We start from the raw sequence: 72,089 nt of genomic DNA, 5'->3' as shown, positions 1-72,089 counted from the left end.
ATAAGCGATCGATAGATCGCTGACTTTGGGTTGACCGCGGCGATATTTGGAAATATTTGGCGTTTTTCCTAAGTCGAATTAAGGTTTACGGGGCGGAAAGGGTTGGGGGTCTTATTACGCGCTTCGCATGGTTCGAGGCGAATGGCACGTGGCGCGCGTGAGGGGAACGTGGTTGCATGTGGTCGGTGGTGTGATCGACGGCCAGGTGTCCGTCCTCGAGATGCTGGAACGTTCGGGGTGTGTTTTACTGTCTTCGCGGCATTTGGGTTGGTATTGTTACTTGCTTGTGTAGCTCTGCAGTCTGTGTGATGTTTGGTCTGCGGTAGAGTTCCTGCCTGCCCGGGTATTGTTGCTTGCAGTCTGTGCGATTTTTCGTCTGCGGTGGAGTTCCTGCCTGCTCGGTGTGGCTTTGGTGAGTTCGGCTACTGTGTGGCCTGCATGCAAGAGTCGATGGCATTCTGGTTGAATACTGAGGGTTTGTCTTCTGGTTAGATACTGAGGGTTTCTCTTACGTGCATGCAAGAGTCCATGGTTAGTTGAACATTATAAGTTAATGGCATTCTGGTTGAATACTGAGGGTTTGTCTTAGCTGTGGTCAGCATGCGCTATGGTGGTCTGATCGGCGGCTAGCTGTTCCTGCTCGACATGCTGGAAAGTTCAGCTTGGGTTTTACTGTCTTCGCGGCCTTTGGGTTGGTATTGTTACTTGCTTGTTTAGCTCTGCAGTCTGTGCGATTTTTCGTCTGCGGTGAAGTTCCTGCCTGCTCGGGTATTGTTAGTTGCTTGTTTAGCTCTGCAGTCTGTGCGATTTTTCTTCTGCGGTGGGGTTCCTGTCTGCTCGGTGTGACTTTGGTAAGTTCGGCTACTGTATGGCATTCTGGTTAAATACTCAAGGTTTCTGTTACCTGCATGCAAGGGTCCATTGCTATTTGGGTTTTACCCTGTTCGCGGCCTTTGGGTTATTATGATTACTTGGTTGTTTATCTGCGCGGTCTGTGCGATTTTTCCTTTCTATTTGTTCTATTGTCTGCGGTGAAAACACAATGCGGTTCCTACCTGTTGTGTTAGCTGCATGCAAGAGTCCATGGTTATTTGAGCATTATAAGTTAATGGAATTCTGGTTGAATACTGAGGGTTTGTCTTAGCTGCATGGGTTTTATGCAAATTTGGGTAAATGTCTGCGTGAAGCTATGATTCTTAGTTGTATTGTTTAGAGGTTAAGTTCGGCTACTGCATTATAAGTTAATGGCATTTGGATTATTATTGTGAATACTGAGGGTTTGTCTTCTGGTTGAATACTGAGGTTTTGTCTTACGTGCATGCAAGTGTCCATGGTTATTTGAGCATTATAAGTTAATGGCATTCTGGTTGAATACTGAGGGTTTGTCCATGGGTTGACAGACGCGATTTTTGCAAATATTTGGCATATTTCCTAAGTCGAACTAAGGTTTACGGGGCGGAAAGGGTTGGGGGTCTTATTACGCGCTTCGCATGGTTCGAGGCGAATGGCACGTGGCGCGCGAGGGGCACGTGGTTGCATGCGGTCTGGTGGTCTGATCGGCGGCCAGGTGTCCATCCTCGAGATGCTGGAATGTTCGGCTTGTGTTTTACTGTCTTCGCGGCATTCGGGTTGGTATTGTTACTTGCTTGTTTAGCTCTGCAGTCTGTGCGATGTTTGGTCTGCGGTAGAGTTCCTGAGGTAATGTCTGCGTGAAGCTATGATTATTAGTTGTATTGTTTAGAGGTTAAGTTCGGCTACTGCATTATAAGTTAATGGAATTTGGATTATTATTGTGAATACTAAGGGTTTGTCTTCTGGTTGAATACTGAGGTTTTGTCTTACGTGCATGCAAGTGTCCATGGTTATTTGAGCATTATAAGTTAATGGCATTCTGGTTGAATACTGAGGGTTTGTCTTAGCTGTGGTCGGCATGCGCTGTGGTGGTCTCGTCGGCGGCCAGCTGTTGCTCCTCGACATGCTGGAAAGTTCGGCTTGGGTTTTAGTGTCTTCGCGGCCTTTGGATTGGTATTGTTAGTTGCTTGTTTAGCTTTGCACTCTGTGCGATTTTTCGTCTGCGGTGGAGTTCCTGCCTGCTCGGGTATTGTTCCTTGGTTGTTTAGCTCTACAGTCTGTGCGATTTTTCATCTGCGCTGGGGTTCCTGCCTGCTGGGTGTGGCTTTCGTAAGTTCGGCTACTGTATGGCATTCTAGTTAAATACTGAGGATTTCTGTTACGTGCATGCAAGAGTTCATGGTTATTTGGCTTTTACCCTGTTCGCGGCCTTTGGGTTGTTATTGTTACTTGGTTCTTTAGCTCTGCGGTCTGTGCGATTTTTGTTTTCTATTTGTTGTATTGTCTACGCTGAAAAGATAATGCGGTTCCTGCCTGCTCTGAGGATTGCTGTTACCTGCATGCAAGAGTCCATGGTTATTTGAGCATTATAAGTTAATGGCATTCTGGTTGAATACTGAGGGCTTGTCTTAGCTGCATGGGTTTTATGGAAATTTCGGTAAATGTCTGCGTGAAGCTGTGATTCTTAGTTGTATTGTTTACAGGTTAAGTTCGACTACTGCATTATAAGTTAATGGCATTTGGATTATTATTGTTGCTTGGTTGTTTAGCTCTGCGGTCTCTGCGATTTTTCCTTTGTATTTGTTGTATTGTCTGCGGTGAAAACACAACGCGATTCCTGGCTGCTCGGTTAACTCTATCGCAAATGTTTGGTTGCGGTTGTGTTGTTCCAGGTGCAGCTTCTATCGCTCGACTGTGTGCTGTCACTTTGTTAAGTTCAGCTACTGCATTATAAGTTAATGGCATTCTGGTTAAATAGTGAGGGTTTCTGTTACTTGGATGCAAGAGTCCATGGTTATTTCAACATTATAAGTTAATGGCATTCTGGTTGAATACTGAGGGTTTGTCTTAGTTGCATGGGTTTTATGGAAATTTGGCTAAATGTCTGCGTGAAACTGTGATTCTTGGTTGTATTGTTTAGAGGTTAAGTTGGGCTACTGCATTATAAGTTAATGGCATTCTGGTTAAATACTGAGGGTTTCTGTTACCTGCATGCAACAGTCCATGGTTATTTGAGCATTATAAGTTAATGGTATTTTGGTTGAATACTGAGGGTTTTGTGTGCAGACTTCGTTAACCAATTTCGTCATTTGCACATTTTCTCATGGTACTGGCATAGGCTGCGTTGTGCATGCATATGGTCTAGACGAGAAGGAATTCGAACGCTCGGCTTCGTTGCAGGTACGGTGTTATTCTACTAATTGCTTTTTGTCAATTTTTGTATTACTTGCTTTTTGTCAATTTGTTAGTGTTTTAATTTTTGCATTGTGTAGGTTTATGGTCCAGTTACTCTAGGTTTATAGTCCAGTTACTCCGTGATCCCTGCTGGGGACTATATGCGATTGATAGATCGCTGACTTTGGGTTGATCGATGCGGTTGCTGACTGCCGTGATACTCTGGGTTTCTATTAGCTGCATAGGTTTTATGGAAAATTCTGTAAATGTGGGTTTCAGCCACGATGTGACTTCGTTATCATTTGAGCCGAGTGGACCTGGGCGAAGCTATGGTTCTTGGTACAGATTGAGTCGCAGTCTTTTGTAGTTTGAACTGTTTTTGCACATGAAGATCTAAATAAATTGGGGATTTTGAACTGTTTGAAATGTTAAAATATTGAAGATTGCAGTCTGTTTTGTAACTGCACGGTTTCCTATCTTAGGCGTGTATTCAACGTTTTTCGCTCGTATAATTTATGTATATGTTTACTTTGGTCCATAATGTTTGTTCAAGTTTGTAATTCTGTTATGGATGTATGAATATTCGACTCTGATATTACTCCTAGAACGGAAGGTTGCTTTGTTAACAACTTTGTTAAGTTCATTTAGTTAGTGTTAAGTTCATTTGCTTTGTTAAGAAGTGCTGAATTGAAGGTTTGCTATATTGGTACTAGATGTTGTTCATTTGTTGTTGCTTATATATTGGATGAAATGTTTCGTTTGCAAAAATTATAAGCTTTTATGTGATACTGAGGGTTTCTCTTACCTGCATGGGTTTTATGGAAATTCCCGTAAATGTCAACTTCGAGCACCATGTGACTTCCTTGTCATTTGGGCCGAGATGGCCTAGGTGAAGCTGTGGTTCTTGGTACAGGCTCTGTTGTGCATGAATATGGTCTAGACGAGAAGCAATTTGAATAGTCGGCTTTGTTCCAGGTACGCTGTTATTCGACTAATTGCTTTTTGTCAATTTTTCTATTAATTGCTTTTTGTAAATTTGTTAGGCTTTTAATTTTTGCATTGTGTAGGTTTATGGTTCAGTTACTCTAGATTTATAGTCGAGTTACTCTGTGATTGTTTTAAAAAACATAGATATTTAAGCTGTATTCAGTCATTTATATCTTTTCTGTCATTCAATTATATTGGAATTCAAATCTGAAATTGTCATTGTTTATTCTGTGTTTACATTAATATTAATATTAATACTATCAATTGTTATAATCATAACAACAATATTATTTGAGATGATCCCAACAAGTAGAAGTTGAGTAATGCATGCAACTAGCTCCGTATAATGATGAATCAAGACATTTTGTCTATTTAAACCTTAGATTAAAATGTCATGTTAGCTAGTTATAACCAGATTGGTTCTCATATGATGTTCAACTACCTTATTCTGCTCAGACAGAAAAAATTATTTTATTATGAAAACAAAATTACATTTATTATATATGTTCCTGCATTTCACAGATATGCTTAAGCATAGGAAGTGATAAAAGTATTGCTGGGAACATATCTTGTTTCATAAACAGTTTCCAAAAATGTCAATATGACAGCCCTATCATAGTCATTCTAACATATATCGGAGCTTTGAAGCGAGTTTTATCTCATAAGAAATTAGCTGCTAGATATGTCCATAAACAGTCCCATAAAAAAATATAGATATAGAGATATGCTTAAGCATAGGAAGTGATAAAAGTATGGCTGAGAAGATATGTTGCTTCATAACCAGTTTTCAAAAATGTCAATATGACAGCCCTGTCATGGTCATTCTCACATACATCAGAGATTTGAAACTAGTTTTGTCTCATGAAGAATCAGGTCCTAGATATGTTCATAAACAGTGGCATAAAAAATTATACATAGATATTGGCATTTAAAAGACATTCCATCAGCTCTCCTTCCACTCTCTGTTGAATGAGCCAAGCTCATGCTACCAAGTGTAATCTTGCTTTTGACAATCCATCAGTTTCCATGTTCCTGTCTTTGTAAACATGTTCAAACATAATGTGTTAAATACTTTGTTTAACGAAGTCGAATCTCCTGAAATATAGGTTGAAGTTTATAATTATCCAATCAATTTGTTCCATTCATCGAATTCACCACAATTTTTGAATCATCAAAGATCTGTAATTTTTGGGCATCTTCTTTCACATGCGACAATTGCCAATAGTCTTGGGACAATTTGCTTAGGCAGATTGTTGCTGTGTTTGCCAAACCTTCCCTTTGAATATATTACATGTTCATCATTTATATGGATCATACCTGCAGTGTCCCATAATGATGGATCTTCTTGAGAAGCGTTATGGAATTATGCTTATGCACTACTCGTATCTGGTTCTCAATGCCTTGTTTGGGTTCCTTGGTCCTTGAATTCTGTTTAGATCCATATAGTATAACCATATCCAAATGCCATTAACTTATAATGCAGTAGCCGAACTTAACCTCTAAACAATACAACTAAGAATCATAGCTTCACGCAGACATTTACCACAGGAACTCTACCGCAGACCAAACATCGCACAGACTGCAGAGCTAAATAAGCAAGTAACAATACCAACCCAAATGCTGCGAAGACAGTAAAACACAAGCTGAACATTCCAGCATCTCGAGGATGGACACCTGGCCGCCGATCAGACCACCAGACCGCATGCAACCACGTGCCCCTCACGTGCGCCACGTGCCATTCGCCTCGAACCATGCAAAGCGCGTAATAAGACCCCCAACCCTCTCTGCCCCGTAAACCTTAGTTCGACTTAAATGAAGACTTCAAAAATTTCAATTGCATCTCAAGTTGCATTAAGCATGAAGTAATGATATTGATAAAGGAAAATATCATTATCCTTGAACATACCCATTTTGAAGACTGCTTTGTAGAAGCATTGTTTGCAAAAATAAAAGTTGACACATTAGAAATTGCAATACTCAATATATATGCATTGCCACATGCAAACCTAAACAATATCCTCAACGTCATTGCAAAATCCTTATACCAATTAGATCTAAACAATATCATAGTTATACTAGGGGACTTGAATATTGATATGGTGCATTGCAATCAAAAAACAAAGCAGCTAGAAACCTACATGCAAAACTACAATCTTCATTTCCTAGTTGACAAAACTAATAGCATGCACAAATCATTGATTGACCATGTTTGGGCAAATCTAGGCAATATAAAATATAGAATTTTCGTATTGGATGCATATTGGTCTGACCATGATATAATATCTCTTGTCCTTGACCTATGATATACACATGAAACAGTTTACAAAATTCCAAATTTTGACATTTTTGCAATATCTCATTGCTTTTACCATATCTATTTTACTAAAGCATACTACAATATCTTTTTGTGGTAAACGAAGTGATAACAGCATACATACTATGCATTCTATTCTACATTTACATATATGGCGTTCTGTATTGATCAATGCAACTTATGCCAGAGACAGCTTTTTCAATTAATCAACAGAACTATCCTATCATAAATTTGCAGATATGACCCCATCTATTTATGCATGCAGATTCTGCTAGTAAAACCCTTTTCAATTGAATAGAACAACCAAGAAAAAAGAACAACAACATGCAACATAAACAAACACAGTATATTCTTTTTGCCTTTCCTTTTTTATGGATCTTGTCTTCTTGTTCAAGTTTTACTTTCATATGTTCTTTTGACTTGTACTAAATATGTCTTGGTATTCTATAACATAGCATAAAACTTGAAAAAGGAAATGAAACAATTGAAGAAATAGAATGCATAAGCCAATTAGAAAGCGCAAACAAACCACTTGTTTTGCAAAGGTATGTCTATGAGAACTACACAAAAATGGTAATTTGTATTTAGAATATTAATGTCTACTATATATGCATTCTATTTTTATTTTTACATATGTATGGTTCTATGGTTTTAATGTTCTTGTTCAGTTTTTACTTCTAGTTTGCACTAAATATATGTTACTATTCTATAACATAGCCTAAATCTTTAGAGACGAAACGAAACAATTGAAGAAATAGAATCCATAACGCAATTAGAAAGGGCAAGCCAACCACTTGTTTTGCAAAGGTATGTCTATGACAACTATACAAATATGCTGATTTGTATTTAGAATAATAATGTTCAGCAAGGTATGTCTATGACAACTATACAAATATGCCAATTTGTATTTAGAATGTTAATGTTTAGTATATATCCATTCTATCTTTACATGTGTATGGTTCTATGGTTTTAATGTTCCTTGTTAACTGTTTACTTCTATATGCTCTTTGAAATTGAACTAAATATATGTTCCTATTCTATAGCATAGCATAAATCCTAAAAAAGGAAAACAAACAACTGAAGAAATAGACCACATAACTCAATTAGGAAAGGCAAACCAACCACTTGCTTTGAAAAGGTATGTATGGCAACTATACAAATATGCTATTTGCTATTTAAAATATTAATGTTTACTATATATATCTCCTCTTTTTACATATCTATATTTAAATGTATATATGTCAGATCAGGCCACCAAACCCCCCTGAAGCTTCTCAACGCCAAAGTCTTTCCCAAAGAACGATCTCCCTTTTTCAACGAAACTGCGAATGTTTGCATTGGTAGTTTTGTTGAAAAAGGGACATCGTTCTTTGGGAAACACTTTGGCGTTGAGAAGCTTCAGGGGGGTTTGGTGGCCTATCGATGACAATCATGTTCAATTTTTGCTAACTTCATTAATAATTTTTGCAAAGCTGTACAAGACAATTGCAAAAGCCAACTCTGGTAAGCAATTGCAAATAATGGAAGAAATAATAGATGTTGACAATTACAAATTCAGATTGCAATGCATTTTACCTGAGAACATTGATATTGTATTAAAAAGAAATGGTCTTTTTAGACTAAATGCATTTTCATATACTGTAGGAGATTGTGTATTTGACTCGTTCGAAATGCTTCTACATTTTCGTTATACTTCAAATGAATTGCGAAATGCGTTAATAGACCACTTTCTTTTTTGCTTAAAGAACAATGACGTTGAAGCAATACAGTCATATCAATATGAACTAGCACCTGAGTTCCTGTACGAGTTACATCGTGTTAATGATATTGGTACATATCTTCATAAAATGCGTTATTCTGCATCTACAAATATAAAGGAGTCTGAACGAGGTTTATGGGGTGATACCTTTTGCATACGTTGGTTAGCTAAATGGCTAGATATATCAATTGCATTAATGTTGGAAACCACTTTTATATCATTTTGAATCTTCTACTGCATTGTTGACGTTCTGTTTTACTTGGTGGTGCATCAGAAGAAAAACAGCTTCAATCAGGGTAAAAGGAGGCTCAAGTTAGCGTGAATCTGAAGTTTGATTGCAGATACAATTCTGTAACCAGCAATAGCATTGCATACGATAAAACACCTTTCAGCAGCTTGATCTTATATTGAAATTGTGTTCTTCCCTGCTCACATAAGGCAAGTGCAATCTGCAACTATTTGATGCTTCTTTCTGTTTGCAAGTATTTCAGGTTTTTTTGCAAATACCTTATCCAGACATCTTTGTTTTATTTATGGCTCAACATATTATTAGATGCAAAATTGAGTTGAGATGTTTTAGGTTACACTTCCATGTTATTTCAGTCTTGCATAATTTGACTACTGTTTTGACTCAACTAGTTTATTTGCATGAGCAAGTGCACTTGATGATACAAAGTGCAACTCGTCACAGAGCATCATGATGATGTTACATGTCTTTATTCTTTCCCAAATATTTTTGTTAGCTTACCTAAGTTGTCAAATTTTTCCATCGCATGGAGCACCGCATCAAATTCTGTTGGATTCAGATATAGATAGAAATGACTTTTTTGCAATTCTTTATCTTCTAAAACATAACCGCTCAGAGTTCAATGTGAAAGTACGTTTATTTTCTGCTTCACTTGCTTTTACATATATGTCTCTAAAACTTTGCTACGTGTTAGTCTGGATTCTATGTGCATTCTGTTTTAGTTTAATTGCATTCATTTGACTCGAGAATAAAAAAACAAAGATCATGACACATAGTTATTAGTCCCTGCCGGGGACTATAAGCGATCGATAGATCGCTGACTTTGGGTTGACTGCGGCGATATTTGGAAATATTTGGCGTTTTTCCTAAGTCGAATTAAGGTTTACGGGGCAGAGAATAAGGTTTATTTGGCGTTTTAAAATAAGCATGATAAAGAATGTCCAAGCAGTAAGTTTACCTCAACCCATTTCATTTTTTATATCATTTGAAGTGCACTTCACACACAGTGTTGTGTATGCAGAAGCTACCTTTGGAGTACTTCGGCAAGGGGACTTAAAACTTTTTATGAAACCCGTGCCTAAAATTTCTAGTCGGTTCTTTGCATTTAATTGCCTACATCCTCAGCATTGTGCAATATTTTCAGCCAATGTTTCTATTAGACCTCATTGAAAATCACATGCTACAGGCCTTGTTCCAAAAGTTTATGGCTTTGTAGCCTCACACTTTTGATCTCTCCTTCTGCATTCTCATGTTTAGCTAGTTAGCGTGAATCTGAAGTTTGATCGCAGATACAGTTCTGTAAACAGTAATAGGATTGCATATGATAAAGTACGTTTCAACAACTTGATCTTATTTTGAAATTGTGTTGTCTAATTGGCAGGGGTGCTGTACTGACTTCTGATATGAGGCACACAACAGCTGCCAATATTAGAATATTACAAAGAGAACAAATTCCTCGGTGTGCTTTCGAAACTGATCAATTGGTTGAGATATGTACAATACTCACTTTCTAATAAATTGTTTTTGCAAATCAAAACAGATCTCGTCAACATTGCAAAGCTGCAACAAGCCATCTTAGGCATGTGTTTTAGTCTTATACAACTTTAGTCAACAAAGCAACCTTCCGTTATAGGAGTAATATCAAAGTTGAATATCCATAGATCCATAACAGAATTACAAACTTAAAAAAACATTATGCACCAAAGTAAACATACACATAAATTATACAATCGAAAAACCTTGAATACACTCCATAGCTTGACTCAGGTCGTCTTGTTGCAAATGTCGGTCGAAACCGACATTTACAGAAATTTCCATAAAACTCATGTAGCTAAGACAAGTCCACAGCATCACGGCCGGCAGAAACCGCATTGTGTTTTCACCGTAGACAATATAACAAATACAAACGAAAAATCACAGAGATTGCAGAGCTAAACAACCAACTAACAATAATAACCCAAAGGGCGCGAACACGGTCCGATTCATACCAACGTTTCACCTCCAACGATGCGAGGCCCCCAATAACACCCCAAAACCTTTCCACCCCCAAAACCAACCTTTCCAACCTCCAAAACCTTGGTTCGACTTAGCTTATATTGCTCATAAAAGCCATGCAGGTAAGAGAAACCCTCAGTATTTAACTAGAATGCCATTAACTTATAATGCTCAAATAGCCATGGACTCTTGAGGGAAACGAAGAGACAATACTGCTGGACCTACGAAGTAGGCAAGGCTGCACAGTTAAACAACCAAGTAACAATAATAACCCAAAGGGCGCGAACACGGTAAAACCCAAGTCGAGTAACTTTCCAGGATCTCGACGAGGGACAGTTGTCCGCCCACAAGACCACCACATACGAAAAATCGCACAGACTGCAGAGCTAAACAAGCAACTAACAATATCCGAGCAACCAGGAACTCCACCATAGACGAAAAATCACACAGACTGCAGAGCTAAACAAGCAAGTAACAATACCAACCCAAAGGCCACGAAGACAGTAAAACCCAAGCCAAACTTTCCAGCATCTCGAGGAGGAACAGCTGGTCGCCAATCAGACCACCACAGCGCATGCCGACCACAGCTAAGACAAACCCTCAGTATTCAACCACAATGCCATTAACTTATAATGCTCAAATAACCATGGACTCTTGCATGCTCAAATAACAAGCTCAATTGTTTATGCCTTGCTATGAACACACTTTATTTACTGATCATGTTTTCTTTGTATGGTCAGATTTCTCATGCCAAAGTTAATCTTCTTGAAGTTAGACCAGGAAAATCTGAATCACTGATTGAAATTTCAGGCAATCCACAGCAAACAAGTGCACCAATTTTGTATGCAGTTCTTGATCTCCCTCCGACATTTTCCAACATTTGCCAACAATTCGTCTACTGTCCCTCTGTTGCCACTTTTTGATTTTGATTTCTTAGAACAAAAGCAGATTCCTTGATTCAAATAAATTTCTATTTAATATAATTAACCATAAATCTGTCTGCAAACACGAACCCCTGCAGTACTAACTATATGCTTTGTTTCAAAATTCAGTCAAATCGCAATATAAACAGTATTGGCAATTTCTCTGAGTTTGAGGACCCAATTCTTTGTCAACAGACTTTTGCCAGATTTGAAAGGTACACAACATTTGCAAAATTTTGTCAATTGCTACTATCATAGTGCTTTTGCTGATCAATATTTCTGTGCTAATGTCCTTGGCATTGTATATCACCTTTGGCAGTGTGACAGCAGCTGGTCAGCTTATCACAAAAACTACAGTTGAAGTTGTAACATCTGAACACACAGTTGCAACCATTCTAGGAAAGTCTGGAAATGATATTGTTAAAATTCAGCAGTTAAGCTAGTATAAAGAAGCATAAATTTCTGCAAATTCCATGGGATCCCCTTCAACTGAAATTTTTGAAACATGCAGACTTGGAATGAAGTGCTGTCATTGCTGGCAAAATGACATTGTATTGACAGAATGGCAAAATGTTACAGCACAAATCCTATGTTCTTAAATGATCATCTTGTATGTGAACATTCATCTAGTGGAATGTTGCATTAATTATTAGTTAATAAAAATTGGCATTGGCAGTTTTTATTTTGTCTCTATGGCTCTTGATTCATTATGCTAATGTTTAATGCATTAATTATTAGTTAATAAAAATTGCATTGGCAGTTTTTATTTTGTCTCTATGGCTCTTGATTCATTATGCTAATGTTTAATTAAATTTCAATATCTCTGGTTCAATATTTTTTCATTATGCCAATGTTTAATGCATTAATTATTAGTTAATAAAAATTGCATTGGCAGTTTTTATTTTGTCTCTATGGCTCTTGATTCATTATGCTAATGTTTAATTAAATTTCAATATCTCTGATCTAATATAAAAATATTATTATTATTTATTTTTATTTAATTGTAATATCACACTCTATCTTGCATTGTTTAAATAAATAATGCATTTTATGATTTAAATTACCCATATAATATTAAATACTGCTTAACCATTCATATTTAATTATAACTATTAAATTATTTATAGTTTTAACTAAGTATAAATTTCCTATAATATTTTTATTATTCAGTATTCATAATGGAAAGACTACACTTCCAATCACAAAGAAATAAAATTCCTTGAATAAAAAGATTCGCACATTGAAATGAACTGTTATCTATTTTTTATTTAAAACAATATTAATTGAATATGACTTTCATAATTTATAACATGTAATATCATTTCTCCCAGTTGTATTAACCTGCAATAATTAGCTTATGGCAAGGCAAGCCTTTCTTGTCACCAGGTATAAAGTTTAATAACATAATAACTTTTAAAAAATCAAGCTGTCAAAACATTATTTCTAACTAATAAAGAGTAATTTGAAGTGTCAAAACATTATTTCTAACCAATAAATAGTTTCTAACTAATAAATAAAGTAATTTGAAGTGTCAAAACATTATTTCTAACTAATAAAGAGTAATTTGAACTGGTATAGTCAATCTCCATTCTTTTATTATTTTCAATTATCCCAAATTTCGTCATTCTATATGTCATCATATCTCCTATGCTTATGTTATGTCAAATAAATGAATTATATTAAGCTATACTCCCTAATTAAGATAATCACAAAATAGAAAAACAACTATGTTTAATGGCATTTGTTTATCTGTGATGTAAGTGCCTTCATTATACTTTGAAAAAATTTCAATAAGAAAAATAACTTGCTTAAATGGAACATAGATATTGCAAAAAGCAAGAGTATACAACACCAAAAGATAATGAATTTTTTCTTGCAGGTCATGATCAATTTACATTTCAACTCGTAGACTTTAAATGTTTTTTTAATTTTAATCTGTTTATTTTAGTTTTTAATTTATAAAATAAACTTATCAAAATTGCTTTGCTATTGTAATTAGATACTATATTTACTAACCCAAAACTATAAAAAAGACCAAAAGTCATGTCCTTTTGCATCACAACAAATTACTAATTAAATGCAACAAATTACTAATTAGAAATTAGATGCAGGGTTTATTTTCTTTGCTAATTAGTAATTGGACAAATTTAAAGTTCACACTAAAGTTATGATAAACAATATTTTTAACTAAATATATCTTTTGTTCTTTTGACCATGGAATAATTCCCCAATCATTGACATTAACCCCAATGGAATCACTTATGTCCAAACATGTTACTAGATATCTAATCTTTCAATTATGGGTTCAAGACTCCATAATTTTTAAATGCTTAAGTTCTTCTTTGACTTTCGACAATCATTTATCTAAATATTGAACACTCTCCACCACGGATTTAATTAACAAATTTATATTCATAATAATGTTTATTTGCTCATTATCATTTTATGAATATTTCCATAATATTCAAATGTAAAAAAATAACAAAATTCTATCTTTTATGCACCATGAATTCATTATTATGCATTTAAATATATTTTATACCCCACGCTTATTAAAATACATTACTTACTTTAACACTCTCTAATTCTTCATACATTATAATGCATTATTATTACCTTTTATAGTTTTTCCCCCTCAAGGTTTCCATGATTCACTCTTAAATTTCATTACATTTTAATTATTAATCTAAACACTTTCTAAATCATGACACATTGGAAAATTACGTCTAAAACTATTCTTATATTTATCACAATTCTTACTTAACAAACGCAAAGTTCATTATATTTCACTCTTTGCATAAAGTCAAAAAGTCCATACAACAATTCGCTATCCAATTCACTAAATCTTAATACAAATAAACATGCCTACAACACACTAGTAATGCAAACCAGCTCTGATGATAATGCAAATTAAACACCTATTAAATCTCATCATAATAACTCACCAAACCCTTCTATTAACCGACAAGGACTAGCACCACAACAGTGGCTCCTTGTTTTACAATATATAGTTACTTATCATAAAAATATATTTATTTAACATTTAAATTTGATAAAAAATATAATATAAACTTAACCTATTATATAATAAAAAATAAAACATATTCAACTTATTTTAATAATAAACTTTTAGATAAATAAAATATTACATTAAAATATTATCAATTTAATTTTTTAAAGTTTTTGCAAGCAGCATGAAACATCCTCAGATCACTATATCAAATCCCAAACCCTACATATATCATTCTCCAGTTTTTTTAAGTAGATGGACTGAAAATAATTTAGATATCAAATCCCAAACCCTGCGTATATCATTCTCAAGATTTTTTAAGTAGATGGAATAAACATAATTTAGATTGTGACACCCATTTAACATGGAATAGCTTATTTCAAATTAAATCGGGTTGGGCTGAAAGGGCCCAGTATTAATATTGAAACTGGGCCAGTCCGCAATAGAATATATTTTTTTTTTTCACAAAAGTCCGCAATAGAATATTAACTAGCGAACGGCAAGCAAAGAATGTGCCAGAGAGTAGAGAGAGGAGAGGTTAGGCATATAAATTGAAATGTTACAAATATCTGGTAGGAAGAGCAGGAAATCGCTCTGACAAATTTTATGCTACCCCGACTTCACCTACTTCTGTAAATCACCTATTTTTCTCGTGCATATCCTATTTTCCTAGTAATTTATTGGTCGTAGTTTCAATTCCCGTCGATTCAAATTCAGCCCCACTATTTCAGTTTTTTGTAATTCGTCCCGTATTTGGGTTTACTTTGAAGGCACCCGGTAAAAAAGACGGTTTGAGACCGTGTCAATACTATCTGTGCCTCATATGGAACAGATGGCCTTGTCTTGCACTTCAAGAGGCGATGTTGGTGCGCAGAATGCCTCAATGTCTCTGGCTTCGCCTTTGTATTTGGGAAGGAGCCCTTCAAAGGCAGCGCAGGTCTGTTGTTTGCAGTGGACGAGGGTTTTAGGGTTTAAGGGTGTCAGGGTTTATTGTCAAGCAGGGCTTGGAAGAGGAGTTGGCATGCGCCGTTGCAAACCAGTTGCTGGATCCTCTGATTCTCGGGCGAAGAACAGAATCGTCGTTGCTGCTTCTTCCCAAGAAGGATCGGTAACCTACTTTACATTCCCTGATGTTTGGGTTTTTATTATTACCAATGCATTGTTTTTTCATATCATTCCTGTGCTATCACTTCTTTTTCCTCCATGCCCGGAATTGCAAAGTCTTTCTTCTTCAGGATAAAATGGGTTTTGATACTGCCAATTCTCTCTGTCAAAATATGCAGGTCTATAAATCTAGAAAGAAATCCTAGATTAGCCTTTTCTATGCAATTATGTTCAGAAGTTGCAGTGTTTCTATATCAAATAGTGAATATTGAAACAAGTGCCATCTGGCTTGAGGAGGCTAATCGGCAGTTGTTCAAATGACGTGCAGTCAGATAATTTGTGCATCAGAGTCCAACAAATAGTCGTGTTTCCCTGACACATGCAAACTCTTCAGCCGTTGTAGTTTCTATTAACCAGAATTAACTCTTTTCCTTGTCAAGCTAGGAAGGGCCGTTGCGGTTTGTACTAGCTGCCATCTTTTTCTCATACTCAAATCTATCTTTTTGCTAAATCAGATTAGAACGTTCATACGAGGTTCGTGAAAACGGTGTGGGCTTGGATGTTTTTTGTAAGGTTGTTTTAAGTGATATTTTATTTTGGTTTTAGAAATGAGGAGTACGAAACTGACTCCCCATTCAATTTGTTGGCCTTCATAATGACACACTTCAGGAGTTGAGGACCCTAGACTTTGCATGATCATTAAATGCATAGGCATCAAGTCTATATATTTGTTCAACTACAACGTGTAAAAGGCTAGATGTGAGTAAAGCACGATTATAATATTCTGTCCAATGTTTTAAAACTCCGTCTCCGACTCCGACTCTGACTCCGATCGACTCTATTTCAATGACTCGGTCATTGTAAAAAATACATTAAATATTTATTTTTCATAAAAACACATAATTTTAAAGATTTTCATTCATGTTTCCAAACACACAGCGTTAGAATATAGATAGAAGACAACATATGATCAAAGTAGGCTCATGAATATATCCATTATATCAAAATGGCACCTAGTGCATTGTCCAATACATACACGATGATGATATAGAGATCTGACTCCGACTCCGACTTCGACTCCGATCGACTCGGCCGGCTCTATTTCAATGACTCGGTCATTGTAAAAAATACATTAAATATTTATTTTTTATAAAAACACATAATTTTAAAGATTTTCATTCATGCTTCCAAACACACAGTGTTAGAATATAGATAGAAGACAACATATGATCAAAGTAGGCTCATGAATATATCAATTATATCAAAATGGCACCTAGTGCATTGTCCAATACATACACGATGATGATGTAGAGATCAAAACAAAAACACATAACCAAGGAGGCTATAAATGGCCTCTACAACAAAAGTCTTTGACCAGTACTACTGGCTACTGCTAGAGTTGCCAACATCATCTAGCTCAGTGTTACTTGGGAGTGGGAGCGAAAGTGGGGAGCGAGAGCGAAAACGGGAGCGGGAGCGACATTTTCAGAAGCTCTCGGTTTGGGAGCGAATCCCGGAGGAGTTTGACAACCAATGTCACTAACATCAAGGTACATAGAGGGATTGGTGCTCTTGATTAAATACGAGTTCCATACCCTAATACATGACAAAATTCAATGGAAACATTGCAATCCCCCAATCCTGAAATCCTGAAAAACTGATAAGTTCGCTGGATTTTGAATGAAATCTAAAATTCTACTTTCTCCATATGAAATCCAATGAGGCCGGAACCACTCTCAAACGTCCTGAGTCATTTCATGGTAATGTTAAAAATTTAAGTAAAAGTGAAAGGATGAAAATGAAGATTAAGGAGAATGTCACTTTTACTTTAAGAATATAACATTACCATGAAATTTGAATAGCATATCAATACTGGGAGAGGCAATGTTTTAAAACTCCGACTCCGACTCCGACTCGGCCGAGGGTTGACTCCGACTCCGACTCCGACTCGGTATCGACTCGGCCGACTCGATTTCAATGACTCGGTCCTTGTAAAAAATACATTAAATATTTATTTTTTATAAAAACACATAATTTTAAAGACTTTCATTCATGTTTCCAAACACACAACATTAGAATATAGATAGAAGACAACATATGATCAAAGTAGGCTCATGAATATATCCATTATATCAAAATGTCACCCAGTACATTGTCCAATACATACACGATGATGATATAGAGATCAAAACAAAAACACATAACCAAGGAGGCTATAAATGGCCTCTACAACAAAACTCTGTGACCAGTACTACTGGCTACTACTAGAGTTGCCAACATCATCTGGCTCAGTGTTACTTGGGAGCAGGAGCGAAAGTGGGGAGCGAGAGCGAAAACGGGAGCGGGAGTGACATTTTGAGAAGCTCTTGGTTTGGGAGCGAATCCCAGAGGAGTTCGACAACCAATGTCACTAACATCAAGGTACATAGAGGGATTGGTGCTCTTGATTAAATACGAGTTCCAGAATCCATACCCTAATACATGACAAAATTCAATGGAAACATTGCAATCCTCCAATCCTGAAACCCTGAAAAACTAATAAGTCTGCTGGATTTTGAATGAAATTTAAAATTCTACTTTCTCCATATGAAATCCAATGAGGCCGAAACCACTCTCAAACATCCTGAGTCATTTCATGGTAATGTTAAAAATTTAAGTAAAAGGATGAAAATGAAGATTAAGGAGAATGTCACTTTTACTTTAAGAATTTAACATTACCATGAAAATTTATAACTGCTTGGAGTCCAAACCAACCAAAAAACAATTTAAAAATCCATTAAAATTTTATTAAATCGCAGTTTGACATGATGCTGGGCGTTTTTTTGTGACTCGGCCGAGTCATAACGGAAACGGCCGAGTTGGCCGAGTCAGCCATGACTCGGCCAGTCGAACCGTTCCAAAGGCCGGGTCATAGAAAAAGGTATTGGCTCGGATCAACCCGGCCGTTTCGGTTTCGAAACGGCCGTTTCTTAAAACAATGGGGAGAGGGGAATGGACCCCAAAGACCAAAAACCAATTAATAAAACCATTTGGAGTCCCCCACACTCAGAAAAAACATAAAAAAAAAATTGCGTTTTTGGAGTTTACTGGTCGCATGAAGTGACTCGGCCGAGTTGATATGGACTCGGCTGAGTCGACCGAGTTAACACTGATCCGGCCGAGTAATGCCATGACTCGGCCGGGTCAGTCTTAACTCGGTCGACCGAACTGGTTCGACGGCTGAGTCGCAAATTTTTTTACCGGCTCGGACCAACTCGGCCGAGTCGGCTGGCTTTTAAAACACTGATTCTGTCTAGGTTTATTTCTTTCCGTGTGTAGTGATTCTGGTCACATAAAAAACATCCATTTGAATTTCTTTCTTTCTTTTGTTCAGGGATTCCCGTCACATAAAAGGTATCATTTTTATATAGCCTAAATGAAGGAAAAATTGTTGTCTCAAGGCTTTTGTGATGTAATTTTGGAAGAATCATGTAAAGCAAAGTTTAATTGTGGATATACTTTCCTTTCAGGTTAGTTTGAATATATGTTTCCTTTAGTTTGTTTTCAAGGGCAAAATTTTCAGTCAATTTGCTTAATGAGAAGTTTTTTAGTCAATTGATCGTGATTGGTAAGTTGTGCATAAGCAAGGCGATGGGTAGAGGGGTTAGAAATTTGTGAAAAATATGTCTAATTCTCCCTTCTTTGGATAATAAATCAACCATTACTCCTAACATCCAAGGTTGGGGGGGCTTTGGGACCTCCCAATGCTGATTTGTTTGCCAGTTTGGTGGGGACTTGCAATGGGGGTTCCTTAGAAGTCTCGTTGAGGTCAATCAATTTGTGGGGGTGGGAGGGTGGGTCAAGAGGAGTGAAAGGTTTTACTTGATTTCATATATAAAGCAATATGGGCCTCTACTTTCCATTTGTTGCCCTAAATGGTTAAGACAATAGGGAAGAAAGATGTGATCCTCTTGATGGGGTTTGGTTAGGGAGGTTCATGTAGGGATTGTGGCCAATGTTTGAAAATATCCCTTATTAAAAGAGCTAGGCATATATACTTTGGATAATGAAAGATTTTAGAAAGGAGATACTTGAGCTAGGCATATTTATTTTCCATATGATTTCATAATTGATAGCACATTTGAAGAGAAGATGCTCCTTCGACTGGGTCTCTTGTAAGTGGTATAATTGACAAGTCCTATTATTGCATGGGTTGTGGTGATCAGACACTACTTAAAGTCCATTAGAGCTTACTTGGAGCTATCCAAAGGGGGCATCCTAAGGTTGTTCATCTAGTGTTTTTGTGTATATGTAGGTTTGATAATAAGGCTTTCTATCAACTACATGAAGATCTACCTTCTTGGGGCTAAGACCCCTAAGGAGTGCAATCCAAGTGATTTGGATGTACTTATTAAAGATGCCCTCTGCAATTCATTGTTTTAGGTGATGTTTAAAGGGTAGGAGGTGGCCTAGAAATCTAAAGAGGGGGAATGATGATAAGGGAAGATGGCCACCCTCCAGAGTAACTAGAAATCCTTTGAAAACTAAAAACATATCCTTCTAATAGGGTTTGCAGAGGCAATATCCGCAGAAGAACAAAGAGTTAAGTAAGGGTATCTATCCCTTTCGAAGGCAAAGCCTCCCAAGTTCAAATTTGTGAAGAAAATAGTTACGTCCAAGTATCTCTCTCTCTCTCTTGAGAAAATCCTCCTAAGTTCAAATATGTGAAAAAAAGTGTTAAAGTCCAAGATGGTCTTGAGGCATAAATGATGGGGCATCGAACTCCAATTGGACGATGGGTTGTGGAATTGCTTGTTTGCAACAAATGATCCACTATTTTCTTCTTAGCTAGTTGATCTGAAGCAAACCAAGTTCCCAAACCTTTAAACCATAAGGATGAGGGCAACAAAGCCATTTTTTTTGTTTAACTGATGCTGCAAAGCATGTCCCAAATTGAACTGAGGCCTTAGAAATTGAACTTTAAGTATGCATAAGGTGTGGTTATCTTGATCTCTTCCTCTTGGAAATGGAAGTGATAGTTAGAGAGCACACTTTGATGCATTAAATTTATAACCTTAGTCTTAAACAAGTTAATTGTCCATTATTGAAGATTACAAATGTAGAATAGGGCAGCGGTTTGTGTTTGTAGCTCCATAGGGGAGGAGGTCAAGAGGATTTCATCATGCGTAACTAGAAGCAGGCTATGTCACAAGGTTCGTCGAACTTTAACCTTCAGGTTCGAATTTTGGCGAACCTTAAAATTTTTTTGAGGTTCGACGAACCTCATAGCCATTGACCAAGTCCATAGATCAAAATTTAGAACCTCATGTCACAACTCAAGCTTGTAATTTTATCCTTGCAGTTTCCATGTCCGTGATAACATTTTTGATGTTTATTGATGTTGATTTCTTACTATTTTATCCTATATATATATAAACCTAATGGCGAACATCATCTGAACCTCATAAAAGATTTGAACTCAAACCGAACCTAATCATTGCTGAACCCGAACCATGTGACATTGGAAGCAGGTATATCAAAGACATGGTGTAGAACATAACTGTCCATGTCTTTTATGTGTTACTTGAGAAAGGATTCTAGGTCATTAGTGTAGATCCCAAAGGGAGTTCATGGGAGAGGGCACCTTTGTTTGTCCCTTGTAGTATTCGTGATGAATTCTAAGAGGCCATGGGTGGTGCAAAGATGGCCAAGGACCAACTTGCACAATCTCCAGATGGAACCAAAACAGTCTCCTAGATGCCAACGCCACCCTACCTATGGGACAAGGCTTTTTTGGGGGCAATGTCAAATACCTTTTGAAAGTCCACGAAACCATTGAAGACTTTTGAAGAGTGATGGTGGGCCTCAATAATGGCACAAAGCATGAAGATGATCCTATCCTTATCTTTGAGGTGTCTCCACTCAAGCTCATATGATATTCACAAATGAATGATTGTAGCATAAAGCTTGGTGAGCATGTGTGCAATCATGATGGTAATTGGGTGGATGATATGGGAGAACCATGATGGACACCAAAACAAACAACATGATTAAATAAATCAGAATGTGGAAGTTGAGATAGTGAATATCATGCTCGTGGAACTTTTCCTTGTTGGTGATGCAACTAGTGTTCATAATTTCTACCACTTTCTTGATGTCATCGTGAGCAAATATATATGCCAAGAGGGGGAAGAGTTAGCGTTTTAAGGTTTTCCAAGAACGTCATAATGGTGTTGGGGGGTTAAAAAGTTTTTTTATCTGGGGGGGACTTTAGGTTGGTTAGGATATAGTTTACCATACTAGCACAGCTGCTACAAGGAAAACGTGTGATGCTGTTGGAGTTGGAAAAGCACGGGAGACCATTCAGTAGCTGTAGGTCATGAGATATGCCAAGCTGGAGAAGTAGCAGGTTGTGAGATTCACCAAGCTGGAGATGCAGTGAGTCATGAGATTTGCCAACCTGGATAAGCAATAGGTTGTGACTGTGAGATTCACCAAGCTGGAGAAGCAGCGGGTCATGGGATTTGCCAAGCTGGAAAAGGTGTCATCTGTACACTGTAAGGGGACTTGTTGTTCCTTAGATTGTTCTTGAGAAAAGATCAGGGCCAAGGCACGTTATGGAGGAAAATATCCTCCCTGCTTTAGACTAGTTGAAAGGTTTCAGTAGTCACAGGGGGTAACCCTTAGAGGTGTTTATTATAGATATTGTAAACTTCTCTAATTAAATTGAAGTTCAGGTGTTTGAAATGATTGATTGATTAATTTGGAAAATTTAAGCTTAAAAACATTAACATAGCCATGCATTCTCTTTCCCAGAGGGCACTGTAATTCTGTTTAATCAGCTTCAAAGATGATAAAGAAATAAACTAAAGATATGAAGGGAAACACAATTTCCAAAGAAAAAATTGCTCTTAGACAAAAAATATGCTTTGCAAAAATGTGATTTTACTGAAACATAAAATGGAACTAATTCTTCAAAATTACAGAAAAATGTTCCAAGAAAACTTCTATACTAATAACATATATTCATGAATCATAATATCCTCAATTTCAACGTACTCTAGTCATAAATATTTTAAACATGAAAACGGAATTGAGAAATGACAAGCATTAGTATAATAATAACATCAGATATGAAATGTAAGGCCAACATGTGAACAAATTCACACGTCTGTATTGCTGTATTAAAAGCTTTGAATAATTTCAAAGATTCTTATGAGAATAAATCTTGAGAGTCAAATGACTTTCTTAGTACAAAGTTTGAAGTCTCCCATAAACAAAGAAAATTATAAATGTTGATTAGACGGGATGAGTCCTTTAAAGAAAGAAAAAACATGAATGAAGCAGAAAATTAAGACAACTTCTAAAGCAAGTTCCTTAACCACTCTGGAAAGAATATCCTCTTCCTTCTTGTTTTCTTCCTTTATCCTTCATTGCCCAACCGTTTTCTTGTTTAACATAATGGTTTCCAAATTTAGACAAAAGTGTAAGCTAAATTTATTGGTAAAATTGTTACTTCTCTTGTTTTGGTGCTTTCACGGTTGGGATGCTGATATCATTGTGTTTTTCTTTTTCTTTTGCTTAGGCATTAATGCTGATGTGGATGTTTATAGTAGGGCTGCTGATGTGCATGCTGGCAATGGCCCTGTACTTCTTAACTTAACAATTAATTGCCAATCATATCCTTCTGGTATTCTGCTATCTACCATTTTTGCATTTTATGGAGGTGGAAATCCAAGTTCAAATGCTTCTGCAAATTCACTTCTGAATTGTTGGTACAATTGAAGTACAATGTTACACTAACTTTGATTTGTCATGATTAAACTTTGTACGCATTGTGACTACAGTTCTGTCTTTGATTCCCAGAATTTCCAAATCAAAGTTTTTATTGTTTAAAAATTTTATAGCTTTGTCAGCTATTTGAGCGTTATCTCCTAAAAATTGCCATTATTAACTTCAAGATTCATTGATTTTTCAAGAATTTTTGTTTCTTGGAGCATATTAAAAGCAATAATATTGGAACCGGACTGAGATTGGTGGAACTGGCCAGTCAGACTGTTTTGGTGCCTAAACTGGTCTGACTGGTGGCACAGAACCAGAAAAGGCTCGTTCAGTACCAAACTGGCCTTTTTTCACCAATCTAGCTGGTTCTGTACAATGCAACGAATGACCCTCCAAATGCAATTTTTTTTAAAGAAAACAATAATTTATGGGTGGGGCAGCCTAATATTCAACCCTAGGGACCTACTAATGCTATGTAATTAATGGTAATTTTAAATTCTTAAAGTAAAAGTGACATGCTTCATTATCTTTTATTTTACCATTAATTGATTTAGGATTTCTGAGAGTGGTTTTGATCTCATTGGATTTCTTATGGAAAAAATAGAATCTCAGATGCAACTCAAAATCCAGTAGACTTAACAGTTTTTAGGATTTCAGGATTGATGGGATTGCATTGTTTCCATTGGTTGCTGCCGTGTATGAAGGTATGTAACTAGCATTTAATCAAGAGCTCTAAGCCCTCTATGTATCCGGATGTTAGTGACATTGCCTACTGAACTCTTCTATCATGACCCTAGTAAAAATGTATCTGTCACTCAAACAGAATCTTGATTTGACATGTGAAGCTTTTTCTATTTTATTTTAATGCTTAGAGGGTGATATTGAAGATGAGGATCCCAATATAGGCAATGATTTTGCTGGTATTTAGGTATTTGTTGTAGAAAGAATTTTTTCGATACTAGAGGTCATTTAGAGCCTCTTTGTTGATGTATTTTTGGTGCAGAGATATATTGCACTAAGTGCTATTTTTGGTTATATGCACTCTTACTTGGTATATAAATGAGAACATTTGCATATTTGTGTATGTATGGTTTGGATTCATATTGATGGACATGGATATATGTGCCTTTCTTTAAAATTTGAATATTTTATGTATGTTTTGGTCTACTGTTTTTTGGTCTTCAGTTCTGACCGGTTCCTGGTTCAGGGGGTCCTGGTTCAGTTTTGGTAATTCACTGCATCATATATATATTTATAACATTAAGTTTACTGTATTATTACAGGCAGAATATCATTTAGGTTGCCTAACAAGTGCAAATAGTTTCTTTTCTCATAAGATTAATATGATATGTCAAGACTCCACCACTATTTCTAAAGCATCTTGGGTTGACTATAAACTAGGCATTGGTGTGTCATTACTATAAATAGGCATCGTTGCATCAAAATAGTGTCGACACATTTTGTGTATCCCCTAAAGGTGGGCATTAGAGGACTATGAATGAGAATCGCTAGACACACCCAGCACTCATGCAACCAACATCTTGGATAGAAGAGGCAAATTTACTTAATACACACTTAAAAAACTGCATTTATGTAGTTAAAATATCTAAGCAAATGCAGTTTAAGCAGCCTGAAGACTAGTATCCAACCCTCCATACTTATAATTCAGCAAAAGATGAGCAACAATATGTTAGGATATTATTTATATTAGTTGTAGTTAAGTGGGCCCAGAGTGTAGGATACTTCATGTCCTCTTTATTTCCTATTAATATTTTTTTAACCATAACGAGAATATTGTATTAGTCCAACATCCGCACCTGAATCACGGCCCGCACAGCAGGTGCTTACATAGGAATTCCTTTGAAGCCAGCTATACCTGTAACCTCTTGACCATTATTATTGTTGTTAACCATCAGCATGACTTTATCTCCTAGTAAGAAATCAAGAAGACTCATTTGAATAATCATCTCATACTACGATTGGATATCTTGTAACTGGAGGTAGCCCCCTCAGAGAGACTTATTATTCATTCATTCACTTGTTCTAGGTGTGGTATTACTGAAAATGGTGTTTTTTTAATGCTTATTGGGTTATTTGGCTCATAACATTTTGGATCAAGTGAACAATGCTTGGTTTGACTCCAAAAAAGTCATTTTACCATTTTCGCTACAACATTTTGTTGGGATATTGAAATTGTGTGGCACTTGTGTGGTTGAAAAGAGGATATGAAGTATCCTCCACTCTAGGCTGCCTTGACTATATCTAATATGAAAATAATGAATGAGAGATAGGACCCTAAAACACTACCTATGTACCTAAAGTGTGCAAGGATAGCGGCACCATTTTTGAAATCAAGGTGCATCAGGGTATGGAAGTGGTGCACATAATGTATGCATGAAATATATAAAGAAATTCAACTTTTAAAAGATGAAATAAAATCTATGTAAAACGGTATAACTTAAAATATAGAAACATGTGAAAAGAGCTATATATTAAACTTTATACCATTGAACAATGCTATACTCCCATAACTTGATGGAATGGCACACAGTTGTGGATGGTACAAATCTTCAGAAAAGTTCATACATTTACAGTCTATATTTTGCCACTAGATAATTCTTGGGGACAGTCTGTGGCATATACTCTATATTTTGTCACTAGATACATGAGTTGGATCTCTATAACAAGTTGTCAAGCTATGTCACGTGGTTCATGTTCGCATTCAACAGCAATGAAATTCAACAAAAAATGCCATGACAAAACATTTATAAAATTTGCAGTTAAATTTGAGAGTTTTATATATTTATTTATTTTTAAAGTATATAAATTATGTTTCTATACATAATATAACTTGAACTTATACCATATAAGAATCTTATATAGCCCCATGGGTTAGCTCAATCGGTTGAACCATCCACCTAAGGTATGTTGCAGATGAGGAGGCCATAGGTCACAGGTCGAGTCCCTCAAAGTTACCTGCTGCTGTTAGCATTGGTGGCTGAACCGCCCTCCTAGAATATTCTGAGGAAGAGGGGGGATTCCACAAGGTATTTATACTTTGGAAAAAAATATTTAATCTTATATAATCTATATATATTATATAACTTTAATCTTAAGTAAAGTAAATTATATAATTTAATATTATATTAATATTATATATAGAAAGAGTTAATACAGAATCAAATCAACTCTACTAATCCCATATTGTATACATATATTCTTTTTACTAGAAGAAAAGCTTTATATTCATAATGAGAATATACATCTGGCTGTTCTGTAGACATCACTTACATGGGTTTTTTGACAGACCAATTTCTGTTTAGCATCAACAATCCCACAAATGCCTATCCGACATCAACCCTCTTGGCTAATTGACATGTCATTAGTTGAACACAATCATTCTAGCACAGACATTACCACCCATGCAAAGCACAACGAAGATGAAGTTGGTGATATACAGAACAGAAAATAATGCACATATTTATCCTTCTAAGGCAGATATTGGACAATATTTGACAATATCTAAAACAAGCTACCAATTTTTCCTATATTTTGCCAATATTAAATTCTTTTACATAAAACATATGGATATAATATGACCAAAATTGCAAACAAACTCCAACAATTGATAGAGTGAAGCCAGTAGGTCAACTAACTATACAACCTGATTGGAGAAGAAGACATGCATGAAAGAAAAAGTAGAGACACACAATAAATACTATAAGGCTTTCTTATATTTGCCAATATCTAAAACAAGCTACCAAGTTTGCCTATATTTTGCTAATATTAAATTCTTTTACAAACAGAAAACCAAATCCTAATCAAGAACCTTAGCAGATATATCTTGGGGCATAGATATTAAGCAATAAAATATCAACTATAAACATTTAAACTTGCTGCTTAAGGTCTCACTGACCATTATATGTGAGGAAATTATAAATTTATACGATAACCAATTGTATAGTTACCAACGTGATGAGATACATGAGATACACAAGCTAAAATCTTTTAACTTTTAAAGTGTGCATCATCATACTTTAAAGGCCAACAACTTGAAGAAGAATGTGATATTGCTTGAAGTTCACTAAAAGAAGACGGGCTAAGACCATTTCAATAGGATTACCCATTATAGTAGAAGTTGACATTTCTTAATGCTTTAACCAACAAAATCATCTTCTTGTGTATTCTGTTATGAAAGTGTTTGACAACTTCCTAAGTTCTTAGAATTGACTTACGGACTCATTTTTTCATAGTGAAATCTTTACCCAATACTTATTTTTCTTCCAATATATTACCAGACAACTTACAAGACTTGTTATGTGCTTCCCCAAAGATGGACTAGCAAGAAATATCATAATAGAAATAAGTCTTGTTACCGCAAAATCTAGCACATTAGTGCAAAGTCTCACAAGTGTTCTAAACAAATTATGCAGCAATGGGAGTGTCACCACTGCCACCTCAACAACTACTTCCCTCGTATTAGGATGGACACGATCCAACACGAAAGTGTCTTTTGTCGTAGATCTTAGGGTTAAACTAACCCAACCAAGTTAAGCTAAATGACCCCAAGGGTTACACAATGATTTACCACCAGTGAGTGATGTCAAGTAATTATGGTTTAAGGTGAATTTGTAGGTAAATTTCTTTTGAGTTCAAAGGGTCCTGTGGCTCTTCTAGAGGCTTAGGTCAACCGAAAAAGGCCTAAAAAAGGTCCCTAAACACACAAAATCAAGAAATCACCTTTGGCTAAAGTAAATTACCATGTAAGATCAGAAATTGCAGCAACCAACTAGTTTATAACAGTAACAAATCTAGGCCCAGAACTATGATAATAAAGTGAAAAATGAGGGCTAATAAAATGAATAAACAAGAGAATTAAGTATAACAATTTTTTGCCGTTGAAAAACACTTAAAAGCAATTAAAACCCTAGAGTCAGCCCTAATTTATGGCTGGAAAATAAACTTAAAACTAACACGTTTACTTTTTAAATATATTCCAAATATTTAACCCTAGAACAATAACATCCATGACAGTAAATGCTGAAAATATATGATTTTGTTGCAATTAAATCCTTACTTACACTAAAACAATAAAAATAAATGATTTTATGAGTATAAATGATTGTCACAAGAGATAGGACAAGTGCCTTTCTCAATCTAGGCTAATGTTGTCTGAACTAACAAACTTAGGGTATTTTGAGTAGATACTAGACACAAAACTTCTAGTGTAAGTCCACTCACTTATCCTAGGGTTTTAAGATTTTAGCCCCCAATTTCCAAAGATGATTTAAGGGGAGTCCACTTGCTACTTCTCCAAAGACTTGGAGGAAGGGCTTGCTTAACAATGATAATGAAACCAATACTGTGCCTACTTGCTTAATGCATACTTACATTCATCCAATAAAACACTATCCAAGATAAACATAGTCCACTTACTAGATTCACCATTCATCGTCCCAAGCTTCACCATAAATCATCCATGAAAATAGATCAAATCCACATCAACAAAGTCCCCAAAAAAGTCGATCAATTAGTGATCCCCAGAGAACTGGAGAAAAGAAGCTAAAGCCAAGAGAAGTGTGTCTCTCCAAGTGCACACTGATACAAGTCCTCCCATATTTATCATTGTTCCACAAAGTTGAGGACAGGGGGACGCAGGGATGGGGAGATGTAGGGGGGGGCATGTGGGATCATCCCCAAATTTTAGTGAAATTCATGGGGGACGAGGGGACATTGGGGTCTCTCTCTCTCTCTACATTTTTTTTTTTTTCCACTGGAAAAATCTGTAACTTTCATTAATGATTTGAAAATTACATTGATATCGCTATGAAAATGCTAGAGGTCACTGTGTATACAGCGAGCCTATGCCATCAGCAAAAATTTGAGATCAATTCAAACTTAAGATGTTCCGCGCAGGGTCATCTTATCTTTTGTCAAAATTATTACAAAAAAGCCACATTTGGCTCGCTTACTGCTCTATAAGTTCTTGAAAATATATACATAAATACTGCTATAAACAATCAAAATGATTCATAAAGTTATTGCTCTGATGCTTGCTGGTATCGCTGATCTATGTAAGGACGGTGGTAATATTTGAATTCCCGCTGTCCTTGAACTTCAGTAACTTCCCATACACCTCGGTCCATTTGCGCGGCCTCCTTGGATAATCTGTCGGCACTCTCATTGTGCTCCCTGTAGATGTGCGAACATGAGATGATGTTGAATGCAGTTTTGAAATCTTGAATCTCATGCAAAATTATACTGAGTGTGTGTATGTGACAGATTGCATTGTTGTTGAACCAGTCAATAATGATTTTTGAATCCCCAAATATGTTTATGCAAGTAATGTTATGGCCCAATGCAAAGTGGAGGAGGTGTCTGAGAGTAATAAGTTCGGCATAATTGTTTGTGCCAGTGCCCAATCCCGCTTTGATTCTGTAGTGGTGCTGATCCGATTTGTGTATGATGATTCCTCCTCCACAGCCCTGCTGATTTGCTGCGCCGTCAAAGAATGCCCACGGGGTAGATCGGTCTATGAGTGGAGGCGGGTGTGGTCGTCGAACGTGAGCAGGTGGGGGTTCCGGGAGTTCGTTGAATGCCGCAATGATGCGAGCTTCTATCAGGTGCCAGTATACAGGTTTGTCCTGGAAGACAATCAGGTTCCGCGCCTTCCATAAGTGCCATATTACTATGGCAGGAAGGTTTATCGATTTAGAGCCTTTGTGTCTGGTAGACCATTCAGTCCATGCCTCCATGATGTTATGTCCAGCCCAGAACCCGTTGTATGCAATGGTGTTTCTGATATTAATCTCTCTCTCTCTACATATATATATATATATATATATGAACATGATTCAAATTCAAATTCAAAATCAATAATGAAATACATTAATTTAAATTCATCATTCTAGAATCTACATTGATTAGAATAAATCATTCATTATTCTAGAATCAGATTAGTACTATGCAAAATAGTAGACATTAAAATCTGAAGAGTGGAATAGTAAACTGAAAGAACTGAAACTCAAAAGTAGTTAAAAGTGACGAGTCAAAGACTTGTTCTAAGGTCATCAGTATCTAGAGTCAAGACTGAAAAGTTAAAACTGAAAATGAACAATGGGCAATGAACCAATGTTATCACTATGATGTGTCTGAGTGTCACTTTTGTTTCACCGTTCTAATTTTTTATGGTCAATCTGCCTCAAGATGGAATACTGAGCTAGTTTATACCATGGCTTCAATTTAATAAAAATATAACTTATTGTTTGTGAACTGACTATATATGGTGGGTTGTGGATGCATGTTTAAAGACCTACACATCTATACTCCATTTTATGGCATCTGCAGTGTTTAGATCTACTGAACTCTTAGATAGAATTTAACCATTGGGATTGCGGAAACTGTTAATAAGCATTATGCATGATTAACTGTGCAAGCATAATGTCTGTTCCAAGTGCCTCCCGTTTCAACAATTTATATACGAAACTTGTATTTGTAAGACACTGGAGTACTCAGAATCATTTATTGATATTTTCTTTGGTTGTATTGAAAATTGTTGGAATACAACTGGGTAAATGGAAGGCAGTCTCGTCTCATTCTTGTTGTTTTATTGGATATGTTGTGCTTTTCTTTGATTGGTTCTGATTTTGCCGTATAGTTGCTGAGTTGATATTACTTTTTAAATTTCAAATACGCAGGCTTCCTCAGATGTTGATGTAGAAAAGGTAAGAAATGAACTTGAGAAACAAGCAGATGAATCTGAGGAAGCATGGAAGCAATCCCTTGATGCTTTCAAGGACCAGGCTTCCAGAATGCAGGGAATTTCAAAAGAGGCATATGCTGTCTATGCTGAAAAAGCGAAGATAGTGTTAAAGGATACGACAGAGCAGTTGAAACTACAGTCAGAAAAGATGAGAGCAGTTTTAACTTCAACTGCGGAGGAAATGCGTGTAAAGGGAAAAGAAAATTTGTCAATTTGGATTGAAAATGTTCCTGAGACCGTAAAGGAAGTAGCTGAAACTGCTATTGGTGTTCACCCAGATGATCTTAAAAACCTGTCTAAAATTCATGACTTTTGCCTTGGTATTCCATATGGTAAGAGTGCTAATTTTTTTCTCTATTATGGTGTTTAGGTTTATTATATTCATTTTCCAGTTAGCATTACAATCTTGCCATGGTAGATATGATATTGAAATGAGCATGCAACAAACATTACACAGCAATAATATCTGCAAGTATCTTTTCGAGCAAGCAAACTATGTGAGCTCTTTATTGTTGTCTATAAAATCAGTTGTTGCAACTGTTCATGTGATACAGGTGCACTTCTTTTTGTTGGGGGTTTTCTTTCATTTCTCATAACTGGAAGCATTCCTGCTGTTCGTTTTGGAGTCATCCTAGGTGGGATACACCTAGCTGCGAGCATTTCAAGCCTTAAGGCCTGGAAGAAGGGTGATTCGTCCATTCCCTTTGTGAAAGGACAAGCTGGTTAGAGACCTCTCTAATAACAACCTTCTTTTTTCCATTTGTTTTAAGCTTGATAGTAACAAACTTTTGACTGTTTATATCGTGGCCAATAGAATGTTAGAATTGAAGATGGACATATAAGTCAGTTAAAACTTAATATGTTAGTGACATGTGACTATATTAATATTATTATATTGAGGCTAGGGGTTAGGTAGTTAAATCCATTGTTGAAATAATTGGTATTGGCAAAAAATTACCAAGGGTCAGGATATTGGTATATAGGAGAATTGTTGAAAATATTGGCAAATCGACAAACTGTGGCAAGCATTAAAATATACAAACCAAATTCATTTTTATCAATTTTTGTTTTGGTTAATTTAATAAAATATAAGGGAACATTAACTTCAAGTAACTATATTGGCACATTAATATGGAAAAAACATTGATATATAAATCAAACCTCAAACATCAAACTCTTGATATTGAATCTAGATGGTTGTACATTCAAGACCAATAAACACAAAATTAATTATATATATATATATATATATATATATATCATCACCATGAGTCATTTACAATGATTAATCTAGCACAGTGTTGCGGGGTAGTGCCTCCCCCCTGATCCCGCTCCCAATCCGCGCTCTGTGCAGGAGTGACTCGGGAGTGGGTTGGGAGCGCGCTCCCTAAAAAAAAAAATGCTTCCTGCCTTTTCGGGAGTGTTTTGCCTTTTTTGCAATGATGTTCCAAATGCAATTTTTTTTCAAAGAAACAAATAAGTTTTGAGTGGGGCAGCTTAATGACCAAGTCTATGGCCCTAGTATTGATATGCGTTTTACTTAAATTATTAACATTACCATGAAATGACTCAGGATGTTTGAGAGTGGTTCCGACCTCATTGGATTTCATATGGAGAGTATAATTTTAGATTTCATTCAAAATCCAGCAGACTTATCAGTTTTTCAGGATTGCAATGTTTCCATTGAATTTTGTCATGTATTAGGGTATGGAACTCGTATTTAATCAAGAGCACCAATCCCTCTATGTACCTTGATGTTAGTGATATGGGTTGTTGAACTCCTCTATCATGACGCTCCTAAAAATGTACGCATCACTCAAACAAAATCTTGACTTGACATGCTATGCTTTTTCTATCTTATGTTAATGCTTAGAGGGTGATATTAATGACAAAGATCCCTATATAGATACAGAGCTGATGACAAAGATACCTCTGGATATTAATGCTTAGAGGGTGATATTAATGACAAAGATCCTAATTTTCCAACAAGACTAAAAAATTAGACATTTCTCGTGGTGGCAAGAGGCCCAAGCATAAGCAATAGATAATAGATTTACTTGTCTTTTCTAGATTCTAGTAGTTTTTATAACTATTGATTCTAGTAGTTTTTATAGTTTGAAGTTGGCAATTATAACTTATTAGTAATGAATTATGAATATGATCCTTCATGAAAGTTGAAAGTTGTTTCATTTCATTTTATGACATTTCATTTCATGTTAGATATTATTTGTTGTAATGGTTACACTTAGCTTACAAGTACAACTTTGGTGATCAGTGATGATGAATGTTATGTATTGAATTTTGAAAGCTTGAAACTTTAAGATTGATGAATCATGAGACTCAATATGTTGTATGTTACTAACTTGTGGATGTGGTTGATGAAGATTATAACTTCTAGATGATTGTTGTTATATATATATATATATATATATATTTTTTTAATATTATGTTTTTTATATCTAATTCATCATTCTACATGTTTTTGTTGACATATGTGTATCAAAATATGTATATATATATATATATATATATATATATATATATATATATATATATATGTATATATATAACGCTCAAGGATTCGCTTCCAAACCGGGAGCTTTTGAAAATGTCGCTCCCGCACCCGTTTTTGCTCGCGCTTCCCGCTTTCGCTCCCGCTCCCAAGTAACACTGATCTAGCACCTTGATACTTATTTACTATACCTCTTTTATGGGCAATGGAATGACTTGTTCTCTTATAGGAGAAGCCCTGTTGTTTGAGACACATTTCTGTTGGTGGGTTTCACACTTTGTGTAGAAGGTGCTATTGAGTCTGGGACATTAGCCTCCTCACTTTCAGTGTCCTCTACCCCCCCTTGTGGCAAGCATTAAAATATACAAACCAAATTCATTTTTATCAATTTTTGTTTTAGTTAATTTAATAAAATATAAGGGAACATCAACATCAAATAACTGTATTGGCACATAAATATGGAAAAAATGTAGATATATAAATCAAACTCCAAACATCAAACTCTTGATATTGAAACTGGATGGTTGTACATTCAAGACCAATAGAGACAAAATATATATACATACATACAAAATTAGATCAACTTAAATGGTAGTGATGTGATATATTAAATTAATATTGCTAGTTATGTATTCTAACAAAAATTAAAGTCAGTGAAATGACCCTTGTTGACTATTGAATTGCACTTAGTCAGGGTTGCTTGAGAGCGAGAGCAAAAGCGAGAGTGGGGAGCCACTTTTTTAAAAGCTTTCGGGTCGGGAGAGAATTTTTATATAATATATATTTTTTTATATTTTGATGCACACATGTCAACAAAAACATGTAGAATGATGAATTAGATATAAAAAGCATAAAAACATGGATTAAACCATATAACATCAATCATCTAGAAGTTATAACATTCATCAACCACATGTCCACAAGTTACATATTGAGTCTCATCATTCTTAAAGTTTCAAGATTTCAAAATTCAATATATAATATTTGTCATAACTAAAGTTGTACTTGTAACCATTACCATTACCAAACTATAACAAAAAATATCAAACATGAAATGAAATGTTTCAACTTTCAACTTTCATGAAGCATCATTTTCATAATTCACTATGTTACTATACTTGGCCCTCTGGGGTTCAGGGTCCACTAATCCAGATCCGCCTAGATTCATCGAAGAACTGACAACGCGGTGAATCCTTGATCGATGGAAACAGATCCCTCGCCTTGGAAATAGATCTTTCACTTTGGAAACGGATCGTGTGTAGAATTCCGGATTTCGGCTTTTTATTCAACTCGGTTTTTAAGTTTTGGACTTTAATTTTAGTTTTTTTTGGCATAATTGGATATGCAACCCCTCATTCTTCTTTTCTATGAGTTTGTCAGCCATAGGATAGCGACAGGAAGAGATTGAGTCGGTTGTGGGCAAAGATAGGTGAGTGATGTCGTGTGATTTGTCGAGTCTGGAGTACCTGCAATGTGTTGTGAAGGAAACGCTGAGACTGCTTTCAACGACACCACTGTTGCTTCCCTACGAGTCAATGGAGGCGTGCACGATAGCGAGATATCACATTCCTGCTAAAACGAGGCTCATTGTGAATGCGTGGGCAATCAAGAGAGATCTTGATGTGTGGGGAGAGGACGCTCTCGTGTTGAAGCCAAAGAGGTTTATATATTTTGTAATTTAAATTTTTATTTTATGCTTATAAATAAAAGATAGTGGTATAATCTAATTATTCTATTAACATATTAATAGAATTTTAAATATTAATTAGTTTTTACATAATCTAATACAATTATAAAATTATAATACAAATTATCAAATAACAATATGTTAAATTTGGAAACTACGGTCAAACATCATTTTGGACAACTCTTATGAGGCAACTGATATTTTTCTTGGATTCCTCTTTCCGAGAGGTGTAGGATTGATCTAAAGGTCATCCCATTCTGACATGTACAAATGAAGTTATGAATTTATTTTGATTATGGACAAATTGTTAAGGTCGGCCAACCATCAAATTAGCCTCCTCTAGCATTCAACGTTGCATATAAATACAAGGTTCCTCCTCATTTTGGCATCACTCTCATTCATATTTCTCTCTCTCATCTTTATTGGGTACAGATTTCTGGGCATCTCTCTCTCTCCACACGTGTGAAGGAAGGTCTGATTTTCTAGCTGCTGCGTTGACTAGATTTCATTGAAATTTTATAATGCCGCAATTTCAGGAGGTTGATTTTGACCAGTGTTGACTTCGGTTTTGTGAGGGAGACTTCTATTTGGGCAGGCCGTAGTTTTGGGCACAAAAACCGAGGCAATTTGACCCTTGTGTTGGCCAAAATTGATTGCCCTAGTTTTGGTTGTTGCGTTGAATTTAGTTGACCAAGTTTGATTGGTTAATTTCACACTCTTTTGGGTTGCATTATCTTGTTGTTGGAGGCTGAGTTGACCAAGTTTGACTGCGCCGTTTTGGAGGCAATTTCAACCTTGTTGACCAGCGTTGACTTTTTGGTTGGGGCCTTCTGTTTTTGCTGTTTTGATTGATCAGATTGGGCAAGTGAATATTGTAAATTGTACTCTCTCTGTGCTGAACTTTTGAAGAAGTATAAGAAGAATTGATCAAGGGTTTCCCCACATTGGGGTTTGTCCCTAGATGGTGCCATATCTTGTATCCTCTTGTGTTAGTTCTACTATTGTTGTTTATGTTCTATCTGCATTTGAGTCCCTGGATGGTGCCATATCTTGTATCCTCTTGTGTTGGCTTGTCTTCTACTATTGTTGTTTATGTTCTATCTGCATTTTACTATCATGATGATGTGATTGTTGAACTGGATATTTATATTGGGTTAATAAAGAAATTGAAGTAAAATTGCTCTAAGCATAGTGTTGGACACCTAATCCTAAGTGGGTTAGTGTGGAATTCGAATGGACAAAAGCAGTCCAAGAGACCTTGGGATCTGAATCCCAAGAGTCACATATTGTACTATAAATGTATATCTGATGTTAATAAAAAATGAACTCACATGATTTATCTTTCACATCTTTTGTGTTGTCCATGTGTGTTTAACATGGTATCAGAGCCACTTGTTTTTCTGTGGCCTGTTATGTGCATGTCAGTCCTGGCCCTCTGCCATATAACGCATCTGTCCAAGCCGTTAAGCCGTTATGAGACCTGCGTTCTCTGTCCATAAATGCCCCATTTAAAAGCGCTGCTCCACCTGCATTTAATACGCTGCTCTCTGCACACAAACGCTCCTTCACACAGCGAAATTTGTGCCATTCTTTACCTGCGCCTGACATTCACTTGACAGAGGAACGTTTGCATTGTTCATCCGAATAAGTTGATTGCTCTCTGAGCGCATTGCCTGAGCGTTTGCCTGACACACCTCTGCTCCTTGGCGCACCAGCGCTGCATACGCTCTCTGCTCTCTATCCTGACAAATCTACTCTTTGCAGGGTCTGCAGGGTTTGCAGCGTATATCTTTACAATAATCTGCATATTGAATTTTAAATAATGATACCACACCACCTGAACTCGAACGGTAGAGACGCTCTCTGTAGATTTCACTGAGAATACGGTGCATTCAGTGACATTCCGTTTTGAAGGATTCATTCTTCAGTTATCCACCTTCGAACAGGTTCGATCCGATGACCTTTCTATGCCATTTACCATTTGAAATCCCTGTATACTATGCATATTTCCACTATTGTTGAAGCTTCTTTCGAAGCATTCATGGTGTTTCCCCAACATTAATGGCGTTTTCGGAGCTTGAGTGGTGTTTTCCGAGCTGTACTGCTGCACGCAGCGTCGCGAAGAAGATGCGGCATTTGTTTTTCTGAGTACTCGAAGGCCGAAGGGGAGTGGAAAGTGTCCAAGAAAGAGGAAGGAGCCCGACTTCGGTGGCGGCTTATCTTAGAAGAAGAAGTAATAGAACAACTTCGGTCCAAGAAGATAACATGGAGGATAAAGGCATTACGCACAGAGATTGGAAACATGAATTCCTCCCTTTATAATATTAGTGGCTACATTCTTGCTAATGGCCAAAGCAACCACTCAAAATGATTTAAATTTTAGAGGATGCAGCAGTTTCATATGAATTTACTCTTCCACAATTGACGTATTGTAGTTCATGAAACACTGTTTTCGGTACACTGATCTTTCAGATTGCAACTTTTCATCATTTACTGATTTTTCTTTGGCAAATCTCCGAGTCTGCGCCTTCTATCTTGCTGTTTCTGCCACTTTTCTGCATGTCCTGTTATTTTGGTATTGCAGTAGTCATTGTGGGTAGTGAAATGCTGTTTTAAGTATTGAATTTTAGTTGCATCGGAGTTCCTTCTGTTATTCTTTTTTGGATCAGAAAAAGGATTGCTGATGTTTGGCTGATCATCCGTATTTCTGAGCTGAATTGTGGAGTTTATGGGTTTTGGTCTATAGTGCCAGGAGATCCACTGGACAAGTCTGTTGTTTTGCGACCATTAGAGCCTGCACCTATTCAGCATCTTGCACGTGAGTTCATGGTGAAAACCAGGCGCAGAAAGGGTATGAGTGAGGATGTGAGTATCAACAAATTTTTCGATGATCCTATGTTACTTGAGATGGCAAGGCAAGACGCCGATTTCCAGCAGATCTTGTAGGTTACTCTGCTGTAGAACTTGGGCAGAGTCTCTGTATTGGTAAACACATCCACTGTAGATCATCCATAATACTGATAAACTGCTGCTTTGATCATCTGTGATAAGTCTGCATGCGCAGCTCGGAGCATTGAAAGGAGACTTAACGAAACCAGCCATAGAAACGCCATTTCCAGAGAAAACAATAAAAACCGCAACAGATTTCAACTAATACTGAAGAGCAGGGAATGGATATGCATGTTGTTGCGTATTAAAAAAAAAAATGGTGTTGGAACGTTGTTCATTGATGATTTCTGCACATTAACGGATATCATATGGCGCCAAACCCTCTGTTGATCGTTGTTCAGTGAAATTGGTATGTATTTGTTTTGATTGAAGTTGTGCGATGGTGCCAAATATACCTTGAAACCATACAGAAAATGGATTAGAATTGGTTGTATATGAGTTATAATAGACATACGGTAAATCCTTTTTAAAGCCATCATTCATATGGATTAAGTTCCCTTAAAGGCGGTGGTAGTCTATTAAAGTTTGTTGAAATGTTTTGAATGGTGGCATATAATGCTCATATAATGAGATTTTTGGATGGTGGTAAAAGAAAAAAATAAAAAAATCCATGTTCTATCTTAATGAAAAATTATCAATTCATTTTATGGACAGAATAGCATGTGGGGTTTTTGATATTTGAACTAATTTGGAGATTGGAGATTATTGAGAGCTTCTTTGTCTTAGCATTGTATTAGAGTTTGGAGTGCGTTGAGATCTTCATTTTTTTACTATTTTTTGAGGATGGCTCCAATTGGTGCAATATTAGAGTCATTGGACAATCTAATACTTTCTACTATGGATAATACAATCAAAATCAGCAAGGATTTTCTCACTGATATTCACAGTTGTTTACAAAATGCATAAGAGAAGATAGAATTTTTGCACCTCGAAACTCAGCTACAGCAGGAAGAATTACAACAGTGGAGTCATCATTCTGAACCTGTTTTTGTTCAGAACAATGAAGCAAACTCCCATAAACAGCAAGTCAATATTGTTCAAGTTCATTCAGATTCAGTACCCAATAAAGCAACAAGTGTACATGCAGATGCAGAAACTCAATCTGCACTTCCCAAGCCCATCATCAGACCTTGGGAACAACTTGTCCACAACAAGCACAGAACTGGTCTTAGATATGACAAGGACTTGTCCTTTCATATTCCAAACTATGCCAAGCCCATTCAATTTCAGAGTGCTGGATTCATTGATGACAGTTCACCTGCTTCTCATGACAGTTCAGCTTCAGCTGTTCCAGATTCTGCCCCTCTTCCACAGCAACAACAACAACAACAGATCGTGAAATGCCAACACTGTGACCGAGTTGGCCATTTGAAAGATCACTGTTTTGATCTTCATCCATGTAAGCACTGTCATAAAACCAGTCATTCTTCAAACAGATGCTTCAAAAACAAACATCCTGCAAGAACAAAGATTCATCTTGGATGGATCGCTTCTTGGCAATGGGCATCAACAGCCAAGAAGATATTCCAAACACATGTCAGAACTTGTTCCAGAATATTGAACAGTCTTGCAGTTGAGTTTTCTCCATCTTCTCACCTTGTACCTGACACGGGGGGAAATGATGGTCCTCTACAAGCTTCAAAGTCACATCAAGCGAGCCTGAGCCACAACCTACCACACCAGTTTCAGAGTTGTAGCCAGAGACAAAGATGCCTGAACATGCCTTCAATTGGCAATCTGGGACACTTCCTCTAGCAGAAGACTCCAGCTTCTTGCCAGTTTTGGAAGAGTTCCAGGAATTACAGAGTTGTTGGTCATCCTTAAACCATCACAGATTGAGAACACTTCCTCTAGCAGAAGACACCAACTTCTTGCCAGTTTTGGAAGAGTTCAGGAATTGCATTAAGCATTCCAGAGTTGTTGGTCATCCTTAAACCATCACAGGTTGAGACCTCCCTTTCATGGTTGAAGGTTTCCCTCTTTAAAACAATAAGATCACTTCCTCTAACAGAAAACTTCAGTTTCTTGCCAGTTTTGGAAGAGTTCCGAGAACTGCACTAAGCGTTCCAGTGTTGGTGGTCATCCTTAAACCACCGCCCTTTTTTACCAACATTTCATAGAGCACATTCAGCCTAGTGCTGCCATGCATTTTTTGCACATTTTGTATTACAGCTCTCTTCTTGGACTCATACATAACCCTTCGGATTAAGGGGGGGAATGTTGGACACCTAATCCTAAGTGGGTTAGTGTGGAATTCGAATGGACAAAAGCAGTCCAAGAGACCTTGGGATCTGAATCCCAAGAGTCACATATTGTACTATAAATGTATATCTGATGTTAATAAAAAATGAACTCACATGATTTATCTTTCACATCTTTTGTGCTGTCCATGTGTGTTTAACACATAGAAATACCATTGTTATCCTAAAATTAACGTGGTATCGGAGCTGAGGTGAAGACAAAGCCCAAGCAAGAGTGAGAAGAGCAATCACTGATAAAAGACAAGATTCAATGGCTTCCACATCTTACTTCAAGTCTAATGATAAGCTTCATGATAAGTCTGATTATCATGCATAGAAGATGTCTTTTGATTTGACATTAAAAGAACATGATGTGATGGATTATGTGTAGGGAAAGATTTCAAAACCTCCTTCTAATGCACCGGTTGTTGCTAAAACCAAATACAAGAAAGGTGAAGTCAAAGCCAAGAAGATCATCAGGGATTCTATTCATAAGTATTTAGTTGCTTACATTTCTGATTTGAACACATCAAAGGAGATATATGACAGGTTGGTTGGCATGTTCAAATCTAGCAATGCAAATCGAATTCTTTTCCTTAAGAACAAACTGAAGGAAATAAAGAAGAGAAAAGGTGAGAATATTCAATCCTACTTCATGAGGATTACCGAGATCAAAAATGATCTTCTTTCGATTGGTGAAGCTATTGCTGATAGGGAGCTCATTCTCATTGCCCTTGGAGGTCTTCCTCCCGAATGACGTGATCAACACTAGTATTCTCAATAACGACATGGTTTTGAAGAATCGCTGACTAGATGTTCTCAAGAAGAAACAAGGATGATGGAATTGGAAATGCCTTCGAATAGGAATAATCTTACCGCATTCTCCGCTCAAAAATGGAAGGAAGGGAAGATGCTTCGTTTGCAACAAGTTTGGTCACTATGCCAGGGAGTGTCCAAATAGAAGGGACACATCTTATGATGATGATCACAATCATTCCAGGGGCAACATTAACAATCAAATGAATGGCAGGTTCAATAACAAAGGGAAAAGAAATGCTTCCGCTAAACTTGGAAATGATCGAGCTTCTAAAAGAACAAGAAACTCCAGGTATGATGAGTCTAATTTTGTAAATTCGAAGCAAAAGGAATTTTATCTTATATTTTCCCTCTCTACTGCTTCTCCTCCGGATACTTTGGGAAATTGGTTGATTGATAATGGTGCCTCAAGGCACTTCACTGGGTACAAGGAAGCTCTTACAAATCTGATAGAGAAGGATACAAATTTGGAAATTATCCTTGGAGACAATGCCACCTATCCCATGAAGGGAGTTGGGAATGTTACCCTTCAATTGAATCAAGGTAACATCGTTCATCTTCAAGAAGTACCATATGTACTTGATCTAAAGAAGAATCTTGTGTCTATCTTGGTGATGGAAGACAAAGGATTCAAGGTGGCATTCATCGACGGAAAGGTACGTGTATGGAAAAGAAATTTCAAAGAAGAATTTACTCTTGGATTCAGGGTTGACAATTTATATCAAGTTTTGGAGGAAGTCCATTGGGAGCTATGTCTTACGACACATCTCTTCAATCCGAACTATGGCACTCAAGGTTTGCTCATATTCACTACAAGGCTCTACCTGATGCAAGGAAGAGGGTTACAGGTATGCCCAAATTCAAAATAGAGCATGAAGGTGTATGTCAGGCATGTGTCGAGGGAAAACATACAAGGGGACCATTCCCCTCAAGTGATAGCAAGACCACAGACATTTTGCAATTGGTTCATTCTGATCTATCCAGTGCAATGCTTGTGAACTCATTGGGAGGATACTTATATTATTCAACCTTTATAGATGATTTCTCTCACAAGACTTGGATATATTTCTTGAAGAAGATGGATGAAGTATTCTCATGGTTCTGTTTTTTCAAAGCTTTGTTGGAAAATCAACCAGGAAGAAAATCAAACTATTGAGGACCGATAATGGAACCAAATACGAATCAAATGAGTTCAAAGAGTATTATAGAGAAGTTGGCATTAAGAGGGAGACTACTACCGCATATACTCCTGAGCAAAATGGTGTTGCTGAAAGGAAGAACCATTCTATCATAGAAGCCACTCGTGCCATGCTTCATGATCAAAGACTTCCGAAGTTCTTATGGGCTGAAGCTGCAAACACCGTCGTGTATGTTCAAAATAGATGCCCTCATCAAGCGTTGGACTCCAAGACTCTCGAAGAAGTTTTCACCGGTAAGAAACTTGATGTTTCTCACTTTAGAATTTTTGGTAGCCTCGTATATTTTCATGTGCCGAAAGAAAAGAGAATCAAATTGGATGCTTCCGGGAAGAAATGAACATTTGTGGGCTACAGTGAAACTTCTAAGGCATATAGAATCTATGTGCCTGGTCAAAGAGAAGTGGAGATAAGTCATGTTGTCACTTTCGATGAGGATGCTGTTCTTGGGAAGATTAGTAACCTTTCTCTTCCAAGGAAGGACAAAGAAGAAGATTCTGGAAAACAAGGAGAATTGCAGGATGAGCAGTGCTCGATGCTGAAGGACCGATGGATCCCATTGATCCACCCCCTCATGAGCCCTCCTTCTGGAAAAGGAGACCCTCATGGCTTAGGGAGACTCTCAAAGATGCCGAGAGATGTGGACATTTCGTGAAAGTAAGAACCTGAATAGGTACAAGGGTACTTAACTGCCATGAGCACCATTGTTCAATCTGAGCTTTACACATTCGAAGAAGCCGCCAAACACCAGGTTTGGAAGGATGCAATGAACAAAGAGTATTAGTCAATTATGAAGAATGATGTCTGTGATGTGGTCCCTTGACCAAGGACAAATTTGTTGCGCCTCAAAATGGCTCTTCAAGATCAAGCATGGCGCTGATGGAAGTACTTAAAAGTTTAAGGCTAGATTCGTTGCTCGAGGCTTCTCTCAAAAGGAAGGTGTAGATTATGATGAGATATTTGCATCTGTTGCCTGCTACACCACCATCCATTCGATTATAGCCCTTGCTGCCTCGCAAGGATGGAATCTTCATCAGATGGATGTCAAAACTACTTTCTTGCATGGTTCAGTTAAGGAGGAAGTCTATGTAGAACAACCTGAGGGGTTCGAAGTTCAAGATCGTCAGTCACATGTATGCAAGTTGAAGAAAGCCCTCTATGGGTTTAAGCAAGCACCTCGGGCTTGGTATGAGAGGTTCGATAACTATCTAATGAAGCTGGGATTTACGAGAAGTGAAGCTGATCCGAACCTTTATTTTAAGGTTGAGAATAATAGACCTCTCATCTTGGTACTCTATGTGGAAGATCTCTTTCTGATAGGTGCAAACCATTTATTCATCAATGTAAGAGGGAGTTGGCTTCCAAATTTGAGGTGAAGGACCTAGTATTGATGCATTACTTCCTAGGGTTGGAGGTCTGGCAAAAGCCAAGCAAGATTTTTTCTTTCTCAAGGAAAATATATTGTGAAGATTCCTAAAAGATTTGGGATGGTGGACTGCAAGTCCGTGACTACTCCAATGGAACTTAACTTCAAGAAGTTATGCGAAAGTGTTGCTGGGCCCGATTTGGGAAATCCTTTTGAGTATTGTCAACTCGTGGGGGCCATGATGTTCTTGGTGAACTCCCGTCCGGACATATATTTTGCAGTTTATGGTCGAGCCTCATCAATGAGGGGAGAGAGAGAGAAGTGTGAAGATGAGTGTGTCCAAATGAGGTTAAGGCATCATGTATTTATAGCAAACGTTGAGGATGAATAGACATGATTGTTGAGCTTCTGAGCCTACATAAGTTTGCTGGCCGACCTTGACAATTTGTCCATAATCAAGATAAATTCATAACTTCATTTGTAAATGTTGGAATCAGATGATCTCTAGATCAATCCTACACCTCTCAGAGAGAGGAATCCAAGAAAAATATCAACTGTCATAAATAAGATGACCCATGTGGAGTTTGGCCCTAGTTTCCAATTTTAGCAAATTTTCTAGCTTATTCCAGGTTCCTTGTGAAGGAGGCTCAAGTTAATTTCTAGGGATTTTCTGAGCAGTTTGGAGGCTCGAAACACCAGTTCCACTTTAGAAGCAACAACGGTTTACTAGGTCATGCGAGCTATTAGCAGCGGCCATTTCAGCATTTGAGACTACATCCTTCGACCTGAGTTTGGCATGCTTCTAGTAGCAAGCCCTGGGTTCTATGGTCCTCATCCTATTGTATTAGATTTATCCATATGAATTATTTAAATGGCTTAGCTTATTTGCCCAGTTTCTTGGTGTTTTGATGGTGCATGCGTATCTTGTGATTTTTATTGTTGTGGCTTAGCTCATGTGTCTAGTATAACTGTCGTTGTCCTAGTTTGGAATATTACAGTCCTAGTTTGGGATATTACAACTAAGTTAGAAAAGCATGCCAAATTTCTATTTCCTTGGGAGGCACAAAGTCGAAGTTTGTGGCTCAAATAGGTACTTTTGCACGGGCCTTGTGTCAAGGTTTGCAAAAGTCGCCTACATGTTGTGAAAATTTTGGGGTTTGTTGGTATCCTTCACAGGTTTCAAGATTTTTGGGATATAGAATTTATGTGGTTGGTCAAAAGGAAGTTGAGATAAGTCATGATGTCACCTTCGACGAAGATATGGCCCTAACCTAAGGAAGGACAAGGACGCTGACACCAGAAATCAGGGTGAAAAAGAGGACGAAACGATGCCTGATGTTGATGAACCTATGGATCCTATAGATCCTCTTCCTCATGAGCCTTCCTCCTCCAAGAAGAGACCCTCATGGCTTAGGAAGACTCTCGAAGATGTCGAGAGACATATTGCACCAAGGGGTCTTTTCGTGAAAGCAAGAAGCCGAACAAGTATCAAGGATGTTTCACTGCCATGAGCGCTATCATTCAAAATGAGGCTTCATCATTCGAAGAAGCCGTGAAGCATCAAGTATGGAAGGATGCTATGAATGAAGAATACGAGTCAATTCTGAAGAATGATGTCTGGCATGTGGTCCCTAGACCCCACGACAGGGTGTCACCTCTAAGTGTCTCTACAAAATCAAGCATGGAGCTGATGGAAGTGCAGAAAAGTTCAAGGCTCGATGTGTTGCTCAAGGCTTCTCTCAAAAGGAAGGTGTAGTTTACGATGAGATATTTGCCCCTGTTTCCCGATACACCACCATCCACTCAATCATAGCCCTTGTTACCTCGCAGGGATGGAACCTACATCAGATGGATGTCAAGACCACTTTCTTGCATGATTCAATCAAAGAGGAAGTCTACGTGGAACAACCCGAGGAGTTTGAGGTTCATGATTGAGAATCTCATGTATGCAGGTTGAGGAAAGCTCTCTATGGATTGAACCAAGCACCTCGGGCTTGGTATGAGAGGATCGATAACTATCTGATGAAGCTGGGATTCACTAGAAGTGAAGCCGATCCGAACCTTTACATTAAGGTTGAAAATGATAAACCTCTCATTCTAATACTTTATGTGGACGACCTCTTTCTGACTGACCCTCTCATTAACAAATGTAAGAGGGAGTTGGCTTCTGAATTTGAGATGAAGGACCTAGGATCGATGCACTATTTCCTAGGGTTGGAGGTCTGGCAAAAGCCAGGTGAAGATATTGGAAAGATATGGGATGGTGGACTGCAAGCCTGTGACTACTTCGATGGAACTTAACTTTAAGAAATTATGTGGTAGTGTTGCTGGCCCTGAATTGGGAAATGATTCTGAGTACCGTCAACTCATAGGAGCATTGATGTTCTTGGTGAACTCCTGTTCGGACACATGTTTTGCAGTTAACACATTGAGCCAATATATGGTTGAGCCTCATTATATACATTGGATTGGTGCCAGGAATCTTTTGAGATATCTTCAGAGCACAATCACTCATGGACTGAGATACACTGTTGGAGATGTGAGGTTGCATGGTTATTCTGATGCTGCTTGTGCTGGTAGTGTGGTGGATCGCAAGAGCACTTATGGATGTTGTTTTTCTTTGGGTTATGCTTCGATATCCTGGATGAGCAGGAAGCAGAAATCGGTCGCCTTGATCATCCCCGAGGCCGAATACATAGCTGCTAGTATGGCCTCCTGTGAAGTTCTTTGGTTGAGGAAGCTCTTCAGTGAGTTGCTTGGACATGTGCTGGATAGCACCGTGATCCTTTGTGACAACTAGATTGGGATCCGATTATCAAAGAATATTGTGTTTCATGATCGCTCTAAGCATATAGATATCAGGTACCACTTTATCCAGGATATGGTACAATGACGAGCAATAAGGCTCCATCACATTGGGATTGATGAGCAGGGCGTCGATATTCTGACAAAGCCCCTGGAAAAGGTCAAGTTCTTGGCCTTCCCAGAACGACTTAGAGTCGTGGAGAGACCCTCTTACGAGGGTCCTGTATGAGATGGACATTGAGCTCCGGGGGGCTTGGGGTACTTCTTGGGGCGATGAGCAACCATAGGGTGAGTGGTTCAACCTTACCCTAATGGTTTGCTGTGTACAGTGTGAGTGGTTCAGCCTTCCCATGTGATACCCCTTGGCGACATGTAGGAAGGATGAGTGGTTCATCCTTCTCTTGTTGAGACATTCTACCCATGCAGTCTGGGACTCATGGGAAGTACCTCTCATCTGGCCAATGAGTAGGGAAATGAGGATAGGGACCATAGTACTACCGATGGATGCATCGTGTACTACCATACTCCCTATGTTAGGATGACCAATAATGATTTAGGATCAATGGCCAGATGAGAGGTTAGATTCAAAGGCCATTAAATGCACTTTCCCTGGACACTGTAGTGAGTATAAGGCTTATAAATTGTTTGATCCTTGTACTCACAAGGTGTTTGTTAGTAGAGATGTAGTGTTCCATGAACAAATTGATGATGGAAATCCTGTTTAAGATAATGAAGAATGGCATGTACCCTTAATTTCAGATGAGGATGTTGAAACATGGATCAATCAACAACAACAGCAGCAACAACAACAACAACAACAGCAACAACAACAATAGCAACAACAGCAACGGCAACATCAACAAGATAAAGAGGAGGAAATTGAGTTCAGTCCACAAAAAGAAGAACAAAAGCAGAATAGTTGACACCCCACCACTTAGGAGATCTAGCTGGCCGAAACAATTACCAGCTCAGTATAGGGATTATGCGCTCATGACTGGTATGTTAAACATTGTAGAACCTTCTAATTTTTATGAAGCTAGTAAATGAACGGAAGGAAGCAGTGAAAGAGGAATATGAATCTATTATTAAGAATAATAATTGGGATCTAGTAAAGCTTCCTCATGGTAAACAACCCATAGGTTGCAGATGGTTATTTAAGCTGAAATTTAAAGCACATGGGTCTATTGATAAGTATAAAGCAAGGTTGGTTGCAAAGGGGTATTTCCAGAAAGAAGGTATTGACTTTCAGGAAACATTTGCCCCTGTTGCAAAATTAAATACTATTAGATTGATTATTGCTTTAGCCACTAAGCATCATTGGAAAATACATCAATTAGATGTTAAATCTGCATTCTTAAATGGTGATTTAAAAGAAGTATACTCAGTGCAGTCTGAGGGGTTTTTTAAGAAGGGAGAAGAGCATTTAGTCTCTAGACTACAGAAAGCTTTATATGGTTTAAAATAGGCTCCTAGATCCTGGTACGACAAAATTGATTCATTTTTCCTCATGCATGGATATAAACAGAGCAAAAATGATCCTAATTTGTATATTGTGGCTAATGATGAGGGGCAGATAATGTTGATTTCTTTATACGTAGATGATTTGATCATGACAGGGGATGTAGAAAATCTCATTGAAGAAATCAAGCAGCAATTATCGCAGAAATTCGAGATGAAGGACCTTGGAGAAATGCATTACTATTTGGGTCTAGAAGTTTGGAGAGATTCAAGCCAAACTTTCTTGTCCCAGGGTAAGTATGCTAAGAGTTTGTTGACTAAATTTAAAATGGATGAGTGCAAGGTTGCATTTGTGCCTTTACAACAGAACAAAAAACTTCAAGTGAATGATGGTTCAAAATATGAAAATGCAACATTGTACTGACAGTTGGTTGGTAGTCTTATCTATTTGACTACAACGAGACTAGATCTAACTTATGCAATGAGTGTTTTGAGTCAGTTCATGACTCAACCTCATGAGAACCATTGGTTTGCAGCGAAAGGAGTACTAAGGTATCTGCAAGGAACTTCAAACTTTTTTATTTTGTATTCGGACTCATTTGATGTTAGCTTGACAAGTTATACATACTCTGACTGGGTGGGAAATTTAGATGATAGAACATCAATTACAAGTTATGCCTTTAGCATTGGATCCAGTGTCAACTCTTGGTGCAACAAGAAGCAACATACTGTAGCCTTATCCTCAACATAAGCAGAATATCAAGCTATGTGTGCAGTAGCATGTGAGGCAGTTTGGTTGTGCAGACTTCTCCAAGATGCAGGGGAAGAACAGAGAGAAGCTATGGTTATCAATTGCGATAATCAAAGTTCCATCAAACTGGCTTACAATCCTGTGTTTCATAAAAACACTAAGCACATAGACACTCAATTTCATTTTGTTAGAGAAAAGGTACAGTCCAAAGAAATTTATGTTGAATATTGTAATTCTTGTGATAATATGGCTGATATATTTACTAAGCCTCTGGGAACATTGAAGTTTGAGTTGTTTAGGGACATTTTAAGTGTGTTTAAGAACCCTTTCTCCATTAAGGGGGAGTGTTAGAATTAATGGAGAATAGGCTCTTCTTGTTATGTAGTTGTGATTTTCCTTTTCTTAGTTATTCAGTTCCTATTATTCAGGGATATGATTTGCTGTCCCTAACAAATTGTATCTATTTATTATTGGAGATTAATGTGAAGCCTGTGTGGCGTTTTGCTTGAGGTAACTCCTGGTGATCCGCACTTGTGAGCTCTTCTTGTTTGGTTTCTCATTTCATGTCTTCCCTGTGCTACTCTTGACACCCTCAAGCCAAAAATCGTCTCCAAAACTCGCATTATAAAATTGTGCTATGCTTAGCATCATCCCAAGTCTCCTTGCTAACCACCTCAGATGAAAAATCAAAATTGGGAACATTACATTAGCACACAACATTTTTTTTGGTAGTGTTCAAACATCGTGATTTCATTGCAAAAAAATCAAGAAGTTACAATCTTTTGGCCTGGTCGATTTTTTTGGCCAAAAAAATTGCCATTTTATGATAAACTATATAAAAAATCGTGAATAGATGGAATAATTGTTGGGCCGTGAACATTTGGATATTTTTTAACATTTTATTTTTATTTTTTTAAAGATTTGTCGATATTTGCCAATTTTTACTAATATTTTCCCGATATTTATGACTTTTGTTTTTGTTGGACCCTTGCCATTTACATCTCAATGTCAATGTCAGCAACATTGATTTTTATTTTTTTTAGCCTTTCAACATATATGTGCATAACATGACCTTTTTCTCATTCCTCTAACATCCCTTGAGCTAGGCTTTGTGGGATTCTATGATTGAAACCTAGAAGTGGAATAGGCCACTCAATTATGCCAACGGGTTGCCTGATTTCAGCAACATTGACTTCTTTAGTATTTCAACATATATGCAAAACATGACCTTTTGCCTGTTCCTCCTGCATCACATATGCTAGGATTTGTGAGATAAATATTTGAGTAAAACACACTGGTATAGTAACTCAAAAAAAGTATAGCAGGAATAAAATAGAGAGAGAAATGACACTACCATAGCAAATTTGTACCCAAAACAATCTTTCTTCATATTATTAAACTCCGGAAAATTCTGGGTTAGACCCACAGTGAAAACATAGAAAAAAATACAACTGCTGGAACCTAGAAACCCAGACCCACTAGAAAAATAGACCTCAAGGTAATCAGCCCCTAGAAATCGATCCTCATTAAGAAACTTGGCCATGGAGAATTAGACCTGTCTCGCCAGTGAATCAGCCTCCTTTCTTCTCACCTTATACATCTCCTGTGCAATTGAAAAAATCGACCTCTAGAAATTTCGGCCTCCTCGATTCCTGAAGTCAGGCTTCCTGAATTTCTCCCAAAATTCCTTGTAGGCTGTTACACTTTTCTTCAGTTTAGTCAAGCCTCTTGCTCTAAAGAAAATTATTTTCTCCACAACTGTGTCTTTGCCTCTCCCTTATGCTATTTTATAAATTTCATTAAGCCAAAATCTCTAACCCTAATCTCCTAAATGATCAATGGCTAGGATTAAATCATAAGCCTCACTTGAGATAAATGGCTGAAATTATATCTAAGTCACTTAATAATTTTATTATTTTCCTTTAGAACTTTGGCCTAATAGTCCACAATAATTAATTAAATTAATTATTGTACTTTTCCTAAATTAACCTTAGGAAATAAATCATAATATCACTTACTCCACCAAGCAAGCACCTAAAGAGGCAATCAAATATCTTCTACATGCTAAGACACCAAGCCAATGTAGAAGACCATCCGATGCTACAAAATCAACAAGACGAAGCCCAATCTGAAGATCCCATTCAGTCAGAAAACAGGTTCAGTGAATTTGTTGCACAGGAGGGTTATTATGAAAGTTCCTCTGACCCTGACTCTCAAACACCAAAGGAAAATAAAAAATAAAAAAATTATAAAGATAACAATGATGAATGCTCTGATGAAAACAATATTCGAGAAAATGCAGTCACTCTGCTGGAGAAGTCAGCTGCATTGGTCAAAACTGTCATTGAGGATGGGCAGGAAGATACAGTTCTCAAGTAGGAATCCAAAAATGCCCAGAATATCTTGCGAAGGAAACAGTTGAAAAGCAAAGCATGACCACCCAATCTACATGGAGGAGGAACCACCTGTCTCCTACATGAAGAAGAAATGCCCCTCAGCAGTCCTGGCTCCTCTCAACTCTTGTAGATCAGGTAGCATTAATTTATGATCTCTGTGCTAGTTTTAATTGTTATTCCAATTAGTTCTCCTTCAGAAGAATCATGGCTGCTTGAGAGAGGGAGCGGAAGCAGGAAGTGGGATAAAATACTTTCAGGGGTTTTTAATAAATTGTTGAAGTGAATCAGATCTGGTATAAAATAATTTAGCACCTCTTCTATGATTGCTGGTTTGTCCTGGGATGCAACCTCCTTCCAGAATTGGCCATGCCCATTTAAGAACATAATTAACTAGAACAATGCGTTTTTTCAAAATTGAACAGCAGTGATGATCTCTAAAGAAAGCAAATCCATTTAGTTGGACAAAGTGTATTTTAAAGAGCTAACCATTTGCTGAATAGGTTGATTTTTAACAAAAAAAGGATATTAAATTAGGAGTAACAAGCCATATTAAAATAGGAGACAAACGAAGGACAGAGCATCTACTTTCATGATGAGCCTTCCAAGAATTGGTAATAGAAATGTAGATGTATACCATCAAGCAATGCTTCTCATGGATTCTGAAAAATTGTCATCCTGGCAGTTTGGAGGGCATCGGCAACAGATGCCTAGTCACATGCTGGGTCATGCCAATATAAATTTGGATGCTTACAAACAAGAAGCCCTTCAACATAGTGCCTCTAATTCTAAACTGTCAACACGAGTTCTTGCCCATCAGTGTTGGCAGGTAATCAGCAGGGAAGAAAGTTGTAATTTTGTAGATTAAAAAATAGGTACTTACCAGTGAGTAACATTTCGGCATCTGGCACAGAAACGGGATATTTGACAAGGGAAAAGCTTGCAACCAAACAGATTAGTCAACAAAAAGCAGAGCAAATATGATATAGAAGCTGCAGACTGCTAAAAGGGAACATCGGATTCTGGTTTATCAGCTACTTCAAATGCCAAATTCAGAGCAGAGATTGGGAGTGTCATATCAGATAAAGCAATATTTGCAGATTCCAGTGCAGTATCAGGATCTTCATCAATAGCAGCAGAGACTTGAGGCATATAATTACATCTGCGAAGTGCACATTTCCAGTGAGAACAGAATGATGGCGGGTAAAGAGTCAAAGTTTCAAACATCTCCACTCTGAATGATTGGAGAATACAAAATTAAAAATAATCCTACAGGCTACCATTTAAATCATCTATAGTTTCCAGATATCACTTTCTGCAAGGTTGTCACTAGTCACAAATCATTTAGTCTACAAGAAAATGATGAATGGTGTCTACAGATAGTGTCGATGTTTGTCAGAACAACAGTTACAAACCAGGCATGCTTTTGAACATTCCGAAGACAGTGCTGCTGTAGTTGAAAATACTAACTCTGGCAGGGAATAGGAAGCTGTTGTATGTATTATTGAACATTTTGCATACGAGACACCTGAATCTAAACAAAATTTTGCTAAGGCTGGTGCAGGTTATTCAGGTCAGGATTTTGATAGGTAAGATTTTCACTTTGGGAATTTGGTGGGAGGCATAGCCCTTGCAACAACTCTATGCCAGTTCAAACCTAAGTCACATGGTTTGGGTTTGTCAACGATTAAATTTGAATTTTGTGATAAGGTTCGGCTATATATATATATATATATATATATATATGTAGAGAGAGAGAGAGAGGGAGAGAGAGAGAACATAAAAATAAGAAATCACATCAAAAACACGTCAATAGGAATTTTGATTAATAAATATGAAATATATATGAAGAAATGGTTGTGCTGACACACGGCTGACAAGCATGATGGAGAATTGCACTTGCTGCAAAGGATTTTAGCACATCAAAATTTGATAAACGTGCCATGGGTCCCATTTTTTTAAAATTTTTTCTTAACAATATTTAAAAGCTCTAAATCGAACCTGAAGTAAATTCTGATTTTTTAATCTGATGAAATTCGTGAGTGGGTTTGATTCGATTTTGTTCGACTTGAGGTTCATATTTTGGGTTTGACAAACCTGGATGAACCTAATATTTTTTGGGTTTGCCGAATTTCAAGCCTGAACCTTCAGGTTTGATGAACCCCGTGACTTGGGTTCAAACTGGCACCTTACCACTGCCACAGGATCTGAATTTACAATTCAAGAGAATTTCTTTGATAGGTACTCGTTGTGTAAGTCAACTCATTAAAGCAAGAAAATCCCAAGAGATATTTTTAAACTCATCTGTAATAGCCGGGGTGCACAGTAAGTAATGCAGGATGTGCTATATCCCACAAGAGATATGCTAACTATCTGACGTGTACTGATTTTCATCCTGCTGGATACAGGGACTTGGGAAGTAGCTCCTTTCCCTCGAGAACGGTTAATTGCCTGAGAAAATGGACGGTATAATTGATATGACAAAGCAGTCTGGCAAACCTGGAAAGTGTGAGACAGTGCAATCCTTGTTTATTTTCCACACCCAATTCAGAAATATTTTGCTCATAAAAGCCTCAGTTGCGCAGAGTAATGTCTAGAGGAACTGTTAGATCCAACTAGTGCTATCAAGATGCCAGGCTTTGTGTTGAAAATTGGCAGCTCAGAGAAGAATTTCTTTAAATAACAACTCATTTCTGACAATTCTGGAGTGACTTTTTAAAATTAGAAAGTCATGTCTAGCATCTCAAGTATGACTTTCCAAAAATAGTAAATCATCTTGCATCAATTGGTAATCAAGTATAGTCGATGGACAATCGCTTAACTTGTTATTAATCAATCCTAATAGTTCAATTTCGACTTTGAAGTGAAAACTTCTTGATAAACAGAAATATATAGAGAAATATTTTATTAATAAATGAATTGACAGATGATGATTGTTTACATTGGAGTTCCTGGCTTATATATCGCCATGGGCACCCTTTGGGGAAAGGGCATGATCTTATGATTGTGCCCTTTCATCTAATTTAACCTAAAATTAAATAATAAACCTAAAACTAACTAATTTTTTATATAACATTGCCTTCCTCTCGAAAGAATGCTTTGTCCTCAAAGCAAAAGTAACGACGGATGTTGTTGAAGAATGATTCATTCTCCCAAGAAGCACCTTCTTCAGATAAGTCCTTCCACTTGATCAGATATTCCAAGACGATCAAGGTCCCACACTCTAAAAGGTCTTGAATTAATCTCTCAATTTTCGTTTTTTGGTGATGTGTATATCGGTATGGCTTGGTGTTGACGGGTTTGACCTTGCCTTGACTTCTATTGTATGCTCAATTTCCCTTTTAGTTGGCATTTTCATAGGTCGGTCTTGAAATACTTTTTCATGCTTCCAAATTAGATCTTGTATCTCTGGTGACTCTTCACTGGTCATATTTGCAGATAACATTTCTAATTGGTGACATTGTACTACATAAGCGGGTGCTCCTTTTCGACTTAGCTCTATCATTTGAGATGATGATACAACTTGATTTTCTGGTGCTTGGAATCCGTGTAGTTTGTACTTCTGACCACCCCATTTGAATTTTATAAATTGTACTTGATGGTTGGCGGCATAAGTACCTAAAGTTCGTAGCCATTGGATACCTAAGACTACATCTACTCCTCCTAATGGTACCGTGAAGAACAGAGACTCTAAATTAAAGTCTTGAATCTGCAAATTGACCTTATGGCATTTCCCCACCTTTTCAATCTTCTTACCGTTAGCTACCATCACTTTCATGTTTGGTAAGGGAAATGAAAAAATATTGAGTCTCTTTGCCACGGTTGCATCTAAAAAATTGTGTGTGCTACCCGAGTCGATGAGAACCACTACGTTGTTCTTCTTTATGTGTCCTTTTAACTTTAAAGTCTAAGGTTGTGATATACCTGTCATAGCTGATAATGACACTTGCGGAATACTTCTGTCATCTAATTCTGGTAGAATTCTGGGGCGTCTTCTATTTCTTCTATGTCATAATCTTCACTGTTTGAATCATTGGTTGCTTCACAATTATATAGGTTCTTTGGTTCTTTTCCTTTAGCACATCTATGTTTGAGGTTCCACTTTTCACCACAACGTTTACATTTACCTTCTTTTATCCTTTGCATTTCCACATTAGATTTTTCATCCTCACGACGATGTGGTGGAACATATCTTGTATTATTTGAGTCCACATACTGGGGTATCCTTCGTCTTGAATATGTTTTTTCCGCTGTTGACCAAAATATTGGTTCAGAATCCAGATTTCTTTTCGACTGTTTTTGCTTTTCGTCTTGTTACTTCTATTGATGTAATGTCATGCATCTCAAGTTTTGCTTGTAAATGGGTTTTGAATCCCGAGACGTATGACTGAATTAGACGAGATTCTGATAACCCAGGGACTTGTGTTACTAAGGTCTCCCATTCTTGAGTGTATTCGTCCCTTGAGTGTATTCGTCCACACTTCCTTTTTGTCGTAATTTGATGAGTTTTGAAAAGAACTCTTCTTCCTTTACACCTTGGAATCTTTTAAAGAATGCATCCTTAAGTTTTCTCCAGCTAATGACGTGTGTTGTCTTTTTCCACCACATATACCAATTATATGCTTCCCCTTCCATTTTCATGGATGCGTGCCTGAGCTTTTCGTCTTCATCATTGATGTCATATATCTCAAAGTATTCTTCTGCTTTATTTATCCATGCAACATTTTTTTTTGTTTCCATCGAATTTAGGCATTTCGACTTTTGCCCTTCATTGGTATGTCGCTAATGGTTGAGCAAAAAAGGGGTGTTGATTGGTAAAGGTATCCCAAAGTTTCTTATTTGTAAGAGTCACATTACTCTCTTCTTGGTGGGGTGTCGTTGATTTTTTTGGGGATTCAACTTTTTCATGAGAGTCTGTTGACTTTGTTGAATCTGATGAGTTGTGCTCTTGATTCTCTTCATCTTCTCGTACTAGTTGTGCGGGTGTACAATCCATCTTTTTACACAGAAGTTTTAGCAATGTTAAGGACTCTCTGAGATCTACTTCTGTTTGGGCATGTTGATTTTCCATATTTATTTCTATTCGATTTGTCGTATCCTGAAGATTTTTGATATTGTCAGCCTGCCCCTTAAGCTTGATCTCGAAATCATCTAATCTTTTATTGACCTCATCGTGGTTGCTATTTATGTTATGCTCCACGTCCAACAATTTTTTTGAAAATCCGCCATTGTCATTGTTGTTGTTAAATAATTAAATTAAATTAATTAATTTAATTATATGACATAAGTTGTTTTTTTTTAATTAATTAAAATAAATTTAATTAATTAAATTATATATATTATATATAATATATAATATAATTATATATAATATATAATATAATTATATATATGTTATATATATTATATATAAATTAACGTTATATATATATTTCACGTTATATATATTTAACGTTATAATTATATATGTAACGTTATAATTATATTATATATTTTTAATGTGGACAATCACGTCCAACGTAAATGGTCACGTGTTGGTTGACAGTCATGTCCATCGGGAATATCACGCAGCCCATCGTAAAGGAAGGAGACCACCGATCCGTTCGCAGCCCACTGTTAAGGAAAGAGACCACGGCTCACACCATGTCACCGTAGATACGACGGCGGAATTGACCGATGGTAAAACAACACACTTGACTAAGGGTTCAACGTAAAGCACAGGATTTCTGAGGTGTTCAGCGTATCACTTGCAGAACTCACGCAAATGAAGAACGATGGCTTTACCTGGTCACTATAGATGAAGAACGTTGTAGTTCACCGCAGAGAACACCGCACGGAATAGCAGGTTGACAGGGATGCAGATGCGTGTGCAATAACTAGCGTATGGAATGGATAGCGGCAGAGTGCGGACAGCGTTGGGGTGGACGGGTTTGTGTGGAGAATTGTACGACGAAAGAAAAATTGGCGTGAGTTGCAGAGATGAACTATGAGCACAACAGAAGTGGGGGATAACTAACCTGCTCTGATACTAGATGAAGTAAAACTTCTTGATAAACAGAAATATATATAGAAATATTTTATTAATAATTGAATTGACAGATGATGATTGTTTACATTGGGGTTCCTGGCTTATATATTGCCATGGGCACCCTTTGGGGAAAGGGCATGATCTTATGATCGTGCCCTTTCGTCTAATTTAACCTAAAATTAAATAATAAACCTAAAACTAACTAATTTTTTACATAACAGACTTAATCATCTATATTATTATTATTATTAGTATTATCCTTTATGATACTATGATATTATTAAAAGGAGTTTCAAGTCACTTTTCCCTTCATGACACTCAATCACTTCACACCTCTATCCTTGATGACTCACATAGCACTAGGTTACTCTCTCCCTCTCTCTTAATGGATACGTTACACTTTCTCTTACACACTCATTAAAGGCATGTCATGAAAGATTGTTCTTACACGCTCCTTATTTAAGTCATACATTTCTCTCCTAAAATGATGACCCTCTTTATGGCATAAGTTACACTTCTCTAAGGCATTCATTGCCTCTCCTCAATGGCATAAGTTACTCTTCCCAAAAAGGCATGGGTTGCACCTACCTCATGGCATGCGCATTGTACCTCCTTTATGGCATGAATTCGTTGCACCTCCTATATATGTGTCTCATATCATCTCTCCTTACTAGTGCGTTGTGAAAGAAGAATTCGAGCTTGAGAGAGAGAGTTGGAGAGACTTGAAGAAGATTGTGAGAGAGAGACTTGGAGAGTAAGAGTAGGACTTGGTGAGCCAAGGTTGATTGAGCTGAAGGGAAGGTTGATTCATTGTTTGCATCTGCTGTTGCTACCAGTGATCTTTATGCTTTAGGTTGTTCAGATTTGGGTGAGCTTACTCATTCTCTTGATATCTCATTGAACTCTATATCTCTGCTGAACAATTGATATATAATAGAAGAAGAATCTGGTTGGGTTTTCCCCTCGAGGTTTTTCCTTTTTCATTGGACCTAAATTCTCTGTGGTTCATTTTGTTTTTGGCTGTTTTCTATTGTGCATTTGGTTTATGTTCTATCTACAATTGCTTAATTGATATTGCAGTAGAAAGAAGTTTTGTAATAAGCTAAGTCACCTGACACGGGGATTCAGGATTCGTGGTGTCGGATTTGGACACGTTGACCCCTCGGAACAGGACACATAGGATTCGTTATATATTATTTTATTAAAAAAATATATATATATATATATATTTAATAAAATAATATATAACGAATCATATATATATATATATATATGTTAAAAATTAGATATTTCTTACACAAATTTTAATTAATGAAACAAATTTATTGATTTCAAATATAGATCTTCATCTATAGCTATTAGCATGCATAGTACATACAAAATTCAAATACATGTGAATCTATTATCTATTTTTTATGCTTGGCCCTCTTGTCACCACGAGAAATGTCTAATTTTTAAGTCTCGTTGGAAAATCAGGATCTTTGTCATTAATATCACCCTCTAAGCATTAATATCCAGAGGTATCTTTGTCATTACCTCTGTATCTCTATAGGGATCTTTGTCATTAATATCACCCTTTAAGCATTAACATAAGATAGAACAAGCATAACATGTCAAGTCAAGATTTTGTTTGAGTGATGCGTACATTTTTAGGAGGGTCATGATATAGGAGTTCGACAACCAATGTCACTAACATCAAGGTACATAGAGGGATTGGTGCTCTTGATTAAATACGAGTTCCATACCCTAATACATGACAAAATTGAAAATTCAATGGAAACATTGCAATCCCCCAATCCTAAAATCCTGAAAAATTGATATGTTTGCTGGATTTTGAATGAAATCTAAAATTCTACTTTCTCCATATGAAATCCAATGAGGCCAGAACCACTCTCAAACATCCTAAGTCATTTCATGGTAATGTTAAAAATTTAAGTAAAAGAATCAAATTAAGGAGAATGTCACTTAAACATTCTTAAACATTACCATGAATAGCATATCAATACTAGGGCCTAGACTTGATCATTAAGCTGCCAAAACGATTGCCAAATGAAAATATGCATGGCTGTAATGACCAAATGCGGCCTTTTCATACCCATGCAGGTCACTTTTGCCACCTAACGAGTCTTGGAAAACAGGACACGCTGCCAAAATCGTGACACGCAATCGGATTCGACGTGTCAAAATAGGACACGACGTGTCATGGTTTTTGGACACGAATCTCGAGAGAATTGTGTCGGACACGATGGATTCGGGATTCGTGGGGCCTATAGGACGAATCCGGTTATCTAGGTAATAAGTGATTGTTACTGCATAGAACATCAGAATTTCAACCCTTTGTGATAGAACAACTTTATCCCTGAAATAAAAAACTCATGAGACGATTAATGACATTTGAACTTGATTTGTTTTTGTATCTAAAATGCACCTAAGTTATCATATGATGTGAGCTTCTTTATTCTATCAAGATGCCAGGCATTGTGGCAGAGCAAGCAACTTTATCCCTGAAATAATAAACTCATGAGACGATTAATGATATTGGAACTTGATTTGTTTGTGCATCTAAAATGCATCTAAGTTGTTATCATATGATGTAAACTTCTTTATTCTGACAAATCCTTCTCAGCAAGTGAATATTTTTGGTTCATTTCATGTAGAGGCATTGAATTGTCTATAGAGAAATAATAGAAATTCAGGAACAATTTTCTGTTTGTGGCTTCTCAAGGTTCATGCTGTTGGAGCAAGTATAATTTAAAGATAAGACTGCATGTTTGTTTTGGATTACTGTGTTATTGCATGTCGTCTTTGCAAACTGTTTTTGACACTAAAATCTCCGTTTGATGTTGTCTGCAGCCATTGCACTCATCATTTTACTGAGGGAGTTACGAGTACTTTGTCAGGTAATTGGATTTACATCTATTTATTGTTTTCTTAGATATCACTTTCTTCTGTTAAATACTACTATTAAAGGCATGCCATTGATTCATAAGTTGGTTTCCATGTCTTTCTTGCTTTTTCTTTGTTTAGAGAATGCATTACAAATTCCTATAGTTAGTAGACCTTTGATCTAGGATTTTTCACCTTCCTATGTTCAATTCAAAGGCAGGCAAACATGCCAACTTGACGACTTCTTGTGCTAGAACTTATTAGAGCCCAAGAATGTGTTATTTGCCTCATCATTGCATGTAGAAGTTCGTGTTTTCACATTGACATAATTGCCTATAGGTGTGACAAGGTATTGCCTCATAGCTGCAAGCAGTTATTAACTATTGTTTGTCTGTAAATCATGAGCTAGAAACAGTAGGCACACAGAGCCTTGGTAATGAGTGCTAAACTAAAATAGTTGGAGTCTAAGAAGGTGCCTTTCAATGATCGCATCAGCTAAATTGATTAAGGGCAATAATGCCTTGGTGTTGGTAACTTGGCAGAGCCCCATAGGGAGAGGATAGTTATAGTTGCATGTCACCTGGGATGTTGTCCACCCCCTTTCTTGCATATTAATTTATACTGGGTCACAGTTCTTCTCGTGATTAGTGATTAAAAGCATGTCTGGCATGTCATCTATATTTTTATTTGCCATTTGGTTAGCTCTGATGTGTTGGTTTATCTTCTTTATGATTGGTGGTTAGCTGTGACTAATGGTTGGACCTTTTGATTGTTGGTTACTTTGCCTATTTTCATGTGCTATGAATTTCCAGTTTTGTGGGAAGTTTTTAAATTACATGGTTGTTTGTTGTTAACTTTTAAATGTAACGATGATGCCATGAGAATGTGTACCAGTGTGATATTTTACATTTGTCATCGTGGTCCTGAATCCTGATATACATATTCCAGACATGCAAGCTGCTATTTAATAATGAACTTTTCTTTAAGAAATACATGTTACGGTTTACCTAATTGATTTCAAATTTTCTTTCCTGCATAATTTTATGCACATCTATATGCCTTCACTCACTACTGTTCCATGCAGGCATCCCAAGGATTTTCAGATTTCCTGGCAACTTTGCATCATTCTCCTTTAGTTTTTGAATGCAAATTTACTTTTCTTTAATTTTTTCAAAAAAGAAAGATTTTAAGAACTGTACAGAAGCTTTCAGTTATATTTTCAATTATACTTTTTGAAGTTGATAATTTCTCTGGGTTCCAGATAATGCTTCATGTATGTAAGCAATCAAAGATTTTCTTCTCCTATCACTGAGACGGGGAAGATTTCTTCAGCCTGTTTGTTCTATTGGAACAGCGTAGAGATTTTTTCCCTCAGAAAACATACCTTCTTTTGTTCCCTACAGCTCTATGAGGTCTTTTAAATGTCACAGAATGATATCTTTGGGTTAACTCTCTGGGATCTTTGAATTGTTACAGAGTGATGCTTTATGGAGTTTATCATCTGGTTAATTTATGAAGACTTTCAACCATCATAGGACAATTTTTTTTTTTGTTTTTGTTTATATTTATTCTTTTGTTATGTAACCACAGTATTATAATCTGGTCTCCCCCAAAATATAAATCTGTTCAATTAATGATGAATTGTAAGACAACTTTTAGCTGTAATTTCTGACCCCATTTTTCCCCATTCACAACCTCTATGTGATGTTAGTTGTCAAAGCAAGTTCCAAGATAATTTCTGACCCCATTCTTCCCCATCCACAACCTCTATGTGATGTTGGTTTTCAAAGCAAGTTCCAAGAGTATCTGATGCTTTGGTTATGTGGAAAAATCTGGATTTGGCTCACAAGATATTTGTTTGTTCTTTCCATGATCAAAATCAAGAAAATGTGGTTGTCCAATGTAGTTAAATAATATGCTGGAAAGCGATAATATGATCCAAAGTGATGGAGATCCTCAAATTTAGTCACAAGGTATGATATGCAATACATCTATCTCATAAGCTAGAGTATTGGCATCCTTATCGATTTTGAATGAATTGTTGATACCAGTTCATATGATGTATCTACTTTTGAAAGAGCCCAATAATCAATTTTGAAACAGCAGTGAAATTGGTCATAAGTTTGCTTACCTACTTCCATTGGAAAGTAGTGTCATCCTGAGAATGGTGCAATCTGCCAATCCTGAAACAGGAGCCTATATCGATCAGAGAATATGGTATGTAGCCAATTCCGGGAAGTCATTCCACAAATCTTGAAAGAGCAGTTAAGATGGCGAGTGTACAGGAGAAGAAGAACAGTATATTGATGCTATCGAGGATTTGATCTTCCATAGTTGATTTGAAGCTTTATGCACTCCCTCTTGTTTTCTTTCCCTCTTTTTCCCAGAAAGCTTCAGCTTGTACTTTTGAATTTGAACATAAGATATCATGCTTGTTTGTAGTATTAGAGAAGCTTTTTAGTTGTTTGTGGTACATATTGTTTTTCATTGTGGTATAGTTAGCTTTTGATAGTTACCGCAGTGTTGCCAGATTAAAAGGACAGTCATCTTTTCATGCTTTCCATACTTTGTCTACTCTGTTAGGAAAAACATCAATCTTCTGTGTGTTACTAGAGAAGCCTTGGAGTTGTTTTTATGTACAAAATTATTTTTCAATTTGGTAATATTGCTTTTTATGGCACCACTAATTGCAAATATTTTTAATTGCCTCGTAGAGTTGACATGCTTAACCTTTCATTTAGTTTCCACAGCCATAGTTTTTGGAATATGCTGTCCAGTAGCTTTGTGTTTAATTTATATTCCAGCTGTCACTGTGCTTTATTACATCACAATTTTAATCTGAATTTCTATGGTTAAAAGGGTTTAGATTTTTCATAATTTGATTACACCAACACTTGCAGCTCATCTGACAGCCCCACTTTATTCTTGCAGAGGCCTTCTTTGATTCCAAGCTTTTTTATGTCTGTTTCCAGGTATGTTTTACATTCTATCATACTAGGTGTAGAGTTTCTTTCTTTCTCACCTTCCAGCTTGAAAAAACCAATAGTGATCATTATATGGGTATTTTGCAAGTTTGTCTGTGACTAATCAGAGAGACTCATTGGTTTTAACCTCAAGGCATTTTTCTGATTTTAATTAACTCTACTATTGTCATCATATTTTCATGGTATATATTTCCTAGTTAGGCATTTTTTAGATCTCTGCAAATTGTCTGAACATAAAAATATTCAGAAATTTGAAAACTGCATGCTTTTCTAGAAAGGATATATAATTTTATTAATGTTGAATGAATGACCACAGTAGTAGGGGCAATGGGACTTGGAAGTACAACCAGTGCAAGTACATAGTGGGAGTGCAAAAGCTACTCCTATCACTAATCTACGAAAAAGTAAAATAACTAATGTGTTAGACAGTAGTGTACAAATTTAGAAAATAATACAGATGGAAAACCCATGTTGAACATAATACACAGAATTTAAAACAAAACAGAAATGGCTTTCCATCCTAGCTAAGACATGGGAATGGGGGAAAATTTCAAGATGTGTTAGAGATAGAAGCAGAATGAGGCGAGGACGAAGGTGATTCCCCAATAGAGTCATTATCGCAGAGAATGGTCCAGTGACAGTCAGTGTTGCTGGGGAATGCCCTCCCAGGAATCACCCATGGGAGTGGGTTCTGGGGCTCCTTGGGACACCCCTTGCCACTGAGGGGAGCATGGGGCTGCCTCAGAGGCTCCTGGAGCAGTGAGTGTGCTCCCTAGATGTTCCCTGGACACATTGAACCATAATTGTGTTTTTTGAGTAGGTTGGACCAAAAAATGCTGGCAATTAATGGTAATGTGGTAATGTGAAATTTCTTTATCTTTCCTTTCTAAAGTGGTAATGTTAAATTCCTTTATTTTTCTTTTCTGTCCTTTTACTTAAATTTTTAACATTATTATTAATTGTTTATGTATGTGTGAGAGTGTTAAATTATGGTATGTTCTATGCTTAGAGCAGTTTACTTCAATTCTTTTTATTAGCCACTGATTACTAATCACATATACATAAAGTAAAGTGCAGATAGAACCAGTGTTGTTAAAATCACGATATTATCGCGATGTTATCGTATAATCACGATAATTTCAATGAAAAGAGAAAATCGCGCTTAGTAATCGGATTTTTTTTTGCCTGATTTTTACCGAAAAAATCGTGGGAGGCTCAGGCAGCGCGTGTTAAAACGGGAAAACACGATTTTTTTTTTCATTTCATTTGGACAGCAGAGCGCGCGGTGGGGTTTGGAGTGTTGGAGGCTTGGAGGTTTTGCCATGTTGGAGCTAAATCAACTATGTGGAGGAGAAAATCAAAGAGTGTGCTAAGGAGGAGACCAATTATCTCCATTAAAACGGTATGGGCACCAATGTTTTTTGTTTTCATTGATTTGTAACTTTGTTTTTGTTTTTTTTCAATGTTTTTGGTTGGGTTTAGAATGGGGTTTTTGACATTTGTCCAATGTATTGTTTTTTTAGTTTTTTTGGTTGGGTTTGGAATGGGGTTTCTTAAATTGTATGTTATTTTTTTTTAGTTTTTGTACAATGTAAATAGTAAAATACTAAATTGTAAGTTTGTAACTTGTAAATACTAAATTGTAATCCTTATTTTCCCATAGGTTCACCGAAACACCATTCAAGTTTTCAACTTCAAAGTTCAAAATCAAACATGCCAAGGAAATTGGACCCTTTCTGGGAATTTGGTGAACCTAATGCTCCAAATGATAGACTAAACTTGACTTGCAAGTTGTGTGGGCACCATATGTCTAGGGGGGTGTACAGATTGAAGTATCACCTTGCAAAAATCCCTGGATTTGATGTAGGGCCTTGCAAAAATACAAATCCTGAACTCATCCAAAGAGCCATGAAAGCATTGGAAACTTTAGACCACAATAGAGAGGCCAAAGAAGAAATGAAGAGGCAACTAAAAAAGTCAGCTGGACAAACAAGTGCCACTTGTTCTACTGTAGCATCAACCAATCCGGTAGTCGCCTCATCATTTTTTGTTCCTCGAACCACACCTGGTTCACAGCCATCTATCATTTCAATGCTAAAAAAACTGAGAAAGAATAAGCTGAGAAGTTGTTAGAAAATTTCTCCTTTGGAGTGATTCCTTTCAGCATTGTAAAGAATAATCCATTTTTCCAACCTGCTATTGATGCTATTGCAACTGTTGGCCCAGGGTACAAAGTCCTTTCTTATCATGACATGAGAGGCCGGATTCTTCAAAATGAAAAGCTTGACTGCACCAAAAAGTTGGAGGATTTTAGGGTAGCATGGGCACAAACAGGATGCACTGTGATGTCAGATGGTTGAACTGACCAAAAGGGGAGAACCCTTGTAAACTTCTTGTTTAGTTGCCCCAAGGGGACTATGTTTATCAAATCTGTTGATGCATCTGCACAAATCAAAGATGCAAGAACTTTATGTGATTTGCTAGATGTGTTTATTTTGGAGGTGGGTGCAGAAAATGTTGTCCAAGTCATAACGGACAATGCTGCAAATTATGTTCCTGCTGGCAGGATGCTTATGGACAGGCATCCTACTTTATTTTGGACGCCTTGTGTTGGACACTGGATTGATTTGATGTTGGAGGACATAGGGAAAATTCTCTTTGTCAAAGATATTGTTGAGTCATCCAAAAGCATTACAAAATTTATATATAACCATATATCTGTGCTTAGCTTGATGAGAAGATTCACCAACAACAAAGAGTTAGTGCACTCCGCCATTACACGGTTTGCCACCAGTTTCATATCTCTTCAATCCCTCTTGAATTCTATGTGGGATGTGAAGAGAAAGTTTCTTTTAGAGGAGTGGCGTGCTTTGCCAATGAGCCGCAAACCAGAGGGAGAGACCATATGCAGACTAGTTTCATACCAGGAAGATTTTTGGGCAGGAGTGCAGAACGTGTGTGTTGTTACTGAACCTTTGGTAAAGGTTCTTCGGTTAGTTGATGGTGAGAAGCCTGCAATGGGCTATTTGTATGAGGCCATGGACAGGGCCAAAGAAGCCATTCGGGCCTACTATGATGATAAGGGAGATGAGGGGTTTAAGAGACAACCCCTCCTATGGAGAGTGATTGATGAGCGATGGAACAACACACTCCATCGTCCCATTCATGCTGCTGGGATTTTCTTGAACCTCGCATTTTCTTACGCATGTGGGTTTGTATTTGATGCTGAGATCATGGATGGATTCTTATCCTGTGTCTAGAAGATGGTGCAATTTCTAGTAGAACGTACAAAGATCTCTAAAGAAATTGAGACATATAGGATGGCAGGTGGCACATTTGGCTTTGACATGGCTGTGACTGATAGGACGATTAAAATGCCAGGTATTTTTTAGTTTGTAACTTTGTTTCAAATTTCATTGTCTCTTCAAATTCCATTTTTTTTCTTATGTTTATTTAAAATTTTATTTGTAATTTTGTTGTAGATGCATAGTGGAGAATGTATGCTGCTAAGATACCCCTTCTGCAAAAGCTTGCCATTTGAATTCTCAGCCAAACATGTAGCTCCTCAGGGTGTGAGCGCAACTAGAGTGTATTTGAAAAAATACACAACAAGAAGCGCAACAGGTTCACATTTAAAAATTTAAAATATTGCAAATTTCCAAATAAATTTTTGAATTCATTAAACAATATATATATTTTTTTTATATTTATTAATTATTATTTCATGATCTTTGTACAAGTTGGAGTCCCAACAACTTAATGACATGGTCTACGTTTACTACAATCTTCGATTGTGGGTGAGGCAACTTGAGAGGACACCTGTTATGGAGGCCATCTCATTGGATGGGATTGACACCACTGCTGCATGGAGTGTTGAAGCCGAGAGGTCTCTCATGGAGTCTACTGATGATTAGTTAGTGCAGGATGTAGTGGAGAAGGAGGAGGAGGAGGAGGAGGAGTAACAGGAGGAGAAGGTGTCGGTGACACCACCTGCTCGGGCTACCCCTGTCACCAGTAGAGGACGTGGTCTACCGCCTATAGGTCCTACTTCTAGTTCTTCAGCTTCTAGAGCACAGCAGACTCCACTGCCAACTCCACCAGCACCAACATCTACATCTAGAGGGAAAGGGAAAACTATAGCATTTTCTCACAAGAGGAGCAGAGGAAATCAATAGTATTAGTTATTTGGTTCATTTCATTGTATATGACATTATGACTCATGATATGAGATACATTATTACATTTTTTGTTGATATTTTGAGGCTTAGTTGGGACTCAAGAGTCAGGACTTAATATTCAGGACTTGATTCACTGTTATGTGTGATTTTAGCACTAGAAATGATATTAAACATCTTATATATTAGTTCTTTTATCATATTTATGTGTCAATGTATTTATTTTATGTTGTAGATGGTTTAGATATTAAAAAATTGAAAAAAAATGAATATTTTTGTACCAAAATATTTTTCCTAATTATCACTGATTTTTTGCCAATTATTACCATTTTTTCCGATTTTTTCCTGGTGCCGATATTATCTCGATAACGATTAGTGCAACATTGGATAGAACATTAAACGATCGACAGAAAACAAGCCAAGACTAGAGACACAAGATGTGGCGGCTAGCCCGGGACAAACCCCAATGTGGGGAAACCCTTTGATCAAATCTTCTCTTATCTTCAATAGTTCAGCAGAGAGAAATAGTACAAACTCAGAATTCTGTAATTTTATATCAGTAGCAGCAAACCCTAAATCAACAAAGTCAAACTTAGTCAAACGAGATGAAATTGACCTCCATTATGCTTGGTCAATTTCCCGGTCATTTAGTCCTTGAACAACCTCAAGAAGCAGCGCATAAAAAACCCCAAAAACACAGTGAAACTGCAGTTGACTTAAGTCAACCTGTTGCCCCAAACTAGGGCAGTCAACGCTGGTCAAACTAGAGGTCAGATTGCCTCGGTTTGTGTGCCAAAATCTGCGGCCTGCCTAGGAGAGGCAGCCTCACCAAGACCGCACTCTTCTAAGGTCAACGCTGGTCAAAGAGACCTTCTGCAGCGCTGGTCAAACTCGGTCAACACTGTCAACTTTTTCTGCGTCCTTTTTCCTGCTTCCTCTTACTTCCCACGTGAGAGAGATCCTCTTCCTTGTGTGTACCCAATATGCAAGGAGAGAGAGAAGAATGTGAGAGATGAGATGAGTTGAAAATGAATCAACCTCACTTGTATTTATATGATTTGCTGGGCATGTGTGCCACACATTTAGCTGCTGGTCGACCTTGACAATTTGTCAAGTAATTCATATCTCCATAAATACTTGTCGGAATCGGATGATATTTACATCAATCCTACACCTCTCGACAAGAGGAACCTAGTAAAAATATCAGCTGCCATAAATAGGATGACCCACACGGAGTTTGGCCCTAGTTGCCAATTTTAACACTCCCTCTCAACTAGGGAGAACTCCATCTGCTAGTTCGTCTGACCGTTGGTACTGTCCCTGCCATCAAATCCACTGCCTTGCACTGCTTGGCTCTGCTCTGCTCTGTTGAACTATGAAGAAGAAGAAATGTTCAAGGATGTATCATACTATCCTCCACTGACCCGAAGTCAGTCTCAGAGTGTGTCATACCACTCTCACTGATTGTAGATCAATGGAGGTCATCCTAGCACAGGGAGTATGGTAGATACAACGATGCGTCCATCGATAGTACTACTAATGGTCCCTAACCCCATTTCCCTACTCATTGATCAGATGAGTGGTACTTTCCATGAGTCCCAGACTACATGGGCAGGATGCCTCGACAGGAGAACTAATCATCCTGTCCACAGGAGAACAAATGATCCTGTCCAATAGTCGTCACAGGAGAATTAATAATCTTGTCCACAGTCGCCATGGGAGAACTAATCATCTTGGCCCACAGGAGAACTAATCATCCTGTCCCATAGTCGCCACGTGGTGTCACTGGGGAATGTTGAACCTTTCACCCTGTACATAGCGCACCACCAGGGGATGGCGAGTCACCTTGTGGTCGCATGTCACTCCAAGAAGTACCCCGCGGCTCCTTGGAGCTCCCAGAGCTCAATATATGCATCGCACATGACCCTCATCAGAGGGTCTCTCAACGACACCAAGTCGTTCTTGGAAAGTCAAGAATTTGACCTTTCCCAGGGGCTTCCTCAAAATGTCGGCGACCTGTTCATCTGTACCGATATGTTGCAGCCTTATTGCTCTCCACTGTAGCGTATCCCAGATATAGTGGTACTTGATATCGATGTGCTTGGAGCGATAAACGAATACCGCTCTGGTTGTCACACAGGATCACGGTAGTATCCAATGTGAATCCAAACAACTCACTGAAGAGCTTCTGCAACCAAATTGCCTCACAAGAGGCCATACTAGCAACAATGTATTCTGCCTCGGTGGTGCGCAAAGCCACCGACTTCTACTTTCTGCTCATCCAGGATATCGAGGCAGATCCTAAAGAGAAACAACACCCGGAAGTGCTCTTCCGCTCCACCACACTTTCTGCCTAATCAGCATCGGTATATCCATGTAGTCTCACATCTCTGGCAATGTATCTCAAACCATGTGTGATTGTGCCACGAAGATATCTCAACAGATTCTTGGCACCAATCCAGTGTGTGTGGTGAGGCTCAGCCATATGCTGACTCAACGTGTTGACTGCAAAACATATATTCGGACGAGAGTTCACCAAGAACATCAATGCTCCTATGAGTTGACGATACTCGATATCATTTTGTAAAATAGGTCCGGCAGCACTACTGCTTAACTTCTTGAAGTCAAGCTCCATCGGGGTAGTCACGGGCTTGCAGTCCACCATACCGAAACTCTCCAAGATCTTCACCACATATTTTCCTTGAGATAGGAAAATCTCCCTTGGTTTCTGCCAGACTTCCAGTCATAGGAAATAGTGCATCAGCCCTAGGTCCTTCATCTCAAACTCAGAAGCCCACTCCCTCTTACATTTGTGAATGAGAGGGTCTGCACCTGTTAGAAAGAGGTCGTCAACGTACAACACCATTATGAGAGGTTTGTCATCTTCAACCTTAAAGTAAAGGTTAGGGTCGACTTCACTCTTAGTGAATCCCAACTTCATTAGGTAGCTATCTTTCATCTCATACCATGCTCGGGATGCTTGCTTCAGCCCATAGAGGGCTTTCTTCAGCTTGCACATGTGAGATTCTCGATCATGAATCTCAAATCCTTCGGGTTGTTCCCCATGGACTTCCTCTTTGATCAAACCATGGAAGAACGTGGTCTTGACATCCATTTGATGTAGGTTCCATCCTTGCGAAGCAGCAAGGGCTATGATCGAGCAAATGGTGGTATATTGGGCAACAGGGGCAAATATCTCGTCATAGTCTATACCTTCCTTCTGAGAGAAGCCATGAGCGACAAAACGAGCCTTATACTTTTCAGCACTTCCATCAATTGCATGCTTTATTTTGTAAAGCCATTTCGAAGTGACAACTACTTTGTCTTGATGTCTGGGGACCACATCCCATACATCGTTTTTCATGATGGACTCATATTCCTCAGTCATAGTATCCTTCCATACTTGATGCTTGACAGCTTCTGCGAACGATGAAGGCTCATTTTGAATGATCGTGCTCATGATGGTCAAGTATCCCTGATACCTGGCCGCCTTCTTACTTTCCCGAAAGTCCCTCTGGGTGCAATGTGTCCTTTAGCATCATCAAGTGTCCCCCTAAGCCATGAAGGCCTCTTTCTAGAAGAGGAAGGCTCTTGCGGAGGGGGATCAGTAGGATCCATAGGTTCTTCCATATCGGGCATTGTCTCATCTTCCTTTTCCTTTGGTTCCCTGATGTCAGCTTCTTTAGATCCCTTTTGTGTAGGAAGATTGTCAACTTTGCTAAGAGTCATATCTTCGTCAAAGGTGACATCATGGCTAATCTCGATTTCCCTTTGACTAGCCACAAAGATTCTATAGCCCTTAGTATTTTCACTATAGCCCCCGAAGATTCCTTTCTTTCCAGATGCACCCAATTTATTCCTTTTCTCTTTCAGCACATGAAAATATACAAGACTTCCAAAAATTCTAAAATGAGATACATTAGGTTTCTTATTAGTGAACATCTCTTCGGGAGTCTTGGAACCCAATGCTTGATGAGGGCATCGGTTTTGCACATATACGATGGTGTTTGCAGCTTCGGCCCATAGAAACTTCGGAAGTCTTAGATCATGAAGCATAGCACAAACAACTTCCACCACACTATTCTGCTCAGGAGTATATGGTGTTGTAGTCTCCCTCTTAATGCCAGCCTCTTTGCAAAAGTCATGAAACTCATTGGATTCATGCTCAGTCCCATTGTCAGTCCTTAAGATCTCGATCTTCTTTTCGGTTTGATTCTTGATAAAGGCTTTGAAGTGAGGAAACCAAGAGAACGCTTCATCCTTCTTTTTCAAGAAGTATATCCAAGTCTTGCGAGAATAAGCATCTGTAAAAGTGAGGTAATATAAATATCCTCCCAAGGAATTCACATGCATCATACCAGATATGTCTGAGTGAACCAACTGCAATATATTGGAGGTCTTGCTTTGGCTTGAGGGGAATGGTCCCCTTTTGAGCTTTCCTTCGGCACATCCCGGACATACACCTTCTTGCTCTACTCTGAACTTGGGCATCCCTGTCACCATTTGTCTTGCGTTGGGTAGAGCTTTATAATGAAGGTGAGCAAACCTCCGATGCTATAGTTCAGACTGAAGAGACGTGTTACAAGACATGACACCCAACGGACTTCCTCCGACCTGATATAGTGAATCAACTCGAAACCCAAGAGTGAAAGCTTCTTTAAAATTCTTTTTCCATACACGTACATTGCCATCGATGAAGGTCACCTTGTAGCCTTTGTCTTCCATTGCCGAAATG

At 37.4% G+C, this 72,089-nt stretch overlaps 1 protein-coding gene across 1 annotated transcript; it reads left to right on the top strand.

The window, feature by feature from the left end:
• The first annotated feature begins 14,937 nt into the window (after window positions 1-14,937).
• LOC149158475 (protein FATTY ACID EXPORT 3, chloroplastic-like) lies at window positions 14,938-63,282 on the top strand. Its single transcript, XM_089434000.1, has 5 exons — window positions 14,938-15,589; window positions 31,044-31,440; window positions 31,663-31,830; window positions 60,163-60,209; window positions 63,127-63,282. Exons 1-5 carry the CDS (start codon window positions 15,305-15,307, stop codon window positions 63,280-63,282), a joined length of 1,053 nt encoding a protein of 350 aa, XP_089290126.1. The 5' UTR covers window positions 14,938-15,304.
• Window positions 63,283-72,089: the final 8,807 nt, after the last annotated feature.

The sequence above is a fragment of the Pinus tabuliformis genome, chromosome 5_2 (assembly GCF_031772625.1).
Source record: "Pinus tabuliformis cultivar Carrire ecotype Pingquan chromosome 5_2, CPIR1, whole genome shotgun sequence".
Taxonomy (NCBI): domain Eukaryota; kingdom Viridiplantae; phylum Streptophyta; class Pinopsida; order Pinales; family Pinaceae; genus Pinus; species Pinus tabuliformis.
Note: the sequence above shows the minus strand (reverse complement) of the source record. Positions and strands in the feature narration are given on the sequence as shown.

What these genes read in the sequence shown, in the direction of transcription:
- LOC149158475 (XM_089434000.1), top strand. Translation starts at nt 15,305, where the DNA reads ATGGAACAGATGGCCTTGTCTTGCACTTCAAGAGGCGATGTTGGTGCG. An exon ending in CTTCTTCCCAAGAAGGATCG is followed by an intron (nt 15,590 to 31,043) that starts GTAACCTACTTT and finishes TCAAATACGCAG; the next exon opens with GCTTCCTCAGATGTTGATGT. An exon ending in CTTTGTGAAAGGACAAGCTG is followed by an intron (nt 31,831 to 60,162) that starts GTTAGAGACCTC and finishes TGTTGTCTGCAG; the next exon opens with CCATTGCACTCATCATTTTA.